This window comes from Mercurialis annua, linkage group LG3 (assembly GCF_937616625.2).
Source record: "Mercurialis annua linkage group LG3, ddMerAnnu1.2, whole genome shotgun sequence".
NCBI classification, from domain to species: domain Eukaryota; kingdom Viridiplantae; phylum Streptophyta; class Magnoliopsida; order Malpighiales; family Euphorbiaceae; genus Mercurialis; species Mercurialis annua.
Genome location: NC_065572.1, coordinates 61,232,901 through 61,303,683, shown reverse-complemented (window position 1 = coordinate 61,303,683; position 70,783 = coordinate 61,232,901). Strand labels below are relative to the sequence as shown.

At 33.9% G+C, this 70,783-nt stretch overlaps 7 protein-coding genes and 1 long non-coding RNA gene across 13 annotated transcripts in view; 5 read left to right on the top strand and 3 right to left on the bottom strand.

The window, feature by feature from the left end:
• LOC126673690 (uncharacterized) overlaps positions 1–2,239 on the top strand; it is a 2,796-nt gene extending 557 nt beyond the window's left edge. Inside the window, exons 2-6 of one of the 2 annotated variants that reach the window (XM_050367923.2) lie at positions 97–192; positions 272–495; positions 1,333–1,432; positions 1,529–1,855; positions 2,027–2,239. In XM_050367923.2, the coding sequence (XP_050223880.1) occupies positions 457–495; positions 1,333–1,432; positions 1,529–1,845 (456 nt within the window). In that variant the 5' untranslated portion in view covers positions 97–192; positions 272–456 and the 3' untranslated portion in view covers positions 1,846–1,855; positions 2,027–2,239. Of the gene's footprint in view, positions 1–96; positions 193–271; positions 496–1,332; positions 1,433–1,528; positions 1,856–2,021 lie in introns of both variants that reach the window. The other variant, XM_050367922.2, reaches the window with a different exon arrangement.
• Positions 2,240–4,214: 1,975 nt separating this feature from the next.
• On the top strand, positions 4,215–6,659 carry LOC126673689 (endonuclease 2). The gene is made up of 9 exons (XM_050367921.2): positions 4,215–4,414; positions 4,553–4,727; positions 5,065–5,172; positions 5,267–5,322; positions 5,414–5,497; positions 5,732–5,824; positions 5,911–5,978; positions 6,060–6,133; positions 6,400–6,659. Exons 1-9 carry the CDS (start codon positions 4,304–4,306, stop codon positions 6,492–6,494), a joined length of 864 nt encoding a protein of 287 aa, XP_050223878.1. The 5' UTR covers positions 4,215–4,303; the 3' UTR covers positions 6,495–6,659.
• Positions 6,660–18,042: 11,383 nt separating this feature from the next.
• LOC126674621 (uncharacterized) lies at positions 18,043–23,501 on the top strand. Of its 3 annotated transcripts, XM_050369100.2 has the most exons (5): positions 18,043–19,321; positions 20,510–20,738; positions 22,261–22,285; positions 22,478–23,041; positions 23,234–23,501. In XM_050369100.2, exons 1-2 carry the CDS (start codon positions 18,094–18,096, stop codon positions 20,623–20,625), a joined length of 1,344 nt encoding a protein of 447 aa, XP_050225057.1. In that variant the 5' UTR covers positions 18,043–18,093; the 3' UTR covers positions 20,626–20,738; positions 22,261–22,285; positions 22,478–23,041; positions 23,234–23,501. The 3 variants fall into 3 exon arrangements, with proteins under 3 accessions (XP_050225057.1, XP_050225058.1, XP_050225056.1); XM_050369101.2 differs by having other exon boundaries at positions 20,534–20,738; positions 22,261–23,041; XM_050369099.2 differs by having other exon boundaries at positions 22,261–23,041.
• Positions 23,502–24,578: 1,077 nt separating this feature from the next.
• Positions 24,579–29,834, top strand: LOC126674308 (disease resistance protein At4g27190-like). 2 transcript variants are annotated; one of them, XM_050368743.1, is made up of 3 exons: positions 24,579–24,891; positions 25,532–28,489; positions 28,624–29,834. In XM_050368743.1, exons 2-3 carry the CDS (start codon positions 25,556–25,558, stop codon positions 28,768–28,770), a joined length of 3,081 nt encoding a protein of 1,026 aa, XP_050224700.1. In that variant the 5' UTR covers positions 24,579–24,891; positions 25,532–25,555; the 3' UTR covers positions 28,771–29,834. The 2 variants fall into 2 exon arrangements, with proteins under 2 accessions (XP_050224700.1, XP_050224699.1); XM_050368742.1 differs by having other exon boundaries at positions 25,529–28,489.
• A 773-nt stretch (positions 29,835–30,607) lies between these two features.
• Positions 30,608–32,949, bottom strand: LOC126672792 (uncharacterized). Of its 2 annotated transcripts, none has more exons than XR_008790257.1 (3): positions 32,277–32,949; positions 31,190–31,305; positions 30,608–31,106 (listed from the first exon to the last, which is right to left on the bottom strand). It is a non-coding gene; the product is annotated as an uncharacterized LOC126672792 (long non-coding RNA). The 2 variants fall into 2 exon arrangements; XR_008790258.1 differs by having other exon boundaries at positions 30,608–30,769.
• A 2,826-nt stretch (positions 32,950–35,775) lies between these two features.
• Positions 35,776–39,528, top strand: LOC126674755 (disease resistance protein At4g27190-like). The gene is made up of 2 exons (XM_050369252.2): positions 35,776–38,836; positions 38,973–39,528. The coding sequence occupies exon 1, from the start codon at positions 35,897–35,899 to the stop codon at positions 38,732–38,734; it is 2,838 nt and encodes a 945-aa protein (XP_050225209.1). The 5' UTR covers positions 35,776–35,896; the 3' UTR covers positions 38,735–38,836; positions 38,973–39,528.
• Positions 39,529–39,581: 53 nt separating this feature from the next.
• Positions 39,582–42,283, bottom strand: LOC126674756 (acyl-acyl carrier protein thioesterase TE3, chloroplastic-like). The gene is made up of 5 exons (XM_050369256.2): positions 41,955–42,283; positions 41,751–41,851; positions 40,948–41,057; positions 40,025–40,120; positions 39,582–39,940 (listed from the first exon to the last, which is right to left on the bottom strand). The coding sequence occupies exons 1-5, from the start codon at positions 42,170–42,172 to the stop codon at positions 39,824–39,826; spliced, it is 642 nt and encodes a 213-aa protein (XP_050225213.1). The 5' UTR covers positions 42,173–42,283; the 3' UTR covers positions 39,582–39,823.
• Positions 42,284–62,137: 19,854 nt separating this feature from the next.
• Positions 62,138–63,993, bottom strand: LOC126675224 (transcription factor bHLH75-like). The gene is made up of 6 exons (XM_050369831.2): positions 63,801–63,993; positions 63,602–63,715; positions 63,441–63,506; positions 63,197–63,265; positions 63,014–63,091; positions 62,138–62,368 (listed from the first exon to the last, which is right to left on the bottom strand). Exons 1-5 carry the CDS (start codon positions 63,957–63,959, stop codon positions 63,023–63,025), a joined length of 477 nt encoding a protein of 158 aa, XP_050225788.1. The 5' UTR covers positions 63,960–63,993; the 3' UTR covers positions 62,138–62,368; positions 63,014–63,022.
• Positions 63,994–70,783: the final 6,790 nt, after the last annotated feature.

Sequence of the window (70,783 nt, the reverse complement as noted above, 5' to 3'; positions counted from 1 at the left end):
ATAGGAATTTTGAAGGGTATTTACTAAGAAATGAAACGCTGCTGTATGTTCTTCGATTTTGTTCAAATTTATGAGTCAATATAGTATTGTTTGTAGGTTACATAGATGGAGCAAGAGGGTGGGATTTTTGCAGGTTGGTTAAAGAACCTCTTGGCCAGAACACCATCAAAGCCAGCAACTCCGACCCATCTGGTACGTCTACATTATCAAATACATTTGCTTTTTTTTTGTCGGACCTTAATTAATTTTTTGCTCCAAATCCAATGCACAGGTCACACCATTCGTGTGGGATGGAAAAGCAACTGATTCTCTGATACAGATTTGTAAACGGTTAGTTCAAGAGGGATGTGTTGAAAATCATACATTTAAGTTTCGAAACTATTACACTATTCAGGAGGAGTTACGAGCTATTAACATCAACACCAACATAAAAGATATTGAAAAAAAATAGCCTCCATGAGGAAGGAGTGGCTATCGTATGTGAACGGACCAAAGGTAATACATTATTACTGGCTATTTTTCAGTAGTATTGAAGTGGGCATTTCAGTGTTCTGTCCTGTTATATGCTCATAGTTGTTAAAAGCGCACTGAGGCGCGCCTAGGCGCTAGAAAGGCGCAAGTGGTGCTCCTCAGGCTCGCTTAAGCGATGAAGCGAGCTGTGCCAGGCGCGAAATGCAGGCTGCAAAAACCCTAATTCTGTTTGTATTTCTTAATGTTATAGTTATAGGCTTGGGTTTCGGGATTTAAAAAAAAAACATAAACATAATAGTTAGTTAAAAAAAACCCTAAAGATATTAAATTAATAATTCAAAAATTACGACAGTTCAAAGTCCTCTTCTTTGATCATCTTTTGTCTGTTTTCAACGTATCAACAAAAAATCAACTACCAAGGTCATCTAATGCTATTCTTTCCGGGAGTGAGGGTCTCTCTATAACCGACATTAAGTAAAAAGCATAATAAAAAAACTAATCGATGATTTTAGGTTGCAACTAGTGGTAGGCTAGTGGTTTTTTTGGATTTATTATTTTGTTAGAAGAATATATTTTGTTTTGAGGATAATTATTGTGCGTTAAAAGCATTTTAATTTTTTTTTACATACTTGCGCCAAGTTTCACCCGGCGTGCGCTTTTTTAGCGCCTAGCGCTTAATGCTATATGAGATCCTTTAAGCTTTACGTGCGCCTTGCGCTTTAACAACTATGTATATGCTGTATATGTTTGAAATTGAATGGTTTAGGTATAAACAGAAGTAATTTTTACATAATCTTCATTTGGGGCTGTTTGTTCGTTTAAACAGAAGTAACTTTTTTCTTTGTGTTATTTTCTTGGCAGTCCTTGTTTAGAGTAAGGGTAGACAGTTACAAGTGTATATTTGGAAGAATTGCAGATTTAAAGGAAGGAAGGGGTGATTCTGAAGAAGTAAATGCGAGAAGTAAGAGCAATGCTCTCTAACACCTTAGCAATTCACTCTCGTTATATTGTTATTCCTCTTTCTTCAATAAAAAAAATTGTGCTGTTTGTTTTCCAGGGACACAGAGTGGCACTACAGTTTCTGGGCTGAAGAGGAAAGCTTCCGAGACCATTTCAACTCCGTCCTCGAGATTGAAGACAGCGCAAAGTGTTGGATGTCCCCCAACATATGAAATTCAGGATGTGGAGTCTGTACTGTCGGATTATCTAAAGATAAGAGAACAGCAGAAAGATAAGAAATATGCATGTGCGGCAGCCACTTTTGGGTGTAAGCCACATTGCGTAGCTGGCTACCCAATGCAAGCGGAGGTGGAGAGTAGGATAACCTATGTGGATATGTGTATTGAATTATCCGGACTTGTCGCCTACACTTGATTTATCCCAGGTATTTGTTATTAAATTGAGATAATTTTTGTTATTCTAAAGTTCTTATTAGTGTTAGATAAGTCTAAAATCTGATTGTGAATCAATGTTTGATTGCTGATTTATACTTAAAACTATTGTTTCATTATATCTAATTATTATTTGCATCTTTTTATTTTTTTTTGTAGGACAGATGATATCAATATTTGGAAGAATGGCTCAGTCTTGTTCAATGTTCTTTTCAGTATTCTACTTGTAGAATTTGCAGGGCTTTGTTTTGATGTTTATGATTAGTACAAACTAATTCACTAGGTCAAAATATTTGTTATTATGTGTTGTCTTAGGATTTTGATTAACTTGTAGTAAGATAAGTACAATTAAATTATGAAGCAGCATTGTGATTAAATCTGTTCAATCTGTTCGACATTGAGTATGGATCAGCATTGTGATTCCTAATTTTTAGCATTTGGTTCTTGGTTTTGTTGTAACCGAGCATCTATGAACAACAGACAGAATGGTCGGATCTAGTTCTGAAATGGGAAGCCTGTAGCCGAAACAAGCCAGTCTGCCCTAACATGTGACTTTCGCAACATTAGTTTAGTTAGAATACGCTGTTTAAGATGGTCATTGATTATAAATTTATGTAATTTTCTACAGTATGCATCTGAAGTTATCAAAGCAGCATGTGATTGGGCATAAGGAGAAGCAAATGAAGGATCAGTATTAGAAGGTAAGTCATAGTTACAACTGAAATTAAAAATGCTAAAACGGAAAATGGCTGAACGGATATTTTTAAAAGATTATATAATAAAAATTGAATATTTCTATGTAATGTAACAGTAAATTACTGTTCATTTGTGTTTTGGTCCATTAGAATGAACTAAAATAAAAGGTTGTTGCAGATGATTATTTCTTGTTGAGAAAATCAATAGTAACTCTTCGGCTAGCTAAGGCAGAGTCAGATTAGCAGTGATCCTCAACCGCATTTTCAGTGACTCTGAATCAACTTTTGATTTTACGTTTGATGCCTCGAGTTACAGAAAAGGCATGATTTAGTTTCGTTGTTGGTGTATTTTTTTAATGTATGATATAGCTCTGAAGATAACTAAACATTTCCTTTTTGCAAAATCAAATGTATAACTAAGGCACATCCACCTACATTGGAAATTTATAGTGACAACTAGAAAAGAATTAAAAAGAGGGCCATAGAGGTGAAAAATGGCGGATGCTTTATATTATTTAGCTAAATTATGAACATTGATATTATAAAATTCAAATGAGCCGAACTCGAGCTCAGTCTTCAAAAGTCAAACCAATTTCAAGCTCAATCTTTAAAATTTTAACTAATCCTGAACAAAATATAAATATGTGTTCATATAATAAGAATAATACAGACACTTCATGAGAATTTTTTAAGTAGATTCAGTCTACCACGTCATTCATGGATTAAACTCATTATATTATGACATACCATTAAAATAATAACACTGTCGTAATATTACTATTTAAAAATGTAAAAAAATAATAAACAAAATTATGATAGTGTTCATGTTGTATTGTTTTTACTTTTTATAGCTTAAATATTCATGTTCGGAAATATGATTTCATAATTTTGTTAAAACTCTATTAAACGAACACATGCTGACTTTATTTTATTTATTTTGTGTATAGGATATTTCCAATTAAATCCAAGATTCTCAATCATTAGTCTTCCATAAATAAACATATAAAGAATCTCATTTCTCAAAAAAAAAAAAAAATCTCATTTTTCAATTCCTATCCTTTTCAGAAGTTACATTCCTTTCCAAGCACGTTCTAACATAATCATGAAAATCACAATTCACAGCCATATTTCTATCATTTTCAAAAGTTCCCTTCCTTTCCAAGCACGTATTAACGTTAATCATGAATATTATAATCTTATTTACCAAAATTACCAAAATAAACATATAATTTACCGTTGTGGTATAGACTATAGAGTATCATTCAAATAACTAAATTTCAATTTCAAATCTGTCTTTCATATTAGAATGATAATTAGACATGTTAAGAAATCTTTTTGTAGATGTAATTTCTGATGACTTATTCTTATACGAGTCAACAATATCTATTTGCCAGTGAGAGCCTAGCCTGAATGGCTAAGGCGTCTCCAAATACGTTATGAAGTCATGGGTTTAAACCCGTCTCTTTTACTAACACCTAATAATTAAAACTCTACTAGTCGGAATCTAATTTATATTTAAAGAAAAAAAACTCAACCTATTTTTGTTTAGAAAGATGCCGTCGACAATAAATTCCCATACGTCTTAATCAATTTAAATTTTTTTATGACAAAACCAGACGCTATAAAAGGTAGGCCGTTTCATACAGTTCACACCAATCTTAAACCCATACGTTCACATTCTTGCTCCTTTTGCTTTCTGCATTAAAAACTGCAAAACTGAAAGCATTTTTTTAGTCATAATCAAAAATGGGTTTCAAATTTGAGATCATTTTAGCTATATTTTCACTTCTAATACTCTTTCCAATGATACATGGCTGGGGAATTGATGGGCACTTCATTACTTGCAAAATAGCTCAGGTTGAACACCTTTCACCTCGACCCTAATCCGTTATTTTTTTTTATATTAAGCGAATCGTGTTAGCGTGTCATGACTATTTTGACACCGCAATTTACATATACGTGCTTATGGCGGATGTACATTTTGTGTTGTGACAGTCTAGGCTAAGCGAAGCTGCGAGTGATGGTGTGAAAGAATTGCTGCCGGAATATGCGAATAATGATTTGGGAAGCATGTGTTCTTGGGCTGATCATGTGAAATTCCGTTATCACTGGTCGTCTGCACTTCATTATATTGATACTCCTGATTCTCTCTGTACTTACCAGTATAATAGTAAGTTCTTCTTTTTCTTGTTATTTTACTTAATGATCGGTAGAGGTGGCAAATGGGTGTTCTTGGGCGGGTTTGGGTGGGCTTATTTGGTCGGAGTTTTGAAAATTTTCACTTCCAGAATAGGGGTTTCTGAAACATTCTTGAAATAGCCAGAATCAGGGGGCGGAATTCCCCTTATTATATGTTTTTTTTGACAAGAAAATCTAAAAATTTGACAAGAAAATCTAAAAACTTTAACCTGCAATACAATTTGACAAGAAAATCCAAAAAAAACATGTTTTTTTTACAGTGTGAATATAATTTTCATGTAAATACATCATTTATATTTGATGTTTAGGAGATTGCAAGGATGAAAATGGAGAAGAAGGAAGATGTGTGGCAGGGGCAGTTAACAATTATACTTCCCAACTTCTTACCTACAACAGTGGTTCCTTTCAAGCTCAATGTAAACTCCTATCAAAAATTACAAAAACAAATGTTTTATTAATGTCTTAATTTCTATATGTTTGCTGACATAGATCTTACAAATTATACTTTAGATAATCTGACAGAAGCCCTTCTGTTCCTGTCTCATTTTATGGGAGACATCCATCAGGTAAGTACCATGACAAACAACACAAGTATTAGAGGTCATTTGCTTGACATTTTTTAAGGTTTATTAATGATCTTAATCTTGTAAAATGCAGCCTCTGCATGTCGGGTTTACTTCGGACAGGGGAGGTAATACCATTGATGTCCATTGGTACACGAGGAAGCAAGTTCTTCACCATGTAACTCTTCTTCCTAACATGCACATATATTTCTCGAATTCTATTTTTCGGCATTTCATTTTCGTCGGTGGAAACATTTCTAGAACTGCAAAACTCTATTATCGTCTTGTCGTTTCTCATTCCAGCGTTTTCATTTTCTGTGATATATAGTAACAACTTTATTAGCCTAAGCCTTAAATGGCAAGGCTTTTCATACATGTAAAGTTTGTTACCAATACCAATGGATACATACAGGTTTGGGATGACAACATAATTCAGACAGACCAGGAAAGGTTCTACAACTCGAATGTTGAAGACATGATTGATGCAATTCAACAGAACATTACGGTATTTACTTATTAAATTAAGCCATTTATTTGTATGATATCATTCACTTTATAATCAATTTTGTTTCATTTGTTATGAAAAAACAGACAGAATGGTCGGATCTAGTTCCGAAATGGGAAGCCTGCAGCCGAAACAAGCCAGCCTGCCCCGATATGTAGGATTCAGAACCTCAATTTAGTTAGAATTTGGTGTTTAAACTTGTTTCATGATTATAAATTTTTGGTACTCTCTGCAGATATGCAACTGAAGGTATCAAAGCAGCATGTGATTGGGCATACAGAGGTGTTAATGAAGGATCGGTATTAGAAGGTAAGCCAGAAATATTTCTGATATTAACAATGAATTTATGTAGCGCGGTAACAGAAAATATAGAAATTGGAAACGCCGAAACAAAAAAGGCAGAAATAATATCTTTTACAAGCATAGGTTATAAATATAGAGTTTCAGAATTTTAAAAACATTTCGTGTGAAATGCCGAAATGTACAATTTAAGAAGTTTCTCCGCGACGTAGCTGTTTTATTCGTGTGTGTTTTTTGTCATTGAGAATGAACTAATTACTATAAGGTTGTTGCAGATGATTATTTCCTATCCAGAAAATCAATAGTAACTCTACGGCTAGCTCAAGGTGGAGTCAGATTAGCAGCGATCCTCAACCGCATTTTCCAGTGACTGAATCAATTTCTTATATTATGTTTGTGCTTAGAAATCATGATTCAAGTTATTGAAAAGGCATGGTTTAGTTTAGTTTTTTGGTGTATTTGTACTATGTGCATGTTAAGGCACTCAGCTCTACCTATATATATACTAATGGAAAAACCACATTTAGAATTTTTATTTTTTCTCATATTAGTATTTTAACTTTTTTAAAATATGTCGAACAAGTTTTTTTAACGGTTTTTCAGCCACCGGTCTGCTAAAAAACAAAAATAACTTCTGTTTCTACTTAAAATTATGTGTCATATTGGTACAAAAACAATAATTGTCTGTACAATGATATGCTTATATATGGAATTAATTGAAAGGGTACTAAACTTCATTTTGTTATAAAAAGGTCACTGAGTTATACTTTTTATTACAACGGGAGGTCACTACGGCGGATTCGATTTTGTTACAAAAAGGTCACTAAACTTAACGTGAATTACAAAAAGGTCACTGAGTTATATTCCTATTTGTAATTCCGGCTTGCCACATAAGCAAAAATGGTGCGTTTTAGTGTCAAAACGGTGCGTTTTATATGAGTGACATCTCGTTGTAACAAAATGTATAGTTTAGTAACTTTTTTGTAACAAAATGAAGTTTAATACCCTTTCTGTAATAACAAGTAAGTTCGGTGACTTACAGTGTATAATATCCTCGAAAAGTAGATAAACACACTCATTTGGTCGTTTCTAAATAGGTCAAATGTTGATACGAACGAAATGAAAAAGTCGAACACTAAAATAAAAAAATTGGAAAAATACAAACATTACTAAATAATTTGTCCTATTCTAATAATCCACTCTGTTTTCTTGTAATTTCCTCATTAGAATTTAACATTCACTAGTTATAAGATTGGCAAGGCTTTTGAATTCATGTTTGAATTCGTGTTTTGAAAGTAAAATTCTTAATTTCATGGTGCATATTAAATTAGAAGTCGGTTTCTTTGGTGTCTGAATCTCGCTTATGTCTATGGTATAGTGTTTTCACATATTTATATTCAAGAATCTGATAATTATAAAGTCTTAATTTGCATTAAAAAAATTCTCTAATGTAGTCAATTATGTCTACATAATATGTATTCTTCTCATATATTAAAGCTAAGTTCTGTGGTCTTATAATAATTGTGGTTGTAAATATGAATGAATTAATGAATTTTGTCCATGGACCATTGGAGACTTAAATCTTATTTTGAAAATGAAAATAAACTGTATGTTAACTTACAACCATATAATGTCAACAAGATATAGCTTATCCTCTGCCATCAGGTAAGCTTAAACTAGATTTTTATTTTTACTTTTTAACTATATTGTTCATGTACGTTATGTTGGTGAGTCTTGTTCTGAATAAACCACACATTTCAATTCTGCGTTTCTACAAAATTAAGGTGATATTTATATTACGTTAGTAATTACCAACGGTTAGTGGTTTATTTTTTAAAAGTAATTTCGTTATTTTATTGCTATGGTTTATTTAGCAAATTATGCACGTTTTAGTTTTTCAATTTGTTAGACAAACGTATATTTTTTTTTTTGAGAAGAAAGATTGACCTTTATTAATCACGCAACAGAATTAATAAGTTCATTGATCGGGAAAGGGACTTCACCGTCAACAATACAATCTTTACCGAAAAAAACACCCCATTTAGCTAAAGCATGGGCTACTTGGTTACAACTCCTTCGAACATGACGGAACTGAACCCTACGCGAAAACGATTCCAGTAAACAATCATCAACAATGATCTGAACTGGATCAATGGCACTCTGTGCGTCATTCAGCCTATGAATGACATTCATAGCGTCAGATTCCACAACCACCTGGTCGCCAGGGATATGGACAGAAATCTTTAACCCCAACAGCACAGCCCTGGCTTCTGCAACTTCAACATCCGTAATGCCATTCAGAACCTCAACTCCCCATCTGAGCACTGCACCCGTTTCATTTCTGCAGATAGCACTAACCACCGATCTGTTAGTTCTAGCCGAGACAGCTGCGTCTGTATTTACTTTTATCGTTAACTCAGGCGGAGGAGTCCAAGCTAGAGCTTCAGCAGGTTTCAGACTTTTGGACACCCTATCAGAAGAAGACCGAGTGCATTGAGATGATAACATCTGCTGGAACAACAACTCCGGTGGAAGTCTCTTATTGCCAAAAACTATATTGTTCCTATCATTCCATAGTGTCCATAAGCTCATGATAAAAATCTGAATATCATCCTCTTTGAGCATATTGAACATCTGAGAGAGCCACTCCGGTAGTGACCTGCAGTGAAAGATATCAACTCTCAAGTTGAGAGGGGACAGCAGCCAAAGTCCACGAACGGCGTCACAATCCTTCAGCGCATGGATTTGTGTCTCCTCCTCATAACCACATCTCGGACATAGCTTAGGGGCATTAGGGATACGAATAGATAAATTCACATTGCATGGGAGAGCATTGTGATTTATTCTCCATAGAAAATGACGCACTTTCGGTTGCACAGGACATTTCCAAATTCTTCCCCACAAATCAGAATTTGAAGAGTTGGTAGAGGTGGATGCATGGTTTCTACTCAGCAACTTACATGCTTGGTGGTAACCGGTTTTGACAGAGTAAAACCCATATCTGTTAGGAAACCAGAATAGTTTATCCGGAGGGAGTCGTCTGCTCAGAGGGATCTTAATAATATTAGCTAAATCATTAGGAGAAAAACAACTAGCCAGTTTATCAACATCCCACTCACCATTTGAAATAAATTCATTTACCGTGCAACCGTCAGGTATATTCCTGTATCCAAGCGGCTTCATATACGCAGTAGATGTAATCCAGTTATCCTCCATCACTCTAACATTCTCACCATTGCCAATCCTCCAAGCTAAACCCGAGTCTAGAACACGTTTCCCCTCCAAAATGCTTTGCCAAATGTAACTCGATTGTCGACGGGGGCCAGCTTGGGCAAAGTCAGTAGTTGGATAGTATTTTGCTTTCAGCACCCTTGAACAAAGGGAATTAGGCGATTGAAGCAGTTTCCATGCTTGCTTGGCGAGCATTGCGAGATTGAAAGCCCGGAGATTGCGAAAACCAAGACCACCCTTCTTCTTTGTCTTGCATATGGAGTTCCAACTAACCCAAGGGATTTTCTTCTTATCTTCTGTCCCACTCCACCAGAATCTAGAAATAATTCCCCGCATCTCATCACAGAAAGAAATTGGAAGAGCGAAGCAGCTCATAATATAAGTGGGAATTGACTGCGCGATGGATTTAATAAGAACTTCACGGCCTGCCTTAGAAAGATATTTTTCCTTCCATCCTAGAACTCTCTTATGAAGCCGGTCACGGAGGAAAGAAAAAATAGGTTTCTTGGAACGACCTACCATAGTCGGCATCCCTAGATACTTTTTAAAACAATCCACCATCTTAAAGCCCAACACCTCCTGCACCGCTACTCTGTTTACTTCGGACACCCCAGCGCTAAAGAAGATCTCCGACTTGTCAACATTGATAACCTGACCCGATGCCTTCTCGTAGGCTGCAATAACACCTTTCAGCGCCTGACTCTCCTTGACGGTAGCCTTAATAAACAGCACACTATCGTCAGCAAAAAATAAATGATTAATCCGGGGACCACCTCTACACACTCTGCCGCCGGATATGACTTTGTTACGAACACCTTTCCTCAGCATAGCTGAAAAACCCTCTGAACAAAGGAGAAAAAGATACGGAGAGAGTGGGTCACCTTGACGAAGACCACGCTGTGGGAATAGGTTACCAACCGGAGACCCATTCACAAGGAAAGAGAACGACACAGTTGAAATGCAAGCCATAATAAGTTTAATGAAGTGATTGGGGAACTCCATTTTAACCATAACCTGCTCAATAAAACTCCATTCCACTCTGTCATAAGCTTTACTCATGTCAAGCTTAAGGGCAACTGTCCCAGCTTTCCCTTGAGACCGCTTTGCCATAGAGTGAAACATCTCGAATGCTATCATAGCATTATCTGTAATCATTCTACCAGGAACGAAGGCGCTTTGAGCTTCATCAATAATGTCAGGGAGGAGACATTTTAGTCTGTTCGCCAATACTTTAGCAATCAACTTATAAATCACATTGCAAAGGCTGATAGGGCGAAAATCTTTCATAGACTCGGGGCCAGCCATCTTAGGAATGAGCGTAATGAACGTATGATTAATCTTACTAGGCATCACACCTGTATTCAAAAAATCAAGAGCACAATCCATAACATCACGACCAATAATATGCCAATAAGAATTATAGAACAGGACAGGCAAACCGTCAGGGCCCGGCGCCTTTAAAGGACCCATTTGTTTCAACGCCGCTCTAATATCATCATCTCGAAAGGGTCTTTGCAGCTCAAGGATTTGTTCTACGGACAGGACAGAGTCAATACAATCGGTAACCATGTCTTGGTCTGAAGGATCCGAAGTAGTAAAAATATGGCGAAAGTAGTCTTCAACCACGGCATAAATATCATTACCACTCTTCCAGTCACCATTACTATCTCGGATTCGTTGGATTGTATTATTTTTCTTTCGATTAGAAGCTTTATGGTGGAAAAACTTCGTATTTCGGTCGCCTTCTCTGAGCCAATCCGCACGGGATCGTTGTTTCCACATCAACTCTTCTTTCGCCAAAAGCTCATCAAGCTCAGTCGAAATGGAAGCAGCCCGTCTATTATTAGCATCACACCCACTACTGTTCTGCACCACGCTCAGTTCAGCTAACTTCTCTTTCAGCTGTTTAGTAAGATTTCCGAAGTTATTGTGAGCCCAATCCTTCAATCTTGCGCAGCACATGTCAACCCTTGCCATATATTCTGAATTGCTGCGGCCATTATCCCACGCTTGAACCACAACATCATCAAATTGGTCGTGTCTCATCCACATTTGCTCGAAACGAAAAACTCTAGCTGGCTTGCTTCCCATTTGCTTCGGAAGAGTAGTACAAAGGACAATCGGATTGTGATCAGATTTATACCGAGCTAAATGCGTGACTTGCCATCCCGGGTACATCTCTTGCCATTTTTGATTAGCCAAAAACCTGTCAAGCCTAATTTGGACCAGATCTTCATCCTTGCGGCGATTGGTCCAGGTGAAACGGCCCCCAGAGAACCCCAGGTCCTCCACGCAACACTCATCAATCGTATCCTTGAACATATCCATCTCCCGCTGGTCACTACACCGACCCCCCTCCTTTTCTTCAGAAAACAGGTGGAGGTTAAAGTCCCCAAACATCAGAACTTGTTGGTTAGCAGCTCCCCTTAACCGTTTCATTAAATCACAAGTACGAACTTTAAGTTGATTTTCTGGCCATCCATAAACTGCTACACACTTCCACAAAGCATTGGTGATAACATCCAGAACAGTAAATTCAATGTGATTAAGAGAAGAACTAATGACCTTAACATCAAGGCCATTCTTCCAACCCAATACAAGCCCACCTCTCCTATCATCCGAATCAACAACGACAAAATTAAAGAAATTAAAACTACTTCTAATAGAATTAAACTCGCTATTGTTTAATTTAGTTTCCATTAAAAAAACAATATCTGGGGAATTATTTTTCACAAATAATTTAAGCGCCCGTGCCGTCCAAGGATTCCCCAACCCCTGGAGGTTCCAACTAAAGATTTTCATTGCATCCGGCGAGACTGGCTTACAGTCTCCGCCGATATCTCAAAATTTTCAAACTGATTCGTCAACCCATCTCTGACTTTCTTCGAGAAAAGGTTGTCCGAATTCACACCATCCTCTACACCTGCCATACTCCGGGCCCTCTTCGTGATTTTCTTACTATTTCCTTCATCACCTCTAATCACAACAGCCCTAGCTGTTTTATTACGTATCCAAGAGCCCTCCTTACTTTGTTTTTTCCCCTTTTTCATTGAGCCTGAATGCCCAACAGCAGTATCAGTTGTAGTGTCGTTTTTAGATTGTGGCTGCACTTGTTGGATTCTCACCTCAACAAGTCCATCCAATTGTGCCTCCGTTCCATCAACCAACTCAGCAATCTCATCTACCTGCCTACCATCCTGCACCTCAGGTTCATAATGCTGTACCAGATCCTGACCCCTATCTGCATCCATCAGGTTCTCATCAAGATTCAAACCCCTTCTCACATTATGTGCTGTATCATTGCTAGTTGACATGGAGCCAGACATCGAAGGCCCTTCTCTTCCCTTATTACGGTATGCCCCATAACTCTTACTACCCATTAAGGTACGTTTGCGAGGAGTCGCACGCAAACCTGGCCCGTAAGGCCAATCTGAGTCCTCTATCTCCTCCGGCTTAGTCTCACAGTCAGCAACCAGATGGTCTAATAATCCACACCAATAGCAGAAATTTTGAATTCGTTCGTATTTGAACGGAACCCAACAGTTCTCTCCCAGAGGGTTTATGACTTTCGTTCCTCGTATCATGGGTTTCGAAACATCCACCTGGACTCGGACTCTACTGTACCGATAGCATTCACTGTTCTCCCCATCATCTATACCAATCACTCGACCAATTTTTGATCCCACCTTGCTAACTGCAGCCCTACCCCTGCAGTTCAATGGTAAATTATAAACACGAGCCCATACGGAACAGTGGTTGATGATCATGTTATTGGGTTGCATGTTTCCAGACATCGGTTCAAAGAGAATAAGTTGTTTGTCAAAATTCCACGGAGACTCACGCAAAATTCTGTTCCTGTCACTTTTCAACGCAAATTCACATACAAACAGTTCATCCCCTATGTCTTTCAATGAAAACCCTCTTGCCAATCTCCACGCACTTGTTAATGCATTCCTGAGATGGTTTAGGTTATAGGGTTTACGCGTTAACAATCTCCCTACTAGGCTCAGGTCCGCCTTCTCATTCGCATCATCGTCCACAACATCTTCGAGTGTGATGGAACCCTGCTCCTCTTCTGTTAACCTCAGTTTTGAACAGGCTTCAACCAACCCTTCCTCCATATTCTCCTTAAACCTACTACCAAAATAGATAGCAGACAGCACGTACAAAAACGTAGTAAGATCGACAGGCGATAGTCACGCTCCAGAAACGGAGAGGCAAAACCCTAACCCTAGAAAACTAGGATAGAGAGAGCAGCTCCACGAAAGTCGGGAGATAATTTTTCAAAAATTTAAAAAACAAACGTATATTTGGATGGCTCAATTAGTACGCGTAAACTCCACTTTTGTTTCTTTCTCTGTTTAAGATTGGTTTATCATCTTCATGCGATGACCTTTTTTTTATTGATTTATACATCGTTATCTTTGGCAAAAAAAAATTTAATATATATGGTTTGCCATGTGTTTTGTCTATACATTTTTTACATGTCCTTCTCATTTTTTTTATGTCTGCATTGTTTCCTCTCAGATTGCTCATAGCGAGTTGAAACTCGTTGATGGAGTAGATAATCCTGATAATGACTAGAGATTTTCTAAAAAAAGCTATTGGAGAGATTGTTGATAAAATCAAGAAGAATAGGGGACTTATCGTGAAGAAATTTCCTAATGTTTTGGATTTTATTAAATAACGATCATATTAATTTCTTACTAAGTAGTCCTAATGGTATATTTTGTTTGCAATTTAATCCTTGACTTGTTCTTTTTTGGTTAATTTTCTCATTTTAGTATCTCAATTAATGTTCCTTGATTTCAATGTTTTAAAATCCGAACCGGTAACAGAACTGGTGAGGCTGCGGTTTAAGGTTCAACCAGTTAGATATAAGCACTGTATTTTTTTTTTGAATACAAAGATAGGCCAAGGCCAAAGGACTAATAAAATCTACACAGTCAAGGGAGAGAAACACCAACTATATCTTCCATAATAAGACCAACGAGATCGGTATGAATTCTTTCATGAATAACCAACCCTAAAGAATGGGTATAACCAATGTAAGCCAACCAATCGGCACAACGATTGCCTTCTCTTAAAGTGTGTCTGATGCAAACATTCCAATTCCTACCCAAGATGTTCCTGATAGCGCTATAAAGGTTGGTGTTCGCATTAAATCTGTCATCGTTCTTCAAAAGAGTATCCACTGCTATCTTGCTATCCATCTCTAAGATAACATTTCTGTAACCCCGCTGCCAAGCGATATCTAGACCATCAAGGGCTCCCCAAAGCTCGGCTTGAAGCACAAAACATCTTCCAATAAATCTGCTGTAACTAAACAACCAAACACCTTCATTATTCCTTGCGACACCACCAGAGGCAGCAGTGTTAGTCGACGAACGAACCGCACCATCTGAGTTTAGCTTTATCCAATTCACTGGAGGAGCGTCCCAACCAATGAGCTTAGTAGATTTAGGGACAATGCCGGGCTTGGAAAGAAGAAAAAACTTTTGAGCTTGATCCGTATATGTCGCCATAGTTCTTATAGAATGCACAACTTCCGCTTTTCCGCTGAGCTTTTCCTTTCTCCTTTGAAAACGAAACCATTGCAATGATTCCAGAGGCACCAACACGCAATACCAAAGGTCACTCTCCAATTCTCGGTATTGGTACCAGCTTTTCCCTGCAAATTATAAAAGAACCAGTCAGTTAAGGGCAAGTTAAGGAAAGAATAATATAAATTATTACGAAGTAATTTACTCCACACTTCCCTAGCAAAAATGCAGGTTCGAAAAATATGATCTCCATCTTCAATACTATCTCCACAGATAGAACACGATGCATCTTCTGTCATGTGACGCCTTTTCCGTTCATGATTGGTCAAGAGCCTATTCTTAGCGTCCAACCATTAAAGAATTCTGACTCTGTGAGCTCTAGGCCAGCTCCACACTGCTTTCCAGTCTCTATGAATTTCATCCACGAGAACAGGATCTTGAATGTCATACGCTGAGCTGACATTTCTCAATTCTAAATTCCCCTCAATAGCGCTCTTTGACCATGGGACTTCTAGAAAACACCAAACACGGTCCAAAAATCGCCATATTTGCATTTTTCTCCTGAAACACTCAAAATGACATATTTGCATTTTTCTACCCCTATCAGCAACAGACATCATGGTCCGATCTAGTTCTGAAATGGGAAGCCTCCAGCCAAAACAAGCCAGTCTGCCCTAACATGTAGCTTTCGCAACACCAGTTTAGTTATAATACGATGTTTAAGATGGTCATTGATTATAAATTATGGTAATTTTCTACAGATATGCATATGAAGGTATCAAAGCAGCATGTGATAAATGCATCTGAAATTAAAAATGCTTAAATGGAAAATAGCCGAACACATATTTTTAAAAGATTACAATATAAAAAAAGAATATTTCTATGTAATAAGCAATAAATTCATGTCCATTTGTGTGTTTTGGTCCATTAGAATGAACTAAAATATAAGGTTGTTGCAGATGATTATTTCCTATCCAGAAAATCGATAGTAACTATGCGGATAGCTCAAGGCAGAGTCGGATAAGCAGCGATCCTCAACCGTATTTTCAGTGACTCTGAATCAACTTCGCATTTTATGTTTGATGCCTCAAGTTATAGAAAAGGCGTGATTTTTTGTCGAAAGATATAGATTTCATTAATGAAAACGACTACAAGAGTCTCGATTCTAGCCACACCATTTGTGCTAGAGAATTGCAACAGAAAAAATTATCTCTAAAGAATTTTTTGGCTAAATAGTTGGCCACCCAGTTACCTGAACGTTTAACGAAATTAAAAGAAACAATATTAAAAGCTTGGCAAAGCAGTTTGCAATCTTGCAGAATAGCATCACACGCCGGGTCAACACTAGCCTCTATTATCATGGCGTCGATGATTCCTTTTGCGTCTCCCTTAAAAACAACATTCAAGATCTGCATTCTGGTTGCCAGCTGAACTGCATCTCTGAGAGCTAGAGCTTCCATAACTGTTGGGGATGTGACATGCTTATAATGTCGGGCAAAAGATTGTATTGGCTTACCCCTATGGTTCCTCACAACGCAAGCTCCTGCGCCGATAGAAGAATGTTGTTGGAAGGCCCCATCAAAGTTGATTTTCAAGATATTTTGGGGTGGGGGCAGCCAAGACACAGTGTACTGCTCTATCCGAGGGGTTGACGAGCCAGGCTGTAGTGCTTCCAAACAATCGGAATGGAGTTTATCTGCTGCCAAAAGAACTCGTTGTGGGTCCTAGTCTTCTCCACGAAAGATCATCGCATTTATGGCCAACCAAAGAGACCAGCAAACCCAAGCAGCATAAACAAAAAGACTTTCAGTCATCTTCTTTTCTTGATACATGGTAATGAGAAACGCCCACATTTCTTTACACGAATGAAAGCTCTTCCCATTCAACACTGGGTTGCATCGAGATCCAATCCACACAGATTCTGCAAAGGGACATTTAAAGAAGACATGGCTGCACGACTCATCCTCACAGCATCTTGGACATGTACTCGACGCTGTTTGCAATCTTTTGTGAATATTGAGATTTATAGCAAGCCCATTGCTAATACATTTTCAAAGAAAACATTTTAGAATAAAAACTGTACTATTTTTGGGAGAAAAGAAAAGAAAAAAATCAAATGTGGTCGTTTGTAAGTGTGAACGTAAATTAATCTTGTTTAATGTGAACGTATTTTCTTTTATGATTTTTAACCTTTTTAAAAAATATTATTTGTTAAATTTTAATTAATAAAAATATACGGACCATCGAACATCAAATAATTAATAAAATTTAATTAAATTAAAAATAATTATTATTTGTTAAATTTTAAGGTTTTAATTTTTTTTTCCGAAAAAAGGATTACAGTTTTTAATTTTAAAAAATATTAATAATTGATATAAAGTAAAAAAAGTAAAATCATTAATTCTTGATTTTTTTAAGAAGAAGGCATTTTTATAATATCAATAACATTAACATCTAATCAGTATATAGACTGAAAATGAAGGATTAATTTAAACTTTTTTTTAAATGAAAAGAGGTCATTTTAATCTATTGGGGAGGTGAAAACTGAAAACGCCAAATAGGGTGCAAATGAAAATTCCACTAGGTGGTGGTGGAATTGCAAAAAAAGTTCAAAGGTGGGGGGTTTTTCAGTACTTTTGCCTTTTATAAATAAAAATATTTTTATGGATTTAAAATATGGCTTAATGCCTTAAAAAAACTCCGACCTTTTATCCCCTTTTCAATTCTACCCTGACGTTGAAAAATTGTCAATTTTATCCCAGTATGAATTTTTTTCATTTCAATTGTAGTCTAAAGTATAAAATTGACCTTTATTTATTTGACAAAAGTTAAATAATGTTTTTTTAAAAATGGTCAATTTAATATAAAAAGTTAATCTAATGCAAAAACGGTCTATTTAGAGATTTTTTGTCAAATAAAAAAAGATTAATTTTATACTTTAGGGTACAACTGAAATAAAAAAATGCAAAATAGGATAAAATTGAGAGATTTGCAACGTCAGGGTAGGATTGAAAAGGTGATGAAAGGTCAGGATTTTTTTAAGACATTAAGCCTTAAAATATAAAATAAAAACTGTTCTATTTTTGGGGAGAAAAGCTATCATGAAACGGTCGGTGGTTTGTAAGCGTCCTAGAATCCTCCGGCGAACAATAGAAGTTTTGTGAGTGCGGAAAACGAAAAACTTGAGAGAGAAGCATGAGTTCCTCAACAGATGAGGAGCGTAGACATCCAGATTACGATGAAGTGGAAAAGCTCATCCAACATTTAAGGCTACCCCGGGGTACTCCACACGTTGTGTGCTTTGCAGAAGATTCTGATGTAGATTTTGATCGGTTTCCGGTTCCGAGGTGTGTTGATTCTTTACAGAATCTTAGTTTGTTTAATAATTTTGAAGAAAGAATTTGCGATACGAAGCCGTTATGTAAAGCTCCTCATAAACATGAGGTAGATTACGGGCCAAGAGTCATGGATTTTTATTCCATCATCATCAAGCGTAAGAAAGGCATGGGCTGTAGTTTGAAAGGTAGAATCAATGGTTTTATTGAGATCAATTGGGAGCCCGACGTGTGTGTCTTCAAGGTGAAGAGAGAGGACGCTGACGCCGAATGGGTCGAGCTGTCTCCAGATCAAGAACGACACACCACCATCACTCTGTATGGTCCCGTTGACAATGGCACTCGACTCTATATGTGTGACAGTGGCTCAGGGGTTGGCGCTGCACTCGCTCTCGATGATCAGCCGCTGGTGCAATGTGACGACCCTCATCTTCACTGTTACGAGGATGATCAAGTATTTGGTCGTGGTAACAAAGTTGGCAAAGTATTTGGTCGTGGTAACAAAGTTGGCAGAGCTTGTTTCACGGTTCATTATCAATGGACACAAACTCCTTATATTTCTAACCGTCTTCTCGAGAGCCGACTTGACCCGGGTAACGAGAATTACGTACCTCTCAAGAGTGTTTCTCCGTGGCAAATCTTTCTACAGTATGCTATTATGAGGCCCGGACTAGTGGCCAAGATTACTATTAAAATCATAGACCACGGGGACGTGGCCCACGTCTCTGGTTCTATTTATGCTCGCCCTTGCTGTTTCAGCCATCAAATCCCACTTATCAACAAGACCACGGAGACGATGGTGAATGCGGATGGGGAGATCCAGCTGAAGAGGTCAATTGTGGCTGTTCCAGCACATGCCTCTCTGGTCATTGCAGCTGATAACCTGTTGGACAACCACGGCAACTCTGTTGCTGACCATGCCATCACTTTCTTCATTCCGGCCGAGAAGGGGTCCTATCATAAGATTATGTCCAGGCGAACAGAGTCCTGGCATCACACTGGAGATGCGCGCCTCCAAGTTGAGGTCGAATGGATTCCGCATCAATATGGACTTTTTAAAAAAAGATCGCCGTCCCTTGCTCAAGCGGGTAAGTGTGGTTGTGTTTCTTATTTGACTTTACTGTTTGTTGTTGCTGCACTTTTTCATGTTCATGATGGCTTTGCCGGTTTCGTGAAGTTCATTTGGTTGGCTTGCATACATAGATTTATTCTGATTCTATATCTTTGATTGGCGTATCTAAGTTCTGCTTGTCACGAGGTTAATTATGTGCAAATTGGGCTACATGTCATTATGTGCTAATAGATTTGCTTTCCTTGTTTTTTATATTAGTCCCGTCTTTCTCATTTCTTATGTATTCATCTATGCAACCTTGCTCTTACTGCTACCAATTAAAACTTAAGCTTTCAACTACTCTACTTCTTGCATTGATTTATGCATTCTGGTTTATGATCATGTCGGTGCATCTGCACTTTGAAGTTATTTAGCAGATTACAACAGTAGGAGATCAGATTTGGAACACTTTAAAAATCATATCATTGTAGCAATCAATACATTACCCATCCCTAAACTTCAAGTTGAGGTCCAACGCAGAGTGTTACTGTTAATGTGTTTTATTTTGTATGTTTCTCATTATTTTGCCAATCGCATTTATATTATAGGTTAGATTCTAGAAGAGACCACACATAGGATTTTGCATCTCTAAGCTTTGCTTTTCATGAGGTTAATTTTGTGCAGATTATCCGATTCCTATGTGATTGTGAATTCTGTAGTCAATAGACTTTTATGTTAGCCTTTTATGTTAGTAAAGTTGCTTATGCAATGGAAGTGAGGGTCTGATTCTATAAAAGAAACCGAAGTAAGTCGTGCGTCACTAAAGCTTTATTTAATTAGTTGTATAAGCCTCTGATATTTCTGTTTAGCAGGGCATCTTTTATTGTTTGGAGCGTTTTGAAACTAGACTGAACTTTTTGCCTGGAGACTTTGCTGAAGTAGGATTGGTATCAATTTGAGGTTGTTAGAGTTGGTTAAGATGTTTGAGTTTAAATAATTGTTCACCCGTTCATATTGACTGCCTTTGTTTTTGAACAAGACAATTTATATCTCGTCGCTCTCTCTAATTTTAAGGGTAGCAACTTTCTCTGCCTTAAGGGTAGCCTTTTCTGTATTAATGGTAGGAAGTTTGTGTAATCTTGTGGATTCCTATGAAATGTGCTGCGCCTAAGTTAATGGCCTGCAGTTTCTGTTTGTATGATTGACATACTTATTGTGGTCTCAGCTACTTCAGAAATTGTGGTCTCAGCTACTTCAGAAATTGTGGTCTCAGCTACTTCAGAAGGGAATACTTCAGGGGAAGAGAAACAAGACGAGACGGATGGTTTCGTCTACTGGTGACGTTTATCCAAAGAAGGCACCGAAAAATGCCAATTATTCCAGGGTCCTCATCAGTCTACAGTCCCTGAAGATAGCACAACAAAGAAACATTTAAAATAACTTATTTAGACTATGTAAGTCTACTACCTTTATGTTTATGTAATTTGTGTTTCTGTATTATCTATGGTTATCATTTCTTGTGTTTCTATTTGTTTATGTTGTCTTGTTATTGTTGATTACAATGTTATGCTTTTTTAATATAAAGCTGGTACTACATTTAGATTTATTGTTAATCTGATTCATCTTGTTTAGGTCTGTTTGTTCTATACTTGGTTTTCTTAGATCATTTTATACTTAATCTTATGTAGTTTGGCCTGTACTCAAACTTTATACTATGAACTATCCGGGCCGCATAATAGCAAATAATTGTTCACCCGTTCATATTGACTGCATAAGATGTTGGTTGTTTTAGTGCTAAATTACATAAGATGACTATATTTTACCATTTTGTTTTTCTGTTGTTTAGTTTCTTCACAAGTCTAAGTCAGTGGGACTAAATTAATCATATACATTGAATATATAATTGTCCATTACATCTATTTATTTATCTATTTTTATGAATATTCTTTGACAATATTATCATCATGTGAAGAGAGTTAATCTTCTTAATTAGGTCTAGAGACATAATTTTAAAGTCTTATAAGATTGGCAAGGCTTTTGAATTCGTGTTTTAGGCGAAGAACAATCATGAACAATGAATGATATCACGAATTTTGAATGTCCTTGTCTCGCTTATGTCTATTGTATAGTGTTTTCACGCATTCATATTCAAGAATCTGATAATTATAAAGTCTTAATTTGCCATAACAAAAATTCTCTAATGTAGTCTATTATGTCTGCATAATATGTATTCTTCTCATATATTAAAGCTAAGTTCTGTGGTCTTATAATTGTTTGAATAACTCTATTGATTCCTGGTACTTAATTTCTTTTTCTTATGCTTCTCTTCTATTTAATTATTAGTTTTCTTTGAGATTTGATGATTTTGGCTTATCAGAAAATTTTAAAACTTAATGGCTTCTTTTTCTTGTTTAAACTGTTGACTTCATGCAAAAAAACATAGTCAAGTTAATTAATTAAAACAAGAACACAGCAATTAATTAATTAAAACAAGCAAAAATTAGATGTATAATGATATTGCTAAAGCATGAAGAATGAACAAGAATCTGCTATTGGTCTGCCTTCTCTCTGCACACAAAACCATCATAGTCGAAATAATAGACAGGACTGTTAGTTTCAGCTTGCTGTTCAGTGTGCTCTGATTAATATTGCATTCTTTGGTGTTAGAATATGTGATCTAATAGCCAAAAACTATAGTTTTAGTGAGTTGTGCTTGTTGACTTATCTTACTATGGGAAGAGTTTGGATTTCCGTAGCATTTTCGTCGCTTGTTAAAAGAAACAAATCGATTAGGGTTGTAGTTAGTTTCTGGTGGGTGTCCTTTTCGTTATTGGCTTCAGCTTTAAATATCGAAATTCTTGCATAGCATCCATGTTCTTATTATACAACCATGGTCTGTGAACTTTTTGCTTCTGGTTTGTGCTTTTAGAAACTTAATGCGACTGATTTGTATATTCTTTCTTGGTTTTGTTTCAGGTCGGGGCTTGTTGCAACAATCAAGGTATGCTACTCATGTATTATTTATCTTATTATTAATTAAGTTTATTTATCAGTTATCAAACATTCGTGTCGTGTCTGCGCTTTTTGAATTCAAAATCAGTATCGAACTTTTACATAAAGTATTTAAAGAATTTATCTTTCAACCACCTTCTTCACTATTACGAGAATGATCAAGTATTTGGTGGTATCAAAGTTGGCAGAGCTTCTTTCTTGGTTGATTTTCAATGGACACAAATTCCTTATATTTCTAACCGTCTTCTCGAGAGCCGACTTGACCCGGGTGACCGGAATTACGAACCTCTCGAGAGTGTTTCTCCGTGGCAAATCTTTCTACGGTATGCTATTATGCGGCCCGGACTAGTAGCCAAGATTTCTATTAAAATCGTAGACCACGGGGACGTTGCCCACGTCTCTGGTTCTATTTATGCTCGCCCTTGCTGTTTCCGCCATCAAATCCCACTTATCAACAAGGCCACGCAGACGAAGGTGAATGCGGATGGGAAGATCGAGCTGAAGAGGTCAGTTGTGGCTGTTCCACCACATGCCTCTCTAGTCATTGGAGCTGATAACCTGTCTGACAACCATGGCAAGTCTGTTGCTGACCGTGCCATCACTTTCTTCATTCCGGCCCGGAAGGGGATCCATGATAAGACTATGTCCCAGCGAACTGGATATGCGCCCCTCCATGTTGAGGTCGAATGGATTTGGCATCAAGATTGACTTTTTAAACAAAGACAGTCGTGCCTTGCTCAAGCGGGTAAGTGTGGTTGTGTTTCTTATTTGACTTTACTGTTTGTTGTTGCTGCACTTTTTCATGTTCATGATGGCTTTGCCGGTTTCGTGAAGTTCATTTTATTGGCTTGCATACATAGATTTATTCTGATTTTATATCTTTGATGGGCGTCTCTAAGTTCTGTTTGTATGATTGATATACTTATTGTGGTCTCAGCTACTTGAGAAGGGAATACTTGAGGGAAAACAAGAGGGATAATTTCCCTTCTTTTGGCGACGTTTATCCAAACAAGGCACCAATATGATTCCAGGGTCCTCATCAGTCTACAGTACCTGAAGATAGCACGGCAAACAATATTATAATTGTCCATTACATTTATTTATTAATTTTTATGAATATTCTTTGACAATATTATCATCATGTGAATCTTCTTAGGTCTAGAGACATCATTTTAATGTATTATAGTTGTTTTTTTCTTTCGAAATGAGTAATCTGGAACTGTTAGTAACAATAATAGGAAGCAGGAACAGTAAGGCACAAACTTGAGAGTGTGGTTCTGAAGAAGAACAAACATTTTTTTTTATCAAAACCAATTGTAACATATAAATAAAGGCATATCTACCTAACACTGGGTAACATATGGTGACGGAACTAAAAAAAATATTTAACCAAAAAAAAAATGATGGACCACTATAGGAAGAGACCTCCATGAGATAATTAAATGAAAGCATATTAAAAAGGTAAGATGACAATAAAAAATAATCGGTGACCGACTAAAGGAAGCCACCTATTTTGTTCCTAAATTATTAAATAATCGATATACATTTAAAGTTTTTTATATTTAACCAATTAAAAACTACTATGTGTCATAATTTTTTTTATCCAACTTAATTGTTTTATTTTTAAAATTATATTAAATAAAAATTTCAAAATTTATGCATTGAAGTCAATCAATTAACATTTTGTCATTTTAATCTTTGTTTTTATATTAATAATTTTTATTTTTAAGTTAATTAATTTGTAAATTAGGTCATAATGGCTCTTAAATTTATGGTCAAATATACGGATTGAACCCTCTCGTTTGATTCGGTTTTGAATTTAGACCCTAATCAACTTTTTTTTTTCAATGGAGGTACTTAATATTATAAAAAAAAATTCACATTAGACCATTTGAACCAAAAATGCCACATGTCCTTCAGTGATTGACCAACTCAACGATGATGTATTAGATTCAATGGTTCACATTGGCCAGTTACTGATGAACATGTGACATTTTAGATTCGGAGGGTCCGATATGAAATTTTTTTATGATGGTAATACCTTCATCGGTAAATTTTTTTATTAGACGTCCAAATTGAAAATCGAATCAAACTGAGGATCCAATATGTACATTTAGCCTAAATTTACTTTTAAATGTTTATTTCATTAATTTATATTAGGAGTTAATAATGGAATCAATTAAATTGGATAAATCATAAATGTGAGTTAATTGACTATATCATACTAAAATCCGGAACCAAAATCTCAGAAATGGACTTGGATTGCCTAGCCACTTCACTTGCCAGATAGTATTAGTTACTCAATTTTAATTTGAATTTTACTGTGTGCCACGTTGTGTAACCGACGGATGGAGTGAAAGAGGCAATTTTGCAGTAGCAATTTCTGCAAAGTTTCTAGTTAGACCAAAAGTCAACCAGTTTGACAAGTCATCGTTAATAACTTATTCGGTAATTACTAATATTGCACATATTGACTTTGTAATTTGATCTAAGCTTTTTCATCAGCATTGCCATGGCAACAATAACCTTGTTCTAGCAGAGCCAGCAACTCTCTACATCATCGGCGTCGTCAAAGATTCAGAACTTTTTGGCTCGGTACGTATACACTAATTTTCCATGATTCCTTATTTGTATGCACTTTAATTCTATTTGGATGAGCTTTGGGTATTTGGTTATTGTGAGCTAGTGAACAATTTGTCAGTTTTGGATATTGGGTTGATGAGGTTATAAGCTATATGTGTAATTTAAATAAATGTCGCGTTTGGGAAACGTTTCGGACAGAACTTTATATTTTACATAGGAAATCTTAAAATAACATCGCTGCTCCGTATCCATGTGTCCATGTCCAAGTGTCCTGTTTTCCGGTGTTCGTGTCCGTGCTACCTAGTTCAAAAGTAAACCTAATAATATAAATTTGATCTTTAATAGGTTGCAGGTAGACAACTAAGTACAGTCAGTCTCTCATGCTGTGTTTGATAGTTTTTCCTAAGTGGCTGTTTTTGGTCTTATTGCTTAGCTCTGTCTTAAATGGCTTTTTTTGTATGATGCTACAGTACTTTACCCTCATTTTAGCATTTCTTGTTATCTTTTGGATTGGACACTATGTGTATGTGATAATCAAATGGATTGCAGTTTAGATGAAGTTAGAAAATAAATTTATGTGTGGATCGTTTATGATTCCGCCCTTCTGCTCTATAATTAGTAAACGTCATTCAAATGAATTCTTTTGCAGCAGGTTTCATAAAACAGTATATGTTCCATGGCAACAGCAATTTTGTCTATCTTGGTCACTCCCGTCGTTGAAATTGCAAAATGTGCATTTGTTCCCCTTGGAAACAGGTTGCGTCATATTCGTGACTGCAACAAGAATGTTAAGAAACTTAAGGATCAAGTCGCATCTCTTAAATCAACTAAAGATTCGGTGCAACAAGCTGTGGAGGAAGCTCAACAAAGAGGGGAGAGCATAAACTATAGAATTCAAGTGTGGCTAAAGAAGGTTGATGAGATTGAGGAAGATATGCAAAGATTGGATGAGAACATGAGCAGTTTCCAAGGACTCTGCGTCAATTTAAACTCAAAATCGATGCTAAGCAAAGAGGCAGTAGAGAAAATGAGTGTTGTTCATCAGCTCAATTCTGATGGGAAGTTCGATTCTATCTCCGTCCAGGCACCTCATTTAGCGCCTCCTCCAGGTATTGAGACGACGCCAACTGGTGATTTCCAAGCTTTTGAATCCACAAAGTTAGCTATGGAGCAGATAATAGTGGCACTGGAAGATGACCAAACACATGTAATTGGGGTGTACGGCATGGGTGGTATTGGCAAAACAACGCTAGTGAAACAAGTCGGGAAGAAAGTGAAAACTATTAGAAGTTTTGATGAAGTAGTCATGGTTACTGTCTCTCAGAATTTGGACTTGAAAAGGATCCAAACAGAAATAGCTGAGGAGTTTGGTTTTCAGCTTCAGGAGGAAAGCATATCTGTGAGAGCACGCCGGCTAGCACATTGGTTGAACCATAAGAAAAGAGTTCTTATAATCTTGGATGATGTATGGGAAAGAGTGGAGTTGTTACAACTCGGAATTCCTTATGGCGCTGACCACAATGGTTGCAAAATAGTTGTTACAACAAGAAGCTTAGATGTATGCAACGAGATGGAAAGTCAAAGAAACATTGAGGTCAAAGTCCTTTCTCAGGGAGATTCATGGAAATTGTTGAAAAGAGTTGCTGGTAATCACATTGATTATGCTGAGTTGCGTACTGATGCAAAAGAGGTTGCTACGCAGTGTTGTGGTCTGCCCATTGCACTTGTTACACTTGGAAGAGCCTTAAGAAATAAGCCGCCAAGTTCGTGGCGTCACGCGGTTCTTGAACTCCGAATGTCAAGACCAATGGACATAAAAGGAATGAGTGAGAAGGTATTTTGGTGCATAAAATTGAGCTTTGATTATCTGCAAAGTGAAGAAGCCAAGTCTTGTTTCCTGTACTGTTCTGTATTTCCTGAAGATCAAGATGTTGATTTTGAAAATTTGGTGAGATATGGAGTGGGTGAAAGGATTTTTAATGATGTTGAGACTCTAGACGAAGCTAGGGACAGAATGCATGCAATCATTGATAATCTTAAAGGCTGCAGTTTGTTGATGGACAGTGACAGAGAAGGCTGTGTAAAATTGCATGACGTTGTTCGAGATGTTGCTATAGCCATCGCCTTGGGTAATGAACACGGGTTTATGGTCAAAACTTCCACGGGATTGAAAGGCTGGCCAAAAGGGGGAAACCTAGAAAATGTAAGAAGGATGTCACTGATGAATAATGAGATCAACCAACTTCCAGAGGTAGTAGATTGTCCGAAATTATCAGTCTTACTGCTGCAGAATAATAGATTATTGAGGAACATCCCCATCGGCTTCTTTTCAGGGATAAAGTCACTTCAAGTTCTAGATTTAAGCAACATTCCTCATTTTCCATCATTGTTGATCATCTCATGCCTTTCGAATCTCAAAACTCTTTGCATTGAATGCAGTAGGATAGATGATGTCGCCGGGCTTGGTGAACTGAATAAACTCGAAATCCTCAGCCTACGTAGATCTTTAGTATTGGAAATTCCTGAAGAAGTAAGTAGATTAACAAGGCTGAGGTTGTTGGATCTAACAAATTCCAGAGTGGAAAGGATTTCTGTGAACATTCTTTCAAGACTATCTCAATTGGAAGAGCTGCGGATGATAGGAAGCTTCAGTAAGTGGGAGGTTGGAGAGTTGGAAAATGAGGATCAGGCTGCCAATGTGGCCGAGTTGGCATCTCTTGACAACTTGAGAAGCCTGTATATTAACATAGATAACGGTGAATGCTTGTTTGAAGAAATTGCCAATTGCTGCCAAAACGTGCAAAACTTTTACATACAAGTGGGAGAAGATGCTTACTACTTTGAAACTACAGCCAGAACAACAATGCGCTTGAGCGGAAAAGACCAAATCAAAGACCTAAAACACACAGCACAGTGGGTGAAGGAATTACTGAGTAGAACAGAGGAACTATCATTGATACACTGGAATTTTCTTGAAAGTCTTAGCCAGTTGGTTTTAGAGGGGTTAACAAAATGCGTGGAATTTCTTCACATCAAAAGCTGTAACATTGAAAACATCTGCTCTTCTAGATTCTTAGAAGGTCTTGACAATCTGGAACTCCTCTATGTAAGCTCGTGTCACAACTTAAAACAAGTCATTGTCTCTCTAGACTCAGATTTTAAAAGTATCGTTCTTCCTCGACTCCGCAACTTGGTTCTGAGAGATTTACCTACTATGAAAAGCATATTGAAGGGGCTTGTTCCCTCATCTTGCTTCCACAACCTGCGTTCTTTGACAGTGCAAGGCTGTCCAGGTTTGAAATTTCTCTTCCTGCCGGACCTTGCTGAGAATCTCGAGCAGTTAGTCTATCTAGAAATCTCGGACTGTATGAGACTGGAAAGAATAATCTCATACGGTGTCAACAAACATAAACTGGCTCTTACAAAGAAGATCAGCTTTCCAAATTTATGCTTCATCACGCTGTCGAATTTGCCAAGACTTTTGAGTTACTGTGATCCCACAATCTCTCTTGATCTACCATGTTTACAAGATCTATGTGTAAATTCATGTCGGAGATTTCAATCCAAGTCAGCATCTATGCCATTGAGTTTCACTTACGTTGCCACGAAGGTACCTATATATGAGAATTCCTTCCTTTAGCATCCTGCTGTTTAATATTCATAAAACATTGAGGTTTATAAATCCAAAATATGTTTCTTAACTAATTTACATTTTACGTTTGTTATCCTTGGTTTGCATTTCAGACAACTCCAGTTGTTTTTTCAACTTATAGCGTAAAGCAAGCAGAATCTTCCAGCCAACAGAATCCAATTCCAGATCCAATAGATAGTTCAGGATATACTCATATTTTCAATAAGATCAGGAGCGAACGGATCAATAAGACCAAATAGTGAGAGCATAATCTATATTCTAAGTGGAGGTAAATCATATTAAATATTTATATTAGATCAATGTACATGTTTGCTTTATTACATATTCTAAAAATATGTACGCACCGTCTGAGACAAGTTTCTCGAGTTGTAATAGATGCAATATCCAAATATATGGATGTTGCGAGAACTGTTGGAGTTTGAGTTTGACGTCTGAGGGCATGTTGGTGTGTAGATGTCTGAATGTGTACTAGTTGGTGGTGTATCCTATTGATGATGAGAGTTTTTAGAGTTGTCTCAGATGTCTGAAAATATACTAGCTGTGTCAGTATCTTGAATCAACGAGGTAAAATAGAAAGAAGATGAAATCTTCATGTAATTAGCAATAAAACATTCCATAGTTCTAAACTTTAGGTTTTTGAGGCAAACATTCACAAATGACAAAATAATCAAGATTAATTGTATGGATACTGAAAAATGGGACCGTCCAGCGAGAGGTACAGTCAAGATCAATACGGTGTTACAGTCAAGATCAATACGAGGCAGGAGAGGTGATGGTTGCAGGGAATAAATTGATGGGGTCTGCTATGGAAATTATTATTGCTGAAGAACAAGCCATGCTTCTCGATCTGCAGATTTCAGCTGACGGGGCTTTCAGCAACAATTTGATGCTGATAAATGTGCTGATCAAAGGAGATGAGTTCTTAGATGAAACCGGGGACATTGTACATGAGTTGTTGCAGGAAGCAAAGAGGTTTCAGGAATTATCGAGAGAGGCCAACAAATTAGCAATGTATTTGAACAGATGTGGATGGAGGAGTGCCCAGGTCAGCTGTCGATCATCTGGAAGAAGTATCAAATTTCTGTTGAAGTCGTTAGTTAGCATTGATTCGTTTTCGTTCTTTGTTTGTTTTGATTTAGTTATTCATCAAAAAGAAAGATTGGAAGGAAATGCTATAAGGCAGATCTACTTGAGTTAGTCTTTAAGAACTTGGAGAGCCATGACATACAATCGTTAATTATCTTTATATGCTGTAATCTATTTTCAAATGTCAATTGTCTCAAAGGAAATTTGTTTTGCTGAATTCTATTCATTTCATTTTTAGTTATACATTTGAAACAACTATCTATATGGGCACCAAAAATAAACTAAATTTTGTACAAGAATATATTAATTATGAATTTTTAAAGTTTTAGAAACATTTTCAGAAAGTGAAAGAAATGTTCCAAGTATATATATAGAACTGTACAGGTTGGCCTTGTAAGAATATCACTTGCCAATTTTAACATTGTAATTATTTTTCAAATCAAATCAAACCAATTTTATGAGAATTTAAAAAATTTCAAACGGAATTGAACCGACAAGTTTGGTTTATTTTTTTTAATTCGGTTCAGTTTATTGACTTGATTTGCAAGGAAAGTAAACCGACATTTTTTACTCTGAAAATCAAACCAACTAGCCGACAAACGGCACACTCCTTATTGCCTCAATCTGAAATTTACTATTCTCTTATTAAAAAGGTCATAGAATATGCCTCCAATCGTTATGACCATCTCAAGAAATTGGTAACAGAGATTCCAGTTCCAGTTCCCCTAATTAATACAATTTATAGTACAAGATACTCTAATTAAACGCCACAAAGTTTTCATATATTAATGGTAAAACTAATTCGATTTATGTCTGAGAAATTGGACAAATTTCAATCTGATATCAGATGGAATACGAACAGGATGAGAGTTTTTATTGAGCCACACTGCTGCTGCTTTTGCTTCCAAGATAGGCTGCAATAATTGTAATCATAGCTGATCACTGAGCATGGAAGCAAACTCTAACATGGAAGCAAACTCTAACGTAGCTCATTTGGCAGCTTGAAGATGAAGTGATTGAAGTATAACCGGGCAGCAGAGGAGCCAGAGATCCTCACCTTCACAGCAAATTTGTCTCCGCTCTAGCGCCAAAATTCACCAATGACAATAGATGTTATTAATCTCCGTAAGAAGCATTAGTATTATCATCTACCTATAGGAAACAATTAAACTTTTAAATAATAATATACCATCTCTTGCTTCACCAATTGCAATTGTATAGAGGAACGCAAAAACCAAACTGAAGAGACAAATTCAGTTCGGTTTGAAATTATAAAAAAATTCATTTTCTCGCTTCAGTTCAGTTTCGTAAGGAAAAAAAAATCAGTTCTCATTTGGTACAATTCAAACCAAAAACTGAATCAAACAAATTGGTTCTGTTTGAAACATTTTGAAATTCCTATTAATTTGGTTTGGTTCAGTTTGATCGGTTGCCCATGCCATACTCTTTTGGTCTACATTGAAGAATAACAAGAAGTAAGATTGAATTGCTGCAAATAATAAACACCCTTTTCAGTAAACTAAAATGTAAATATATGGTCACGAATTAAAACGATAAAGAGAAATGGCATACTCTTAGAAGTGCAAGGAATGTGAGTGACAACTCCGACAACGCCAATGCATCACCTGTGCGAGCAACAGCAACAGCATCAGCACTGACACCAATCCTCTCCAACAGTTCATGACGACCTGATCACGATATGCAAGGATAAGCAATTCCACATCAAGATAACAGGAAAAAAATGAACAAAAAATACTTATAATTCCAGTCAATTCATTTTATTTCATTTAATACCATCTAAGTTCGCTTCATCCATACTACTATTATCCTCAACATTACGGAAAAATAACAAAACATAGATCTCATAACTTCCTCATACACCTATCTATTATAGCTCCGGGCTCAACTTCCATTAATAAATTTACTTTTTACATGGATTCAGCAATAACTGAAAAAACAGCCGACACACAATTTGCCTAGAAGCATCAAGAACACCTCAAGATACAGAAATAAACAATCCCTTCCTGCCTTCTGGGCCACCATAACAATCTAGATTACCCTTAAATTACCACTATGTATCACCAGATAGTAACTTCTCAGTGATTATTTTTCAACCGTATACGGTAACTTGAAAGTTAGCTTAACTATGATCTATCAGCTAACATTAGGAAATAGTAACAATAAGGATCATCTATTCAAGCCATAAACTATGTTGCACTAAAGCTTTTGGAAGTCTACATCTCGGCGTTTCTTTTCGGTTTCTGGAAAAGCTTATGAACTGACCTCTATTAAAATCACTAAAATTTACAGGATAATACAGTACATCAAATTCAGAAACATGATCAGCTTAATATCAAAAAGGCTTATCCTCTGAAACCCCCCACCTTTTAGCCCAATTCATTTGCACCCTCACGTTGTAAAACCACCAAATATACCCAAATTATCACCTTTCGATTTCAATTGCACCCTCAAATATTAAAAAATCCACACCTTTTAGTTTCAATTAAACCCTTAAACATCAAATTGATCTTTTTCCCAATACTTCACATTTTAACAAATATTCTAAATAGTCCTTAATGTTAAAATTAAAATAAAAAAGCCATCTTCCTAAAATTTTAATAATTAACAGTCATTTTTATTTAATAAAAATAAATATTACCACTGTCTAATTTAATCTGGACAAAAAAACGTAACTCAATCCAGCCTCAAATCACCAAAATTTCCTTAACTGGGTTTCTTAATTTCGCCATTTTTTCAACCTGGGTCACTCTTTTTATTGTACTGAAAACTTCAATCTTGATTAATGAATGTCATTTGTTGTTTATTGGTGGCATTTTACAGAACATCATAATTACAATGCTTCAGGATCACTTTCTTTTCGTCCAAACTAAAACTGAAAGTTCTCTTCTTTTTTATGGAAAAAACCAACACAGATCAATCAAGCTCCATCTTCGTCGGCAGCTCGTTCGTTAGTTCATTTTCAGCAACAGATTTATTTCCCTCTTCTTCTGGGTTGGTGGCTTCAGCTTCTCCGACAACAACACCAACAATTGGGTCTTCGTCCTCTATTTGTCAGCCTGTTCGTGCAGCTGGGTCTGTTTGTATAGCTGGATCCGGCAACGATTTCATCTTCTCCGGCAATAAATGAGGATGGTGGTGGCTGGAGATAAGAAGGCAGTGTGATTTGAACATTCATTTTTAGTCGGTAGTGAAATCTGATGATGGTGGTGGATGAAGATGAGGAGACGGTGATAGCAGGTGGTTCCGAGATGGATGGCGGCTGGAGTTGCAAGGAAGAAGATGGATTTAGGGTTTTGTAAAATTAAGTTTTAACTTTGTGATTTATTAATTTTTTAATTTTTTGAGTTTTTAATTTTTTTAATTTTTTTTGTCTTAATGTCCGTTTGTCACTTATGTGTTATTTTGTAATTTTTTTAAATTACCACATCATTAATTTACAACATGATAAATTTTATTTATATTAAATAAAAAATTATTATTAATTTTTAATTTTTTTTAAAAGAAGAGCTTTTTTATTAAATATAACATTAAGCAATTCTTAGAATAGATGTTAAAACTAAAGTATTGATTTGAACTCTTTTCAAGTGAAAAGATGTCAATTTGATGCTTGAGGGTGCAATTGAAACCGTAAAGGTAAAGATTTTGTAAAATTTGTGATTTTCTGAGGTCAGGGTGCAAATGAATTGGGGCTAAAATGTGGGAGGTTTTTCAGAGGATTAGCCTATCAAAAATTAACAGGATAGTACATTACATCAAATTTAGAAACATGATCAGCTTAATATCAAAAATTAACAAGAATTGAATAAATAATAAATATGAAGATGAAACTAACTGGCATAAACAGCATTATCAACAACTCCATACTGATCAAGCTCATAATCTCGCATTTTTAGCTCACTTTCAACAAATCCACTCATTTTACATATCAAACACTTTGACTCAGTAATTAACTACACAACTTAAACTAAAATGTGAAATAGTTTAAATCTTTCTTGTACCCTTCGACGCCTTTGACATCAAGAAAACCGTTGCAGCTCTTCGCGATGGGGTGTGACCGGATAATTGGCCACATGGGTGGCCGAGAAATTCAGCAGAGTACGTAGTGATGACGGCAATGGAAGGTGGAGGTTGATGCATGTTTTGCTGGCACGTGAGACAGGAATTGTCAGGGGATGTTGATGGATAAATGCCTGCTGCAAATACAATGCCATGGTAGATTGGAGACGCAGTTCCTATTATAGTTGAGTCTCTTGTTCGTCGGGCGTTACATTTGATGAATCTCCAAGCTTCTTCTGTGTCACTGTCTATGGGATAAGGAAGATGTCAACTGTTATTCTACAAAATATCAGCAACTGCAGACTTCCTGGGAATGTTTACATCTTTCAGCTTAACGCTAGGTAACTTCTCAAGTAATGAGCACCCGTGGATTCAGGGGTCATTCCAGAAGTCCGTATTGACACCATTGCCTGTTTTATAAACTATCATTTTTCTGACATTAATTCATTTTTCATTATTGATTTAATCGACTAATACAAAAATTGAATGGGATAACTAAAATATATAAGGAAACACGTGGAAGAAATAATTTTTGATTTTCAAACAAGAAGGACGAAAATATAAATTATAATATACGTGGAGACTATGTTTACGGCGACCTCAGTTGTGTTGTGTGGGCAATGGATGGAGTCAAAGAAGCTAGTTTGCAGTAGCAATTTCTGCAAACTTTCTGGTTATAGCAGAAGTCAACCAGTTGAAACTGCATTAAAATATTTTTCCACTAAACACGTGGCTCGTAACGTAACTTGTCAATGAATATATTAGTAAATTTATTATAATTATATTTTTTTTCTTTATAATTAATATTAAATTAGTTAAGATTTTTTGTAAAAGTAAATATAATATATTCGGTTATTAAATTTTTTTTCATACTGAATTTATTCTTTTGGTTTTATAATAATTATAATTAAATAATTAACTTAATTTTATTAATAATATCTTTAAAAATAATAAGATAGATTTTTAAATAATAATATATTGACCAAATAGAGTATTTTAATTTTGTAGTTCAATCAAATTAAAAGATAGATATTCCCATCCGTACTTTTATATATAGTATAGATATAATTAGGGATGGAGAGCTTTTGTGAGAGGAATAGAACCTATGACCTTGAATGATGCCCAATGTTTAAACCATTTGAGATATAATCCGTCAGTGCTTATACTATTGTCGGTTTTTATACCATTTGATATATAGCTCGGTATCATATGACCTAGCTAACAATTAGTTATTTGGGTATTTAGTTGTGACCCAGTGAACAATTAGTCACTTGGGTATTTAGTTATAACCTGGCGAACTACTGGTCATTTAGGAATTTGGGACTGATGTGATTATAAGATATATATGAAATTCAAATTAGCTATCTTTTTAGCTATCTCTTAATTTATTCTTTGATTGTAAACCAGATAATAAAATTTGATTTTTAATTCAAGGTTGCAGCTACACACAGTCAGTCTCTCATGCTGTGTTTTTTGTAAGGGTTAACTTCAAATTAAATCACGAATTGATTTGCAATCATACTACAAACTTTTAAACTTGGTGAATTTAGATATTAATTTTCACTTTTTGGCAAATCTAAGCACCATTTGCTTTCCGATGTAAAATTGTCAAGTTAGAAGCCGGAATTGCTACATATGCTAACACACTGGATTTCAATAATTGTCATATAGACTGACATGTTACAAATTAAATCGCGAACTTCAGCGTAATTTGTAATTATAACATGAACTTTAAATTTGACAAAATCAGGCATCGTTTTTTTTTTTAGTTTATTTTCCAATGTGTTAGCCTATGTGGAATTCCGCCTTTCAGTATTTCGATTTGCCAAAATGTGAAAGTTGGTAGCCGAATATGCCAAATTTTAAAGTTTACGTTATAATTGCAAATTACGCTAAAGTTCGTGATTTAATTTGCAATTAATCCTTTTCTAATACCTTTTTGTTTGGTCTTATTGGTAGCTCTGTGTGATGTAGCTTATTTTGTATGAAGCTACAATCAGTTACCCTCATTTTAGCATTTCTTGTTCTCTTTTGGAGTGGACGCTATGAGTATGTAATAATCAAATGGATAGCAGTTTAGATAAAGCTAGAAAATAATTCCAAGTAATTATTAATATTTATAAGCCCTTCTGCTTTATACTTGTTAACGTCTTCAGATGAATTCTTATGGTTGAATTCTTGTAGCAGGTCTCGTAAAATTATATGTGGTCCATGGAAGCAATTTTAGCTATCGTGGTTACTCCCCTTGTTGAAATTGCAAAATATGCATACGTTCCCCTTGGAAACAGGTTGCGGCACATTCTTTACTACAAGAAGAATTTTAAAAAACTTAAGGATCAAGTGGCATCTCTTAAAGCAACAAAAGATTTAGTGCGACAAGCTTTGGAGAAAGCTCAACAAAGAGGGGAGAGCATAAACTATAGAATTCAAGCGTGGCTAGAGAAGGTTGATGAGATTAAAATAGATTTGCAAAGATTGGAAGAGAACATGAGCAGTTCCCAAGGGCTCTGCGTTAGTTTAAACTCAAGATCCATGCTAAGCAGAGAAGCAGCAGAGAAAATGAATGTTGTTCGTCAGCTCCATTCTGATGGGAAGTTTGAATCTATCTCCGTCAACATACCTCATTTAGCGCCTCCTCCCGGTATAGAGACAACGCCAACTGGTGATTTCCAAGCTTTTGAATCAACAAAATCAGCTATGGAGCAGATAATAGTGGCATTGGAAGATGACCAAACACATGTTATTGGGGTGTACGGCATGGGTGGTATTGGCAAAACAACACTAGTGAAACAAGTTGGGAAGAAAGTGAAAACTATTGGAAATTTTGATGAAGTTGCCATGGTTACTGTCTCTCAAAATTTGGACTTCAAAAGGATCCAAGAAGAAATAACTGAGGAGTTTGGTTTTCAACTTCAGGAGGCAAGCATATCCGTGAGAGCACGTCGACTAGCATATTGGTTGAAGCAGAAGAAAAGAGTTCTTATAATCCTGGATGATGTATGGGAAAGAGTGGAGCTGCTACATGTTGGAATTCCATATGGCGCTGACCATAATGGTTGCAAAATAGTTGTTACAACAAGAAGCCTAGATGTATGCAATGAGATGGAAAGTCAGAGAAACATTGAGGTCAAAGTCCTTTCTCAGGAAGATTCATGGAAATTGTTGAAAAGAGTTGTCGGCAATCACATTGACTATGCTCAGCTGCGTACTGATGCAAAAGAAGTTGCTACGCAGTGCTGTGGTTTGCCCATTGCACTTGTTACACTTGGAAGAACCTTAAGAAACAAGCCGCCAAGTTCGTGGCGTCGCGCGGTTCTTGAACTCCGCATGTCAAAGCCAATGGACATAAGAGGAATGAGCGAGAAGGTATTTTGGTGTATAAAATTGAGCTTTGATTATCTGCAAAGTGAAGAAGCCAAGTCTTGTTTCCTGTACTGTTCTGTATTTCCTGAAGATCAAGATATTGATTTTGAAAATTTGGTGAGATACGGAGTAGGGGAAGGGAGTTTTAATGACGTTGAGACTCTAGACGAAGCTAGAGACAAAATGCATGCGATCATCGATAATCTTAAAGGCTGCAGTTTGTTAATGGACAGTGACAGAGAAGGTTGTGTAAAAATGCATGACGTTGTTCGAGATGTTGCTATAGCCATCGCATCGGGTAAAGAACATGGTTTTATGGTCAAAGCTTATACAGGATTGAAAAGCTGGCCAAAAGGGGGCAACCTAGAAAATGTAAGAAGGATGTCACTGATGAATAATGAGATCAAACAACTTCCAGACAGAATAGACTGTCCAAAGTTAATAGTCTTACTACTGCAGAACAATAGATTGTTGAAGAACATCCGCATTGGCTTCTTTTCAGGAATGAAGTTACTTCAAGTTCTAGATTTAAGCAGAATTCCTCATTTGCAATCACTATCGATTATCTCGTGCCTCTCAAATCTCAAAACTCTTTGCATAGAGTGCAGTAAGATAGATGATGTATCTGGACTTGGTGAACTGAATAAACTTGAAATCCTCAGCCTACGGAGATCCTTACTACGGAAAATTCCTGAAGAAGTAAGTAGATTAACCAAGCTGCGATTGTTGGATCTGACAAATGCCAGAGTGAAAAAGATTTCTGTAAACGTTATTTCAAGACTGACTCAATTGGAAGAGCTGCGCATGATAGGAAGCTTCAGTAAGTGGGAGGCTGGAGAGTTGGAAACTGGAAATCAGGCAGCTAATGTGGCCGAGTTGGCATCTCTTGACAACTTGAGAAGCCTGTATATGAACGTAGATAACGGCAGATGCTTGGTTAAAGAAATCGCCAATTGCTGCCAAAACGTGCAAAACTTTTACATACAAGTGGGGGAAGATGCTTACTACTTTGAAACTACAGCAAGAACAACAATGCGATTGAGCGGAAAAGACCAAATTCAAGACCTAAAACACACAGCACAGTGGGTGAAGGAATTACTGAGAAGAACAGAGGAATTATCGTTGATACACTGGTACTTTCTTGAAAGTATTAGCCAGTTGGTTTTAGATGGGTTAACCAGATGCTTGAAATCTCTTCACATCAAAAGTTGTAACATGGAAAACATCTGCTCTTATAGATACTTAGAAGGTCTTGACAATCTGGAACTCCTCTACGTTAGTTCGTGTCACTACTTAAAACAAGTCATTGTCTCTCTAGACTCAGATTTTAAAAGTATTGTTCTCCCTCGACTCCGCAACTTGGTTCTGAGAGATTTGCCTACTATGAAAAGCATATTTAAGCGGCATGTTGCCTCGAAATGTTTCCACAGCCTGCATTCTCTAACGGTGCAAGGATGTCCAGGTTTGAAATTTCTCTTCCTGCTTGACCTTGCTGAGAATCTTGAGCACTTAGTCTATCTAGAAATCTCAGACTGCATGAGAATTGAAAGAATAATCTCATACAGTGACGATAAATATAAACTAGCTCCTGCAAAGAAGATTAGCTTTCCGAATTTACGCTTCATCAAGCTGTCAAATTTGCCGAGAATTTTGAGTTATTGCGATCCCTCAATTTAACTTGTTCTGCCATGTTTACAAGATCTCTGTGTGAATTCATGTCGGAGATTTCAAACCAGCTCAGCATATATGCCATTGAGTTTCAATTATGTTACCAAGCAGGTATCCTAACATGAGAAACTCTTTCTTTAGCAGCCTGTTTAATATTCATTAGAAAATTGAAATTGTTTATAAATCCAAGATGTTTTTCTTAAACTAATTTACATTTCACTTTTGTTATCCTTGATTTGCATTTCAGACAACTCCAGTTGTCTTTTCAACTTATAGCATACAGCAAGCAGAATCTTCCAGCGGACCGATTCCAGCTGCATGGGAGCATTCAGAATTTTATCATAATATTTAATAAGGTCAAGACCAAAAAGTAAGCAAAATCTATATCCTAAGTGGAGGTAAATTATGTTATATATTTATTAGATCAGTGTTCAAGTTTGCTTTATTACACATTCTGAAAACGTGAGAGTCTAAAGACCAGTTGCTTGGGCTGTAATAGATGCAGTATCCGAATGTATGGATGCTCTGAAAACTGTTGGAGTTCGAGTTTCACGCCTGAGGGTATGTTGGTGTATCGATGTTTGAACGTGTACTACTTGGAAGTGTATCCTATTGATGATGAGAATTTCTTAGTGTCGTGTCAGATGTCTGGTAGTATAGTAGTTGTGTTGGTATCTTGTTGATGATGTAATATGAAAAAGGAGATGAAATCTTAATGTAAATGTTGGATATTCTACTGTTAGAAGTATATATGTTGTATATAAACCGAAACGATCAAATAGAAAATGTCAAGAATATATTGTTACAAGTATGTATGTTGTTTGTGACAAATATAATGTTTTAGAGTTTTAAAATATATGTAAAAGACTCTAAGTTTCCTTGTGGTAAATATTACTCAGTGGCCTCCTCATCAGAACCAGCCAGCATATTAGCATTATGCTTCACATGATAATTCTATATTTTTTACAATTCAATTTTCAATTGGAAATTTCCTAATTGCAAAGGTAAAGTAAATCTTTTTTAACATTTAACCTCTTTTTTTGCAAATAAGAGATGACCATGGTTAAGCCACAAAATTTTCTGATATTCACGGCAAAGCTAATTAGATTCATGTCTGAGAAATTGGACCAATCTAGATCTGATATCAGATGGAATACGAACAGGATGATAGTTCTTGTTTAGCCAAACTGCTGTTGCTTTTGCTTCCAAGACAGGCTGCAAATATTGTAATCATAGCTGACTGAGCATAGGAGCAACCTCAAACATGAGCATATAAATGATAGTATGACAATAACTAACCTCTTCATTTGGCAGCTTGAAGATAAAGTGATCAAAGTATAACCGGGCAGCAGAGGAGCCAGAGATCCTCACCTTCACAACAAATTTGTCTCCGCTCTAGCGCCAAAATTCATTAATAACAATAAGAACCTATACTAATATGTGTCTGTGTACTGTGTACATATATATCATATACACACCGTTTTTAATAGAACTTTGTTACTGCTATTGGAAACAATGTAGCATCGAAATAAGAAAACATCTCTTGCTTCTCTAATTGCAAGGCTAAATTTGGTTCGGCTTGGTCTAAGGTTATAAAAAAAGTCAGGTTTTTTTGGTTTGGTTCAGTTTTGCAAGTAAAAATATTTTGGTTCAATTTTGGTACAGATTAAACCAGAAAATCGAACCAAACCAACAATTTCAATTTGAGATATTTAAATTCTTGTAAATTCGTTTTACTTTGATTAGGAAAACAATTCAAAATTTTGGTTTGATTCAGTTTAAACCGAATGCACAACCCTGGAAGCCATTGTTGTTCCTTTCTTAATCACGCAAATATCATTTGATCATCTTAAGGACAGTGTTCAAATTATAATTGCTAGCACATAAATAAAAGTGGGCAAGCACTGCAGAAGCAGCCTGGCTTCTTGTGGTAAACATTTTGTAGCTTCACTTTTAAGTTTTAGACCCTTACGATGTAAAAGAATCATTTCTTCTACCAATAGCACCCTAACCAAATTAGTTTCAACAGATCTCCATGTTCTAGAGGACCCTAGCCAGGCTATTATAGAAAACACATGCTACTCTTTTGTTCTACATTGGAGAATAGCAAGAAGGAAGCTCGAGTTATCGCAAATAAGAAGCACCCTTTTCAGTAAATTAACATGTAAATACATGGTCATGAATTAATAAAAGGATAACGAGCAATGACAATTATGACATACTCTTAGAGGAGCAAGGAATTTGAGTGACAACTCCGACAACGCCAATGCATCACCTGTGCGAGCAACAGCATCAGCACTGATGCCAATCCTCTCCAAAAGTTCATGACGACCTGATCAAGATATGCAAGAAGAGAATAAACCAGACAGTTGATACTCCCCTTCCACGCAATAAAAAATACAAAGAGCTATTATTCCTATCGACTCCATTTCATCTCAGTTTACTCTCATCTAAGCTTCATCCACAATACTATTCAATTCAACATCATAGAAAAATTAGAAAAGATATTACTCATAATCCCCTCACACCACCTATTATAGCTCCAGGCTCAACTTCCATGATTGAATTTACTATAAACATGGATTCAGCATTAACGAAACAACAATCGACACAACTTGCATATAAGCATCAAGATACAGAAATGAACACTCCCTGCCTGCCTTCAAGCCACCATAACAATCTACATTACTCAATTACCACTATGTATCGCCAGATAGTGACTTCAGTGATTAAAAATCTTCAATCATATACGGTAACTTGAATTAGCTTAACTATGATCTATCAGCTAACTTAGGAAACATGAACAATAAGGATCATCTAATCAAGCCATAAACTTACATATAAACATTTGGATTTCTACATCTCGTTGATTCATTTCGGTTTCCGGAAAAGCTTACGAACTCTACACCTCCATTAAATCACTAAAATGTACAGGACAATACAATACTTCAAATTCAGAAACATGATCAGCATACTATCCAAAATTAACAAGAACATGAAACTAAAGCCAAAAACAAGAAATTACCATGCTGACAATAACTGGCATAAACAGCATTGTTAACAACTCCATACTGATCAAGCTCATAATCCCGCACTTTTACCTCTATCTCAACAAACCCACTCATTCTACAAATCAAAATTAAATGGGTATACAGATAAAATACTTTGATTCAGCAATTAACTACACAATTTAAACAAAATTGTGAAAAAGTTTAAATCTTTCTTGTACCCTTCTCCGCCTTTGACATCAAGAAATGATGATAGACCAGTGCAGCTCCTCGCGGTGGGGCGTGGCCGTGTAATTGGCCACATGGGTGGCCGGGGAATTGGGGAGAGTGGTGATGGCGGTGATGGAAGGTGGAGGTTGATGCATGTTTTGCTGGCACGTGAGATAGGTATGGTCGTGTGATGTGGGTGGATAAATGGGTGCTGTAGATGCAATGCCATGGTAGATTGGAGAAGTGATTCCGGTTTTAGTTTATTTCTGGTTCGTTGGGGGCTTGGGCGTTACATTTGATGCTGAATTGGTGTTTCTTTCACAATTAGTTAATTAATTTCATGAATTCTTGATTTTAATTGATCTTGAAGTAAGGATTTAAATCAACAAAGGATCACTTTACCCCCTCAACTTGGCACAAAATATCAAACGTGTCAAAATAAAAAACAAAAGATTCCTTTTATTCTAAATCTGGCAAAATCGGATCAAAAGTTCCTCTCTCGACTCTCAACCAAAAAAGTGAAACACACTCTCCGATTTTGATAGTGGTTTTTTTCCTAAGTGATGGAAAAAAATTTAAAATGATCTTAAATTAAAAAAAAAAACTTTTTAAAAAAAATTCAAAAGACCCCTAGTTAATTAAAGTGCAATTGTGCTTAATTAATAATTAATAATTAATTATAATCAATTATAATCAATTAGAAACACTCTCTCCATTTAAAATGCCACATCAATATATGTAGGTTTTTGAGCCGGTTTTGACAAGTGCAGGGTATAAGTGATCCGGTTTTTCAGTTTTGGATTTTTTTGATATTTCGTGTCAAGTTGAGGGGGCAAAATGATCCTTTGTTCGGATTTAAATTAAACAAAGTACAACAAGCCTCCTGAATTTGTGATATAGAATTATTTAATCCAGTTTTTATTTTTTTAATCAACTAATTCCTGAACTCATCAATTTTGATCAGATTACTCTATAATTTAGGTTTTCATTGCAAAAATTAGATTTGGAATAATTTTATCACAACAATTACAGAAATCTCTAATTTTTTTCTCACATCTTTCACTTTTATTTTATACGTTTAATTATGAGTAATCTTATCTAAAATTGAAGAATTTAAAGGATAGTTACTCAAAAAGTAAAAACTAGATTAAGTGAAACCGTGTCACAAATTCAGGGAGCGCTTAACTCTTTTTCAGTTTAAATTGTGCCTTGTAGTGAAAAAAATCTAATTTTTTTAAGACTTGTTGCAATTTAATGCAATTTTTTTAATTTTTATAATAATAGTCAAATTGCATTTTTTTTATTATAATAATAAACAAATTTCATTTTTTGTAAAAAAATTTAAATAGTTTTGAATTTTTTTGCTACTTTATGGATTTTAACCTATTATTCATCAAAAGCCAAATAATATAATTAAAAATAACAAGTTTAACTATTAATTTAGCTATTATTGTAAAAAAAAAAAAATTTAACTATTATTATAAATATTAAAAAGTTTAAATTAAATTACAATAAATTATAAAGATTTGAATTTTTAACCATTAACTTTTAAATTATGCCCTTTCAAATTTCTTTTTGTTCAACAGTTTTTAAATTTATATAAAATAGTCTTTATTCTAATTGTTTTTAAACATAAAATATTAGTAATGATAGTTAATCGACCATTTTGGACACAATTTGGCCAGAATGATGTTTCTGAGATTAAAAGCAAAAGAGGAACTATTTACTTATTTAATTGTTTTTCCCAATTTTTAATGTTACTAATTATTGCTCTCTTTGTGTCAAATTGATAAACAGTTTAAAATAAATACGAATATTAAAAAATTTAATTTTTTTCAAATAAAATTAGATAATATATAAAAAAAATATTATATTGCTCTTATTCAATATAGTGGTAATTTTAATCTTTATATAATTTATATTGTTTTTCAAGATGTTTTCTATAATAACAAGGATATATTTGATAATTATATAATAAAATAAATATCTAGTGCCTATAATTTAAAGTAAAAAAAATTAAAAATATTAGAAAAAACATTTTATTTTTCAAAAATAATAGTAATTTTTATCTTAACAGTAAAAAGATAAAAAAAATATCTCACTTTTTAACACTTTTATTTGTTTATTTTAAGATTTTTTTTATTATAATAATACTAATTTTTTATTTTAAGTATTTTTTTTATTCTAACACGTGTTCCTCTCTCTCTCTCTCCCCCCTTTTTTTTCTCCGTTCTTTCTTTCTCTTCATTTTTTCTTCTTCTTTATCGCCCCGTCGCTGTTTCTTTACCGGTCTGCCGTCGTTCTGCCATCACACCGTCGTCGATCCTCCATTCTTCATATTTAATTTCAGCGATTTTTTTAGATTGTGGTGACCATTACGATTTATTTTAATTCTGAGATCTATAAAATTTGCTCTTTAATTTTCAATTTCAGATTTAAAAAATTGCATAAAAATGATTTTTTTTGCAGAAAACAGCGTTTGATTATCATATCGGTATTACTATGACATTATCACATCGGTTATAACACTGCAAAAAAAACAATTTTTGTCAAAAAAATATTTGATTATCATATAGCTATCATTAACGTTAGCATATCTGATCATAACGTTATCATATCAGTATTATAAACATTATACAGTTATGATAGTAGTATGATAAGGTTTATGATAAGATTATGATGATAGTATTATAAAGTTATTATGATAAAAGGTCATAATATAGTTATGATAAAGTGCATCATGAGAATATTGTGATAATTTTTTATGATACTGTTATGATAAAATATATTATGATAATATTATAATAAAAGCAGGTTATGATAATAGTATGACAAATTTAATAATAATAGTATAATAACGTATGAAAAATAATTTTATAGAAAAATTATGATACTAAATTGATAATGTCACTAATACTTTTATATGATAACGGAGTAAAATTATAATTATTTTAATTTCGAGAGTAAAAATATAAATATGAAAAAAAAGTGAGGTATTTTTTTATAACTTTTTTGTGTTGAGGTAAGAAATATAAATATTTTTATTTCTTAAATAAATATGTAAATTTCTCAAAAAAAATTGAAATAGTGTCTATAAGTTTGAGATATAGGGAGTATTAAATAAAAGCATCTCCACTACAAGTTCTATTTTTTATATTATTTAACACAAAATAAGTTAAAATGCTATATAAAGCACATATTATTGAATTTCATTCAATTACAAAATGCTAAATTTATAGTTTTATTAGTGATTATCATTATTGATGACAAATCTGTAAATAATTTAAATGTAATAGAATTTGACATATGCTTAAATTTTGTGCAAAATTTGGCAGAATATTTAGTATATACCATATGTATTTTTTGTGATAAATACTAAATTACAGCATTATGAAATATTTTTGGCATTAGAGTGGAGATGCTCTAACACGTACTATAACAATGGTCAAATTATATTTATAGAAAAATTAAACGGCCAACTTCATTTATATTTTTTACATAATTTATTGTTATTAAAATATTTAAAGGCTAGTAGGGGTATATGAAGTGTTGAGTATTTTAGGACATTCACGTATAAATTCAATTTAAAATAATTAATGTAAAAGAAAATAGTACATATTAGATTTTTGATTATAATATTTTGATTTTCTTAACACATGATCACAATTGTATATGAAATATAACATAAGTAAAATCAATAAATAATAAAAAAAATTATTCTATAAAACTTGGAGAAAATTACTCTTAACTTAAATGATTAAATTATACTCACTTTAAAAATATTTATAAAAATAATATTCCCTCAGTTCCTGATGGATACCGAATCCTACTGTAAGTATAATGGAGCCGAGTTGCAGGAGATTCACTCTCAGGCGACACCGGACTCCCCCTGAAGACGGAAAGAAATGAAGGAGATACCGAATCTCTAAGATTCGGTAATATACTAATAAAGACCGAATCCCACATGATCCGCCAAGAGCGCGTCAGGTCCGGGATTCGGATAAACGACTGAATATGGAAATCTTGTCCTATTTGGACACAAACACTACATATGGAAGGATAAGCTCTACTTTAGGAAGATAAGACTATTTAGGAAGACGTTCCTAAATAGGACTCTTATCAGATTAAGGTAGATCTCGACAAATCAGGAGAATCCTTAAGATACGGCCGAATCCCTACAAAGTAGGATTCACCTGCCTAATACAACTCTACTAGGTATATTCGACTACTATAAAAGGAGCACGAGGTATGCCTAGAATCACAATTACATTCATATACTCAAAACGCTGCTCAAAGCTCTAAACTGACTTTAGCATCGGAGAGTTAATCGGACAACCACCGTCCGGTTAGCTTCTACCCTGTTTTGCAGGTTCACTCACCGGTTCAGAAGGCAGCCTCCATCAATTGGCGCCGTCTGTGGGAAAAGCTTAACTAAACTTCAAAAGAAGGAGCTTTTCTGAACTCAAAAACAAATCTCATTGAAGAAGATGACTTCTGAAAGAGTAAACCTGAAAGACAAACAACCAATGGACCCAAAAAGCACTCCGGAGATAATCAACGTGACGGAAGACGGGCTTCTCAACTCCGGGGAAAAAAGCAACACCGGAGGGCTCTCTTTCTCAACACCCCAGTACCAAACTAATCCAATAAGAGGAAGCATCCCAATTGCTTTCAACCTAAGCACTGAAGAACAAGCACCAAATGCAGCGGCACAAGATCCACACAGCGAAATGCTGAAAAAGATACTAGAATCTGTACAGGCAAATCTTGACAGATTGGCTAACGAGGCCAAAAGAACAAACGACAGGCACGAAGAAACTATGAGAATGCTAAGGGAAAACTTCAGCCCTACAGCTCCCAGAAGAAGAGAAAGGACAGGAAATGCAAACCCAGGCCGACGGGAGACAAGGGCAGAAAACAACAAAAGCAAGGAACCTCGGACCAGAGGAAACGAAGAGAGGAACGAAGCAAGGAACCAACGAGAAAAGGAAACCAGCGAAGAGGAAAGTCCTGACAGAGAAAAATCTAACGAGGAATCACCGGAGGCACCCAGAAATGAGCATAACCAGGAGGACGCCCGAAGCGGTCTGAATACGAAAAGAGACGAACGAAGGGAGAAGGAAAAAGAAGACGCCCCACCAAGGAGTAAGCGACAAGAAAGAGATGCAGGGAAAGAACAAAATAAGAAAAAACACCAAGAAGGAGAGGGCGAATCGTCAGAGACACCCCAAAAAAGCAAAGCCACATATGTGGTAGAAGAAGATTTAGAAGAGAAGATCGCCAAAGCGCTCAAAAAACTAAAATCTGAAGAATTGGACATAGAGGGCCTCAGGTTGAAAGGATCACCCCTCTCGCCCGAGATCATGGAGGAAACCATCCCGTACAGCATGAAGCTGCCGACCTTGCCAATTTTCAATGGGGAAGGAGACCCCCGAGACCATACCTCTAGGTTTACAGCGACCATGGGGCTACTCAGCGTATCGGACGCCATCCTTTGCAGGGTTTTCCCTACCACACTCACGGGCACGGCCCAGAGATGGTATAACAAATTAAAACCAGGCTCGATCAAAAGCTTCGCTTCGCTTTCAACAGAATTCCTCAACAGATATCTCACCAACATCCCAGCTAAAACCACTACCAGTATCCTAAGAGCCTGTATCCAAGAAGAAGGAGAAACCCTGCGAAGCTACATCGAACGATTCAACAAGCAAGCTATGAAGATAGACAACCTGAACGTCGACATGGCGACAGAAGCATTGCGAGACGGGACGCGATTCGGAAAGCTGGTGGACAAGCTGCTAGTCAATAAACCCACAACTTTCTCGAACTTAATGGGCATAGCTCAGAAATACTTCGAGCTAGACGAAGGGCGAAGGGCGATTCGCGGAAAGGAAGCAAAAGGAAAAGAATCAAAAGAGAGATCTAGAGAAAAAACCAAGTCCAAACCTGATGACAGGAGAGGAAGACACGAAGAAAGCAGACGATTCGCCCCCCAGACAAGATATGAATCGAGATACGATCCCAGAGATGATGAGAATAACTTCACTCCATTAAACACCAGCCGAACTAATGTCCTCATGTGGATCAAAGAAAACATCAAAAACGTGGTATGGCCACCCAAAATGAAAGCAGAAGCAAGAGACACCAGAAAGTACTGCAAATTTCACGACGATTACGGACACGAAACGGATAGCTGCAGAGACTTAAAGGTCGAGATCGAAAGAATGATCGACACAGGCGAACTGAGGAAATTTGTGGCCCGAAAAGAGAAGAGCAATGACAAAGGAGAAAAAAGAAACAGAGAAGACAAGCCAAAAGAAAAGGAAGACGAGCGCCCATCCAAAATTCTGGGAACCATACACATGATTAATGGTGGAGGGCATAGTAGCTCCACGATCAGGAGGAAGCAGAGGAAGGAAGTAATGAACATACGAGAAACTCACATGCCGCCAGTGATCTTCGATGTAGAAGACTATGAACACGTCAAAGCACCTCACAACGATGCTTTGGTAGTGACTACTATCATTGAAAATTGGAACATGGAGCGGATCCTTATCGACGAAGGAAGTGCAGTAAACCTCATGACAAATGCAGCATACAAAATGTTGGGAGGAACAGCGTCAAGGTTACGCCGAGTCCCAATTCTGCTATCAGGACTCGGTGGACCCTCCATCACCCCGCTGGGAGCAGTCACCTTGGAAGTAATAATCGGCCCAGAAAGAGGAATGAACAAGAAAATCATGTCACTATTTAACATAGTGGACATGGAATTGACATATAATGCCATTCTAGGAAGACCTTTCCTCCATGACTCGGCAGCGGTAACCAGCATCAGAGCACTGGCAATGAAGGTACCGACTGAAAAGGGAGTAGTGACGCTGAGAGGAGACCAAGGAATAGCCAAGAAGTGCTATGATGAGTCAGTGGTGGATCTCCAAGAAAACAAGACCGAAAAGAAGGAAGAATAGGAATGAAAAACGACCCATCATCGGTAACGACTCTCCGTCTTACCAGATGGCGTCAAATCTATCTTTAATGCTTTGTATGCCATCTTTTTATCAATAAAAATTCAATTTCGCTACCATCTGATTAGCCAGACGAACCAATAAAGAAATAAAAATCAAGAACAGCCACGAATGATTAAATCAAAGACGAAAGAAGAAAAAATAAATTAAAGATCAAACTCAAGAAAAGCTAAAAGCCAAGAAAAAGAGTTTAAATTAACTCAAAGCAAAATCGCCGAACCAGGCAAATCGCCACGAAAGGCTGAGAGCCAAGAAAATGAGTTTAAATTAACTCAAAGCAAAATAGCCGAACCAGGCAGATCGCCACGAAAGGCTAAAAATGAGTTTAGATTAACTCAGAAAAGGCGAATCGCCAAAAAAGAGTTTAGATTAACTCGAAACAAAAACAAAAATAAAAAGAGTTTAGATTAACTCTACAAAAAGCAACGCCAAAAACAGGGTCTAGAATAACCCTCGAGGCAAGACAATTACATAAAGATAAGGCAAAAGCGCATTTCGTAGAAAAACGAAGAAAATATATTCATAAATTGCGAATTACAAAAAGCAAAATTAATACATCAACAAATACAACCAAAAGAAAACTACTAAACACGGTCTTTAGAAATCTTGACGAGGAGATCACGGGCGATGGCCTGGGGATCCAACCCGTTAACCCCAGAAAGATCAATATTGGGATTCTGCTCCAGAAGCTTCTTCCCAATCGCAAGGCGATACTCGCTTATCAGAGCAGAGTAAAAAGCCTTCGTATCTAGCAGACGGATGTGAAGACCTTCAACCTCCGATCTCAGACTATCCCTCTCCCCACCAACAAGGGAATTGATCCGAATGAGCTCCTCAATCTCTTGAGTCAAATCATCGGTCTTTTTCTCAATCACTTTCACTTGGCGATCATTAATCGCATCCTGCGCCTTGAGCTGCGCCAGAAGGGAATCATGCTCTTCCAAAGAGGCCTTCAATTTCGCCCTTTCAGACTCAGAAGTCGCCAAAAGAGCAGACAGACGCTCGACCTCCTCCTCGGCACACTGTCGGCGGTCGTTCAATACCAGAACAGATTGAAGAGCCTACACACACCAGAAATAAACAAATAAGAAAACAACTGAATACAAAAAACATATTATACTCAAGAAAGAAGGCACTTACGGAGAAACCATGAAAACAAGCCAGATCGGAAAGCTCCTGACCAGGCCTACCACAGAACCACGTGACATCATCAGGAATCGCCAAAGTCCGGATATATTCCGCTAGCACTCTCGGATTCAGCAAACTGGCAGGATCCTGACCTTCGACCCATTGAACCAAGTCTGGAGCAGAAGAAGAGCTTCCAGGAAAACTCTCCCTCGTTGGAGAATCATCGCCGACTCGACGTCTTTTTCTAGACGGAGAATCCGGGTCTCGACCTAGAGAAATCTCTCCCGAATCAGCAACAACAGGCCCCTCTGAGGCCACACCCCCAACTCCCCCCGAAACGATAGATGATGCTAGAGGGGGAAGCAGTGACGGAATCGCCTCGTCACCGACTGGAACAGCCGAGTCATCACCATCATCATCATTTATAACAATAACCTCAGGCAACGCTACCTCGGCGGGAGCTAGGAGGATATCAACAGGAGCCCCATCTACGAAAATGTCGCCAGGAATAACGTTGGCGATAGGAACGCCAGGACCACCCATCGGAACGTCCAAATCTACTTGAAATCCGGAAAGGAAATCGTCAGAAGAAGAAGACATCCTACAAAAGAAACATTAAAAAGAACTTAAGCAAATTAATATACCTTGAACAAAAGAGTAGCAAAGATCCGCCAAGCCTCGAGGAGGATCCTCCAAAGGAAACCATCGACTCCGAAGATGACTATTAACCAAGACATCTAAAATGGGACGTGACACAATACTACAGGAAGATATGTCAAAAGCAAGTTTTGACTCGGATAAACTTAAAGGAGAAGAATAGCTCCGAACTGGATAAGAAGAAAAACCGTCCGAAAAATGAAGAAAAGCAAATTTATGATAGACAATAAAGAAACGCCTTCGCCAGCGACTGGTTAGGCAAGGAAGATAAATACGAGATCGCCCTTCTCTACCAAGGGCGAAAACGAAGCAACCATCACACTTCCTAAAGTCTACAAAATGATACAACACTTTAAGAGAAGGGGCACAGCCCCGGAGCCTACATGCCTCCAAAAAGGCAAGCACTACTCTAATCGTACCAGGGTAAAGTTGCCCTAGAGCAACCTTTAAATCCCTACACACTTCTACTAAAAATGGATCCAAAGGAAACCTAAGACCAGCAGCAAATTGCTCTTCAAAAAGAACCGCCCTACAAGAAGATCCGGGAGAATCAGACGCAGCCATATCGGCACCGGTTAATATTACCCTATAATCAAAAGGAAAACTATACTTAAAATAGATATCTAAGATTTCATCCCTACGAAGCTTCGATCGGGTGAAAGCCATAGCAGCGCAAGCATCTTCCACTCGACTAAGAGGCATCCTAGAACAGGGAATCACAAACATAAACACAAAATAAGGATCAAACAAAAAATATATTGAAGAACACGTTGAAGAACACATCAAAGAACAACAAATACAGAAGAAATTTCCAGAATATAAAGCATGGAAAATATACAAAGAAGAAAGCCATATTAACATCCAAACGACGAAAGGAGACATACCTGAAAAATCTGGAGAAAACAAGTCACGAAGAATCAAATGATCAAACGAAGAACGAAAAGGAAATAACTACAAGAAATGAGAGTAAATTCGAAAAGCAAAGTAAGAGGGAAAAGAAGAAATGCGAAGAGATTAAATAACAAAATGCTTTTGAATCATTAACCGTTTAAATCATTAAATGCCAACACGTGGCAACACAGAATCTTACTAAAGAAGAAACGTCACCCACAAACATATGAAACGACTCGCCCGGAATACAAAGCGACTCGCCCGCATAAAAGAACTCAGCTCCAAAAGAGCTAAAATCCACTAAGGCATAAATGCCAAACTACTTCAGCTCACTTGCGGGGGGCTAATGATGGATACCGAATCCTACTGTAAGTATAATGGAGCCGAGTTGCAGGAGATTCACTCTCAGGCGACACCGGACTCCCCCTGAAGACGGAAAGAAATGAAGGAGATACCGAATCTCTAAGATTCGGTAATATACTAATAAAGACCGAATCCCACATGATCCGCCAAGAGCGCGTCAGGTCCGGGATTCGGATAAACGACTGAATATGGAAATCTTGTCCTATTTGGACACAAACACTACATATGGAAGGATAAGCTCTACTTTAGGAAGATAAGACTATTTAGGAAGACGTTCCTAAATAGGACTCTTATCAGATTAAGGTAGATCTCGACAAATCAGGAGAATCCTTAAGATACGGCCGAATCCCTACAAAGTAGGATTCACCTGCCTAATACAACTCTACTAGGTATATTCGACTACTATAAAAGGAGCACGAGGTATGCCTAGAATCACAATTACATTCATATACTCAAAACGCTGCTCAAAGCTCTAAACTGACTTTAGCATCGGAGAGTTAATCGGACAACCACCGTCCGGTTAGCTTCTACCCTGTTTTGCAGGTTCACTCACCGGTTCAGAAGGCAGCCTCCATCAGTTCCATTTAAAAAGTCTCATATTTTATTTTACATATATTCCATTTAAAAGTCTCATTTTCATTTGTAGAACATTTTGCATTGAATTTTTTTTTTACTCTTTCTTTAGCCATTTTAAAAGAATTCTATGGAAAATTCCATTATTAATAGTAGGGGTAAAATATAAAAATAATAAATATGTTTTTAATTTATGTGTAAAAATAAATAGGACTTCTAAAATAGAACGGAGGAAGTAATTATGAGAAAAATTTGTATTAAATAACCCCATAGAATTCAGCAAAATACTCTGAATCATACTAAGATCTAATACAAATATTATTCGATAACTTAGAATCTCAATTCGACTACAATATTGATAATCCCTGAAATTTTATAAAACTCTTCTAGAAAAATAAAAAATATATTTTTGTTCGGGATCATATTCCTATTCAGGAACACAATGCTATTTTGGAGTTATATTCCTATTCGAATGCATTATTCTTAATAGGAATTTTTTTTTTATTTGGATTCTACTAGGTATTCTCTCATTATCAGTATACTTATATTTCTATTTGTTAAAAAAATAAAATAGAATTTTAGATTCATAATTCATTCATAATTAAATAAATAATTTAATGAATTTTTAATCTAGAAATAAGTAGTTCAATCATTCTTTTTCAATTTTTGTTTGTTTAGATAATTGCAAATTATATAAAATATTAAGTCCAGAGAATACAAGAATTGAAGATGAAAATACATGAATTTCTAGTACTCCACAATTTGCCACAGTAAATGCAAATGCTCTTTGTTGGAGACCAACAGGCAAGTCCCATACTACAATCAAAGTACTAGGGTTTTGCCAATGTGACATTTCACTTGTTTCAATTTTTGATTTTATTTATGACAAAAGTTTATTCCAGTCTCTTTTTATTTTACGTATTATTTATTTCGTCCTTATCTAATTTTTATTATTTATTCCGTCTCTCTATAAATAAAAATTGCACTGAAATGGTCCTAAATGAATGGAATATGGAACTTGACTTCCAAAAGATTGATATTTTATTTACCTTGTCTCTAACTAACACCTTCTTTACATGCACACACCCAAAATTATAATTGAAATGAATTTGTATTTTATTTGAATTTAAATTTAAAGTATAAGAAAGGCATTGAAAAGGAAAAAACATTGAATTAAAAACTCAAAAAAAATAAAGTTTGATTACTTATTAAAATACGTCAATACAAAAGCAATTAAAAGATGATTCAATCAAGCAAAAAGTAAATTGTAACAATTTTATTTTTTTAAAACTCAAATGATCTTAATCACTTATTAAACATTTGGAATAATTAAAAAATTGAATTCATGACATGATAGGAAGGCCATAATTGTGTTGCATTCTTTTTAATTTACCAAGATTAACAAAAACAACTATGAAAAAAATGTGACTGTTTTATAATATTCAGCTAATGATAACAAATAGCCTTTTTTAATTATTTGTAATAAATCATGTCAACGATTGTAATTCAATTGAAATATTGCAAAATCACATAAATTTTTGGACAAATAACCTTTTCGTTCTTCCAATTCAAAAATTGGATAGGGATTAATAAAATAAATAAAACAGGCAAAGTAAAAGGATATTAAAATGAGTTTTGCCAACATATGTATCCCTTTATCATCCTTTAATTAAGTTAACTTTTTACTTCATAAAATTTGGACGGATACAAGTTATTCAAGAGAAAATTACACTTAGGTCCTTTAAGTTGCCATAATTTGATTTTTGTCTTTCTAATATAAAAATCAAACGATATGGTCTTCTATATTTGTTTTTGTTAACGTTTGTCTTTCAGTTTATTTTTGGTATTACTCAACTAAGTTAAAAAAACTTAACACCAAAAAAATAAATTTAAATTTAGTTCGTAAACTTATTTTTAATATAAATATAAATAATTAAAATTATATTTTTATAAAAAAATAAAAAATTGTCCCAGGAAGATAATGATCTACTTTATTTGCAGAACCTTCTACTTACAAACTGAATTTGCATTTTATCATATTCGGTTGGTTCATTGATGTTTAACTAGGTCAAGGTTAAATTTAAGAGGAAATTAGGCTCAGCACCTCAAAATGCCTAAATATTCTCACATCTACCACGCGGTCCATCTTCTTTCTTTTTTACGATCATCATCTTTTTTTTTCCAAATTTCTTGTTTTTGTTTTCCTTTTTTACGAATCATTCTTTTTTATCTCCGATTTTTTTACCCATCACTAACCCATTATTTGTTTAGAAATCCCAATAAAGAAGATCCCTCATCCTCGCCGATTCCAGTGTTGTCCGCCGTCGCCGCTGGTTTTGGAAGTGCTACTTTTTCATTCAATGGTGGACATGAAGAGGCCTAACCGGAAAGCGTCAATTATAGTCAATTACAATTCACCGGACAACTACCACCACCATCACCTTTGTCTCTGATGCCAGTCCTCCACCTCCATCGTCGTCTATGTCAGTCCGCGACCGCCATAACCAGAACATCCTGTCTAATTTACAGTACATATTGCGCAAAGATTGGAAAAGTACAGCACCATATAGACGAAGACAAGTGTAAAAAGTTCTATAAGGAAGCTAGCAAAACCGAGGAAGAGCTCAAACGAGAGATCGCATATCTCAAAGGTAAAGTTTTCTTCTTGCTATTTTGGTCTCTGCTTGATAACGACCATTCTAATTGGCCTTCCTTCACAGGTTTTGTTAATTTAATGTAAAATGTGGGAATATAATACATGCTCATCAAGTGTTTGATGAAATGTCTGAGAGAGACCTTGTTTCTTGGTCAGTATGAATTCTGTTTATTATCATGCTCAACAACCTTTTTTGGCGATCAAGTTATTTTCCCAAATGAAACTTGTTCTTTCACAAGTATTATAGCATTGGCACAAGGAAAAAAAATTATGCTCGAGCATTAAAATTGTTCAGCATCTGTTTCTTTTATCTCTAATGCACTTATTTTGATGTACATGAAATATGGTCAGTGGAGTAATTCTTTGATGGTTTACAATATAATGTTTGAACCAAATGATGTTTCTTTTAATGCTTTGATTTCTGGATTTATTGAAAATCAGCAATCTGAGAAAAGTATACATACACATTAGTAAACTACAATTAAGCTCATGATGAGTAGGTTGAAATAAAGTAAATTGTGTTGTCGCTGCATGTGAAACTGCTCTACCTAGAGCTATGATTGGATGATTTGGTGATGTGATGACGCTTGCACTTGAGTAATTCTTGCTCATGTATTTCTTAATGGATGATGATTGCCAATAATTTTTTATTTTGACGACTTTGTTTATTGCTGCAGCTGTCGTTTGTGAGCCACAGATTGGATGTTATTGTTTGACGGTTGATCCAAGTATTTTGGTGATGAAGAAAGTTTTTGATTTGTAATTTTTCTGATATGGTTTGCCGTTGGTTAACCAATGGTTAACTAATGGTTAACCAATAATTTTAGATTTAAAAAAAGACGATTTAGGTTTTGTTTGACAGTTGCTGTTGCGGTGGTGAAGGCGGAGGGGTTTATAATAAAATTTTGTAATTATTTTTTTTGTTGGTTAACCAATGGTTTATTAATGGTACACCAATAATTTTATTTGTAATACACTGTTAGTAAACGCTAGGTTAACTGTTGGAAACTTGTAATAATTTCTATTATGATTGTATGGTTAATAAATTATTGGCAAACTTGAATTGTGTATTTTAAACATACTGTATGTTAAAAAAAATTATTTTTAGTACACCGTTAGTTGACTATGAGTAAACCGTCGATAAATCTATGGTTAATTTCCATCTTTTAACAAATTAATATAAATTTTGTGATAGTACACCGTTAGTTAACCGTGATTAAAATGTCGATAAATTTATAGTTAATTTTTAAAATATTATTTCCGTCTTTTATATAAGAAAAATAACCAGCAAAGTCGCAATCGTAAAAGACAAACAAATATAGTAAATTGATAGTAGACCAACAGTTAACTACCTATTAGTTAACTAATAGTGGACCGTTAGTAAATTTATAGTATCAATAGTTAACTACCTATTAGTTAACTGATAGTAGACCGTAAGTTAACTACTCATTTAGTAAACCAAAAGACAAACTAATTTTGTATATATTTATAATACTGATAGTAAATCAATAGTAAATTTTTCTTTAATAATTTGATAGTAAAAATTGTGTCTTTTTACCAAAATATTATTTCCATCTTTAAAAAAAAATAGTCAATAAAGTCGCAATCGTAAAAGACAAACAAATATAGTAAATTGATAGAAGACCAATAGTTAACTACCTATTAGTTAACTGATAGTTGACTGTTAGTAAATTGATAGTAGACCAATAGTTAACTACCTATTAGTAAACTGATAGTAAACTATTAGTGAGTGCTATCAAAGACTTGCAAGTATATAATGAGCAATTAAATTGATAGCAAATCGATGACAATACTTTTTTAAGTTAAAAAGATTAAATTAGGTTTTTAAGTTAAATCGATATTTTTTCCTCATATGTCTGTCATTTTAATTGTATGTTGTGCTCGTTATTCTTCAAAATCTTATTTACAGGTGCAATTTGATTTTTTGAATCATTTCAATTGCAGTCATGGAAAAGTATCTCTTTATTTTAATTATACTTATTACTTTTTATTAGATAGTTTCTAACAGTTCACTAAAGGGTTACTAATTCTATATATTTTTGCTGATCAATAGCGGGAGCGTATTGCATTTCTTTTGTTTCAATATGGGAACATGAAGATGGCTGAAAATATTGAGAGTTGCAAAGAGGTTGAAGTTAAGAAGACGAATGTGGAAGCGAGAAAGACAAAAATGAAGAAAAATATTTAAAACTCGTGATTGTCTAGTATATGGATTTTTAGTTTTAGTTGTTTGTTTGGTTATTTTGTTGTATAGGATTGTTTGCTAAACTTATGAATATTGGCTGTTATTTTTGTTTAGTTTTATAAATTTAGTATCTATTTAGTACATTGTTAGTTAACTAACAGTTAACTTATCTTTTTGAAAACCGAAATAACACCGATAGGAAACTCGCAATAGTTTATTTTGTCAAAATACACATATAGTAAACCAGTGGTAAATGTTTCTCTAAGTACATGGATTTAACACTTTTTATATTGAGCAAAAGGGAAATTTAGTCTTTCACATAGATGAAAATAAAGTTACATTACTTTCAAGTCCAAATGTAAACTAAAGTACCCATAATCTTCCACACAAAAACATAGTAGATGCCTCTAGTTACTAACTTTTGAGAAAAATGAAACTATAAGCTTCACGTAACAAAGTTCTCACTTGTTCTTCTAAGAATGATGAAACTATATGCTTCATGATGTACCTTGCATATCCTGAAATTTAAGTCAATATGTTATTCAATATAGTATCAAAATTGGTCCAACGATTTAAAATAAACTAAAATATTGATGCCAATTTGTTGTCTTGACGCTATGGCAGATAAAAAAACAGCAAGAGATTTAACTTACAGATAACCAACACTATGAAAATGACAACTTAAGTAAATTGAAAGTAGTAAGAATTAAGAAGTGTACAAGAAGAATGAGACTTTTGGTGTCAAACTGTGTTAGAAGTTTACAATAAACAATAAATGAAGTTTCTTGAACAATTGAAATTGAAAAAAAAAAAAGAAGTTACCTTGACATAACCACTACCACCAGATCATACAAAAGGCCATCAAACCCTTGTTCGTTACTAAACACCCTTCACATTAAACTCAGAAAACTAAATTCAGAAAACTAAAATTCAACCCATTAATAAAGAGAAATTAAATGAAATACCCACCCATTAGCATTCTGCGTCACAGACCCAATTTTACCATTATACAGCCAAATAATCAAACAAATATCGTCAATTAAATAGATCCAAAAGTAAAAATAAGCATTGCGCAAAAGTAAAGTAATTCATTAGAAATAGGAACAAAGTCTGAGATCCACAGCGAAGAGGCCATTTTTCTCGAGCTTTAGCTGCAAGAATGATCAAATAGTCGTCGTTTACCGGTAAGTTTCATAACCATCTGCAGTCGGCGCCTGTGAATGTGCCGATGATGGCGATGGCGATGGCGATGAGGAGCAGGAAACATAAGGAGTTTGATGAGATAGATGAAGACGGGGAGGTAGGTGACCGCGAGATGCTTCTGCCGCACGAGATGGTGGCTGGGCAATAATCTCTATTCAGTTAACTTAGCCAGGAGGAATCGTATTTTTCAAAACATAAATTTTATTTTTGCAATAAATTTTAGTCAAACGGTATATTTCAATAGTTTTTAGTCAAAGGGTACTGATGAGATTATTTTGCCATTTTGAGGATATTTGTCTAAAAATCTCTAAATTTAATAGAAGTGATGATGGCCCATGAAGGTCAATATTCATATAGAAAGTACAGCTTTGGGTGTACTCATTTTTCTGTCATTAGAATGGAAGCAAAGAGATTGTAAGATGTTATCTTTCAACTACTTTTAGTTAGGAATAATTATTTCATTTGATTATTCGTCTCTTCGAGAACTCGGCAATTTATAGCTGACGTAGCAACCGAAGGATGATGCGGCACGAAAAATCAGATATCACAAGTAATTGATAGAGTCATAAAATAATATACTGATTGTCTAATAAAATAAAGATGGTGAATTATATTGGCACATCTTTTACGAATTGTGATAAAATTATAATTGAATATAAAGGAAGTAATTTAATATATAATAAATTTAAATTTTAAATTTTTTAAATTATCTTTATTAATTTACTATATAAATAACCTAGCATATACTTAGAGCATCTCCAATGGTGCTCTTTATTTTAAAGAGCATCTTTACAAAAATAAAGAGCATCTATAATAATAAAGAGTAAAAAATTATTTTGTGTGCAATAGACTCTCTAGAATTTTAAAGCAAATCAACTAATTCGTAAATAAGAAACAGGTGCAGATGGTATTCATAAATAAAACCAGATTTTTCTTTTTCTTTTTTGATTCAAAAAATTTATAAATAGAAATATGAAGTAGGATTAAAAAAAAGGTTTCAGAAGCTTTAATTACAAGATTCTGACTTGATCATCGTCTCTATCAACAATTTTAGTTCCAAAATACAGTCAATCTCCATCTCCTCCTTCTCCTAGTCTCCGATCACACATCTCAACTAATATTTTCTCTCCGTCAAATAGAAAATCAACAGAATGTCTAGATAAACACTCTATCTTCATAAAGCTATAATCTTTATTTAAATTGAAAAAAATCTGATTGGTTTTCTATTTTTCTTGTACTCATAGTTTTGTAATCTTTTATGGGTTAAAATGGGTAATATCTGTACACGCAAAATTTCACAATGTATGAAGAAGCTCTTGCCGCTGTTCCTGTTGTCGCCGTCGAGAAACTCAGTGAGACAATGGATTTGAGGACAGCATCGTTGTTTGTGTTGAGAAAGACAGAAATTAATTAATGGAAACAAGAACACAAAAAACACAGTAAAATATGAAAATTGGATCGTGAAGGGATGAAAAAAAATAGAGGAATATAGAAGATATTTTTCCTGCGAAAATTAAGGAAATAGTATAGAGAAAATTGACACGTTCCATTTTTTTAATATAGAGAGTCAGTTTGGCTCTCTAGATATGGAGAGCCAAATAGACTCTTTATTTTTATTTTTAAAAATAAAGAGTCTATTGGAGTTGTAATTTACTACTATACTCTTTAAAATAAAGAGTTTTAGTTAAATAGAGAGTCCATTGTGGATGCTCTTAAACTTGAGGGGCTGAACCTGTCCATTTTAGATACACTAAGTACCCCACTCTTTTAATTCACAACCTTCAAACCAAACTATTAGATCCAACGACATATGTCTATCTCTTTGCTAAAATGCAGGATCCAGTGACAAATTAAAAAAAGAGAGATTAAAAAAATGGATGATAAATAGAGAGGAGAAATAATCCTTATTTGTCCAGCTTCAAATTTTTATTTAAAAGGCTGAGAAATTAATTTCCTGAAGTTATCACAACCTTCTGTATGGTGAATTTTTTTTATTTAAAATTTTAACTATTTTATTAAATATATTTTTTATAAAATAATTTGAACATTTTTCCAACCAATTTTATAAAATAAGACAAATATATTCAACTCTTAATTTCTCATTTTAAACTTAATTAAATAACTCTTTCTAAACCAAAAAAATAATTATTTATGGAATTAAAATATTATAAAAATTAAATTATAAATATGTTTAAAATGGAAATTAGTAAAATTGACAAATCAAAATATTTAAATTAGTTTTTAGGTATATCTTTGACAGAATGGATAAAATTATAAATATATAAAGAAATGTTTTGCCTTTTTATATATAATATGTCCTCATTAACGATGTGCAATGTATCTATTATATATAGACCTACATCCATCATCATCATATACTGTCATACACCATCACTTGAATTTTAAGTATATTTTGTGTTCATGGTGTGACTATTAATCATTGTGGATGAAGAGATTACAGCTAGTGTATATTTTGTATTTCATATTCTTTTTCTAATTGTTTATTACGTGGTTATTTATCATCATATCATTTATAATTTATATCAAAATGATGTCCGTAGGATAATTGACGTACGAAGAGATAGTTTACCTGGCAATTATCATTCACATATATTAGGGTTTGAAATTGGTAATTAAGATACAATCCCAGTCACCAAACAAAAATGTCATCTTCCAAATGTCTTTCCTACCTAGGGGGTGAGCAAGATATCGGTGAAAGCGGGGTAGCGCTTTTTAATTCTTCCGAAAAAAAGAAGTTTATAATCGAACGGAATTAACCGACCGAATCAACAATTTTCGGTCTATTCGATTTTAAATTAAAATTTTTTGTTTTTAGTTATCGGTTCGATTTGAAATTTTAAGTATTTAAATTAAATGAACCGACCGAATAAATAAATATTTAATTTATTTAATATTTTTCTAATTATGCCTTATGTAATTTTTCGTTTTAATTGAACCAAAATTTTCGAGTTATTTAGTTTGATTTAAGAAAGATATTTTATTTTTTTAGTTTATTCAGTTTTGGTTAAAGTGTAATGTTCGGTCGGTTCAATTTTAGATATTTAGTCGATCAATTAGTTTGATTTTGGAGATTCCAATCAGTTTCAATTGAACCGAGCAAATGCTCACCCTCACTCTTTCCCCCTAATATTTTATAGATTATATTTGGTTTATGAAATAGAATAGTATAAAATACAATAGTTATTCCATAAAAAATAGAATAATAATTTTTTAGTTTTTCAGAAGAGTATTTATTTCAGCAAATCATGAAATAACAACTCTATAAAACAAAATAAAGAATGGCCATTTTATACGAATTATCTATTCCACTCCACACTTATTCATAACCGGATATGTATGTTTACAAAGAGACATATTCAGAAGAATCCCTAACATATATGATAACGATATAATTAATTACTCAAGTTAATAGGAAAGTACCAAAAAGTATAATAAAACAAGTACAAAATTACATTAATAAACATAGTTTATGCTTATTCAATTCCTTCAAGTAGTGCAGTAGATAAGGTATATAATTGTTCTTTTCATATGCATGCATGCTCATAATTAAGTAATTTAAAATCAGGATGTGAATAAAATTATATTTAAGGATTTTAGTAATCAAGATTCAAAAGGCAAAGTTGTGTGGAAGTAACTAAAAGGTCCTTCATACCCTTCTCTATTCATCCTCTCCATCTCTTGGACTTCATATGCATTTGTCCCCTAAAGCATTTATGATTAATTTTTAATACAATTTTAAAAGAAAGATTTATAAGTATATAAAACGAATTAATAATTCACAACTATAATAAAATTAACAAATATATCCTAAGCAATAAATTGCATAAGTTTGGTCCAGTAGTTCTATTGTTTGAATCGATTATATCTAAGCCAACAAATAAAAAGATAAAGGGTCTAATTGATAAAAAAAATATTATAATTTAAATCTTCATTTATTTTTATGATAAAATAAAAAAATTTGTGGAGAAAAATTCATAATTTTATTGATAATAATATAAATGTTTTGATAAAATTAGATAGATTATTTGTTAAATTCTTATTAATTCGCTCTTGTTATACTAATAAGCTATGAAAATAAATTAAAAGACTAAGATATACTTTATTTTTATTGGCTAGATCCCTTATCATTTCTATTCGTTGCTCGAATGCAATTGTCACAAATCACAAAATTGATGGATCAAATTGACACAATTTTTAATTTGGGGTATATTTGTCAATTTCATCATACTTTTCGCCATATAAATTCATTTCGCCATTCAATCAACATTTTTAAAGAATAGTTTGCTGTAATTAATTTTACTATATCAAAATTAGGAAATAAAAACATTGAATTAAGCACTCAAATACCTGCATTGTTTAAATATTGTCCCTCCCTATGTTGAAGTCATGGTTCATACTAGCTGCTGAAAGCTTCATAGACAGAAACTAGAAAAATGCAGAAAGAAGAGATGAAAAATAAAATAAAACAAGTCAAGTATTTTAACAAATAAATACTAATATTTATGAAATGAAATATTAATATATTCTCACTTCAATTTGATTCTGAAGAGACTGAACATAATTGATTATCACATCCAACATTACAGTCATTCCCATTGTCTGCAAAAAAATCAAAGATACACTATCATTTATTGTCCTAAGCTACAAAAGAGCGTAAAAAGGCATAATTAAGCATATATAATATACGAGAAATTTTTATATAAACCGAGTTCACCATATAAAATTATAAATCATCTATTAATTACGTGACACGTCAATTAATACATATGCGTACCTTATAGCATCCTGGAACAAGGTCCTGTAAGAACCTAAGCTTCTCATTGATTTTCTCTCTTCTTACCTACAATAATTAACACAGAACCATATATATATATTTATATACATACAGTAATTAATTTATTATATAGTTTGAAATATATAAGATATTATTATTACTCTTTCAGCCAAACTGTGACTATCTGTAGCTTGGCCTCTCTTTGCTCTAACATGAATAACTTCACTAGGTTTTTCCATATCATTTTTTCTTTTTCTTTTTCTTCCTCCATAGTTCTGCAACAATAATCATAACTAATAATTCCATCTCATGCACAAAAAAACAAATTAAACAAATTATATATATATATATATATCTAACCTTAATATTTTCACTGCTAGTACCAGAAATTATTGCAGAAGGAGCTACGTTGAAGAAGCTTTGTAGATTATTAACATCAGCAAAGTTCATAGGAATCTGCTGCTTTTGCTGTTGATGATGATGATGATTGATGACGTCATCATTTGATGATGAGTTCATCTCTGAGAATGAAGACTTCAAGCTCTGTAATTAAATCGCCATACTTAATGACCCATATTTGAAATGCATATATAATATTTTGTTAGATATAATATATGTACGAAAATAGTTTGAATAACATGCATAGTTGATTAATTAGTCTTTGTCAGTTTACTATTCGGTAGGGAATTTCTTGCCTAAATCCATTCATATTTTATTCATGAATCTAACTAATATGGAAATATAAAAATTTATGTATTATTTGATAATATATATTATAGAACTTTATTTTAAACTAATTATTAAATTTTAAACTTACAACATTATAAGAAAAAAATATTGTTTTACTAATCAATACACTAATGTGTTATTTTGACAATTTTAATAAGGGTTAATTCCTAAAAAAATCACGAACTTTACACGAAATTTCATTTTAATCATGAACTTTAAAAGTTGTCATTTAAAGGCACGAACTTTCATTTTGTTTCAAATCTATCGCCAAAGTAAAATCCGGTGTATTTTATCGAACCAAAAATTCCTAATCCTATATACTCTAACTAAAAGATAATAAGATTTAATGTCGATTTATAATTTGGGTCTTTCATTAATGGTTTATTGAAGAATTTAGTCAACAAAAATACACTGAAATGATAGATTTGAAACAAAATCAAAGTTCATGCCTTTAAATGACAACTTTTAAAGGTCATGATTAAAATGAAATTTCGTGTAAAGTTCGTGATTTTTTTTAGGAATTAACCCTTAATTATACAACTATGTCTATATATCTATCTATTACATGAATCTTGTTTTGAATTTTTATTAAAAAAAAAAATTCAAATTCCGTTGTGTTATGAACCTAAAAATCTAACAACCTACATCTCACATTCAAGGCATAATCTAGAGCCTCTACTTATTTAACTAAGATATTTATAAGGTCGGGCGCTAGTTACCTCGTACTCCATGAAAGGATCACTAAACAAAAGTTTGACACACGGGAGGTGTCCTCTACGCTACCCGCGCCTGACGCACATCCCCCAAAAAATAATAGAATGGACAGCTCAAAATATCAGTATGGCGATTAGAAAAAGATAGAGAAAAAACATTCATCGCTCGGTTGAGCTTCTATATAAATCGTTTTACGGTTAAACTTTTAGATATTATTTTTCGTACTCACCAGTAGTGATTGATCTATTTCTCTTCTCTCTTTATCAAACTGACTTGAATATCGGAGTGAATGGTTAGAATTGTTTTTTTTTTTTGCTATGATCAGTGTTCTTAAATTTAAGATTATCGTCTGATTGCAAAAGCATCTCGTAGCCTTGATGATTTATCACTTAAATTTAAAATCTATCATCATTATAATAATAAAAAAAAGTAGTTAAGAGATTAACTAAATTAGGTTTAGTTGAACTCCAAAGCATAGATGAGTTGGTAAGGCGCTTTTGTAGCTTAAATAAGGTCGCGGGTTCGAACCGTACTCATGTATGCAGCCGTTTAAAACTTGAGGCCAGAGTTTGCCTCCCGCAAGGAACCTACACGGCTCGAGTGGAGATTAGTCTGAATGTATAAGGCTTAAAGGTACCGTTTTATAGTTAAGACCCGTTCAGAAAACCTCATGGATCCTGTACCAAAAAAAAAAGGTTTAGTTGAGATATGGGTAATGCGAACTGATAGTGCTCCATTTCCCTTCTCGACTCTCCCTATTTTAATGACTAGCAGAACTATAGCTTAACCTTAAATGATATTTATACACTTTTGACTAAAAACCTTCTTCATTTAGAACATTGTTCCTAATTTGCATATTCCAATTTTCTCATTCAAAACCCCAATATAGGTTAGTTGACATCTTTACCTCTATAAACACCCAAATATCAACAAGAAGACAAACTAATTCTTTTAATAAAATGGCTTAATTTCTTAAAAAACCCCCACCTTGCACTTTTTTTTCGTTTATATCCTGACCTTGTAAAAACACCATTTGTACCCAATTTTAGATTTTTATGTTTCATCCCTACCCAAAAGCATTAAATTGTACTTTTTTCATTTAGAAAAGAGTTAAAACATACTTTTTTTTATTTTTAAAAATACAAATAAATCCTTAAACTTAAAAAATGATCAAATATATCGAAATAATTAATTAATTTTTTTAATTATATAAAATAATAAAAAAATTAAAAAAATTATTATTATTTTTAATTTTTTTGTTAGAAATATTTTTTAAAAAAATTAAAAAAAATTAAAAAAATAAACAAAAAATTCGGAATTATTTTAAAAAAAATATTATTATTTTAAATTTTTTGAAGAAGATGTTATTTTTGTACTATTAATAACTTTAATATCTAATTAGTATATAAGTTAAAAATGAAGGATTGTTTTAAACTCTTTTTCAAATGAAAAGAGTACAATTTAATGCTTTTGGGTAGAGATGAAACATAAAAACTCAAAATTGGGTACAAATGGTGTTTTTACAAGGTCAGGGTATAAACGAAAAAAAAATACAAGGTGGGGGTTTTTTAAGGAATTAAGCCTAATAAAATTGATGTGAGATTGTTTAATACTTAAAATTGAGGATGTGAAATTAGTTATTCGATTCGGTTTGATAGCGCAAATGTCCAAATCGATATGTTTCTAATAAAATAAGACGATAAAGTTCGGTTGGTTTAGTTCACTTAAAAAAAACATACTTTTTTATTTTTCACATTCAAATCGATTCATTTTAACCAAATTAGATTTGCCTCATATTTTTGCTCATCCCCACTCAGAATAATAGATGAAGCAAATAAATTTATGAAGAGAATCTTGATAGTAATGGGGCTATGATTTTCATGCTTGTAACTCTTGGCATGTTTTCTAATTGTTGCAAGTACTTCAACTTTTAGAAATTAGATTCCTCATTTTTATCAAAAGTTTACTAAAATTGTGCCAACAAAAAATTTGTTATTGATTAGTAAATTGATGGCATCATCTTAATCTATACTATATATAAAAGTACGGATGGGGGGAGGGGGGAGAACAGACAAATTTACCGAATAATCCTTTATAATTTACTATTAAATAAAAGTTTATGATCATTAATTAATTACTAAAGATATACAATTAGAATCCTAATTATATTAGTATTGTATTATACAAAATTTACCTTTTTAATTGGCTTTGCACTCATATTATTTCGTCTACTTGCATAATTAAAAAAGAAAATTTTTTGGTTTATCATTTGAATGGTGAAACATTTGTAAGTTATAGCTAAGACATCAATCTGATTCAGAGACGGGCTTATATGTTATATCTTTTCACATTAACATATCAAAAGTTACTACCATTGTCAAGTTTCAAACTTTTTATTATAATTGCAAATTAGGATAACGTTCGTTTATGAATTTGCGATTAACCCTAAAATTTATAAGTAGTAGAGTTCATATTAAAAAGCAATAAATTGAAAATTAAACTAAAAAATTGTCATAAAGTTCACTTTAGAATTAAATTCCATATAAAAATATTAAATTCATGAACGTTGGCTTATAATTAAATGCTGAACGAAAATAATAGTATAAATAATTAAAAAATTATTATATTATAAATGAAAAATAAATTATGTAAGTATAATACGAGTAATTTGTATATAAATGATAGATATTTTAATAGACATGAAATTATTTTATCAAATACGAGTTATAATAAAAATAAAACTGCAAGAAAAAATAAATGTAAGAAAACAATATAAATATCAAATACCAATAGAGGAGCCACATGAGATGAAAGGGGTACTATCACCCCTGTTAATTTAAAATGAACAAATTATATAAAAAAAATACATAAAAAGATATCACATGTTTTTTTTTATTTTAATAAATTTTTATTTTATGCGTTATATATTTAAATTATATATTTTCACTTTTTAATTTATTTTTCTTGCTAAACCAATGCCAAATACGAAATTATCTTCACAATTAAAATTCTAAAATAAATAAATATTTTTATGTAAGTTTTGTTCTAATTAAAGCATTCTTTGACGAGTCTTTTTTTCAATTATAGAATTTTAATATAAAAAAATATGTAAAATATAATTACGTTTAAAATAAACAATGGGATATATCTCAAATGGAATAAGTGTTGGGCAGAAAACTGTTAAGTCGTTGGTTCAAAAAAAATTCATAAACGCTTTTTATTTTTTATTTTTTTAAATAAATTATATCTAAACTAACATAATTTAATATTACCATACAAAGAATTCTTAAAAAATGTACCTATTAATTTAGATAAAATTAATAATAAATTTAATTATTTACTATCGGGTTTTTTTTTTTGCAATAGCATTTATTTTATGGTACACACAAATTTAAACAATTAACTTAATTATTTTTTCTAAAATAATATAATATAAAATATTACAAAAGATTTCACATACACACTGTATAAATGTGAGTTTTTTTAATAATTATGTATACATATTAGTTAATTTAATATTAGCAATTATACTATTTTATACTTACAAAAAATAAATAATATTTCTATATAAATATTCAATCAATAAATAACTTTGTGAATGTAATTTAATTTTTCATCATATATTTAATATCATATTTATCTTTTATTAAAATTTAAATTAATATAATTATTTTTACATAATAATATTTTTATATTCATTTTCCACAATGTGATATATTTGTATTCTATGTTTTTCTAAATATGTATGAGGTTGGAAAATCTCTAATTCTCCTCAAACCGTCATTTGCCTGATTTAGCTTTAAAAAAATGCATACTAACTTCCGCTAACAACTAACTTAGAGTAAGTCTACTTTTTTTAAAAAAAAATAAGATATATAATTAAATTTTAATAAAATAGTAATTATTTTAAAATCAAAATTACATAGTAATTTAAGAAATTTTTGAACACTCAATAAAACAAATGTTTTAGTTAAGAACTATTTCAATTTTATTATTTTATGATTAATGAAGCCAGAGCAACGCTTGGCCAGTTTGCTAATATACATAATTGGGTGGTGAATGGAATAATTTCAACTCAATTTTTTTTGTTATTTTTCAGTGTGAGAATAGTAACATTCCACTTCCAAAATAGCCAATAATTTCAATTTTTCTGAAGTTTTATGCACACTAAGCTAATCCAATAATTCCTAGAGAAATCTACACTCTCTACGTCTATTTGTTCTTTTTTGCTAAAAGTACTCTCTCAAAAGTTATATTGGCAAACATACTTTCTTTTTAATTTTTTCTTTTCAAATATACTCCTTTCTCCATGCTGTGTGATCATGCCGTGGTCAACACAATTAATTTGTTACTGATTGTTACTTGTCAGAGGTAATATTTCTTATTACTCATGCACCCACTAAATATATTTTTTATCCTACTCATTTTAATTTGTCTTTTTTTTTTCACAGGCTAAATTTTATTTTGATTTTATCAAATTAACATTTTTATTTTCTTTCTTATAATTTTATTTATTATAAATTTTTATTATTCTTAATTATCATTTTTATCAAATCAATATTTTTATTTTTTATTTTCATTTTTTTGTTTATATATTTCTATGCTTTTGTTTATTAGTAGTACTTTTATTTTTTCTATTTTCTAATTTATTTATTTTGATCACTGATTTTTATTTCTTTTTATTTTACAATTTTAATTTTAATTTTTTTATTTGCATTTATTTATTTTTTATTTTTTATTAATATGTTAATATTTATAAAAAATCATGCTTGATAAATTTAAATTAACAAATCATTATATGATTAATGATAGTAATTAAATCTTAGCATTGTACATATATCTTTAACAATTAAATATATTTTTTATTTGGACACTCGTTATCTAACGTTAGACACATGTCTTTAATAGTTAAACATTTGTGCTTTCAATTGTTTTTAATTTAGACATTTCTTCAAACTTTATCATTTTTATTTTTTTATTTTCTTAATTTAGATACTTACTTTTAAAATTTGTATATTTGACATTTTGTTAATTCGGTGACACCCAAAAGGAATAAAATCCCGCCGGTGCAAATTCCAACGGCCATAATTTCAGGGATACCGAATTCTGCACTGTTTGATTTAGCCACAACTGCAATTAATTTCATGGGTTAAACTAGCATTGAGATGTTGTAGATAGCGCAGGTGATAATATTGTATATGCCGATGAAGATCAAGCCATACACAAGTTGAGATGATTGGCTAGTGCTAATGCTAATTATATGGCTAAGTGCCTAAATTCCCCATTGCACCATCCAGCTTTGCCCATTTTGACATGAAGGTTAAATTTTGTTTTAATTTATGAAATTGGTTGAAAAATTTAGAAGTAGAGTTTTAGAGGTGTTCTTTGTAGGTGAAGCTGAAAAGCGTTTTAATATTAGCAAGTGTATAACTCATTTTTATTTTCACTAATTTATTCTTTTTTTATTATTAATGTAGATTGTTGTTTTTTCTCATTGGTTGCTCTTGAATTGCTCGGTGCTCGTTGGTTGCTTTATGATTGCTTGTTGGTTAAGTATTAGTTGCTATTACTAACTAACTAACATTATAAGTCCATTTGAATGACAAATGATTTTTTTTTATTTGATAAAAGTATCTAAATAAATAAAATAGGTAATATTTAAAAATAAAAAATACTATATTATAACAAGCGTAGAATTAATGACTTAATAAAATATGATAAATATTAAATAGTGAAAAATTAAAAAATTAAAATTACAGGTGTTTGAGTGTAAAAGACAAATATTTGAATGTAAGAGATAAATTTTTAATATAAAAGACAAGTGTTCACATGTAAAATAAATTAAATATTTAAAATAAACAAAAGAGTAATTTTGTACGGTTAACAATACAAAAGGCGTA

What these genes read in the sequence shown, in the direction of transcription:
- LOC126673689 (XM_050367921.2), top strand. Translation starts at nt 4,304, where the DNA reads ATGGGTTTCAAATTTGAGATCATTTTAGCTATATTTTCACTTCTAATA. An exon ending in TTATGGGAGACATCCATCAG is followed by an intron (nt 5,323 to 5,413) that starts GTAAGTACCATG and finishes TGTAAAATGCAG; the next exon opens with CCTCTGCATGTCGGGTTTAC. An exon ending in GGAAGCAAGTTCTTCACCAT is followed by an intron (nt 5,498 to 5,731) that starts GTAACTCTTCTT and finishes GGATACATACAG; the next exon opens with GTTTGGGATGACAACATAAT.
- LOC126674308 (XM_050368743.1), top strand. Translation starts at nt 25,556, where the DNA reads ATGGCAACAGCAATTTTGTCTATCTTGGTCACTCCCGTCGTTGAAATT. An exon ending in TCACTTACGTTGCCACGAAG is followed by an intron (nt 28,490 to 28,623) that starts GTACCTATATAT and finishes TTTGCATTTCAG; the next exon opens with ACAACTCCAGTTGTTTTTTC.
- LOC126674755 (XM_050369252.2), top strand. Translation starts at nt 35,897, where the DNA reads ATGTGGTCCATGGAAGCAATTTTAGCTATCGTGGTTACTCCCCTTGTT.
- LOC126674621 (XM_050369100.2), top strand. Translation starts at nt 18,094, where the DNA reads ATGAGTTCCTCAACAGATGAGGAGCGTAGACATCCAGATTACGATGAA. An exon ending in GCCGTCCCTTGCTCAAGCGG is followed by an intron (nt 19,322 to 20,509) that starts GTAAGTGTGGTT and finishes TTGTGGTCTCAG; the next exon opens with CTACTTCAGAAATTGTGGTC.
- LOC126674756 (XM_050369256.2), bottom strand. Translation starts at nt 42,172, where the DNA reads ATGGCATTGCATCTACAGCACCCATTTATCCACCCACATCACACGACC. An exon ending in GATGTCAAAGGCGGAGAAGG is followed by an intron (nt 41,852 to 41,954) that starts GTACAAGAAAGA and finishes TTTGATTTGTAG; the next exon opens with AATGAGTGGGTTTGTTGAGA. An exon ending in TCAAGCTGCCAAATGAAGAG is followed by an intron (nt 39,941 to 40,024) that starts GTTAGTTATTGT and finishes CAATATTTGCAG; the next exon opens with CCTGTCTTGGAAGCAAAAGC.
- LOC126675224 (XM_050369831.2), bottom strand. Translation starts at nt 63,959, where the DNA reads ATGAACTCATCATCAAATGATGACGTCATCAATCATCATCATCATCAA. An exon ending in CTAGCAGTGAAAATATTAAG is followed by an intron (nt 63,716 to 63,800) that starts GTTAGATATATA and finishes TTATTGTTGCAG; the next exon opens with AACTATGGAGGAAGAAAAAG. An exon ending in CTCTTCAGAATCAAATTGAA is followed by an intron (nt 63,092 to 63,196) that starts GTGAGAATATAT and finishes GCATTTTTCTAG; the next exon opens with TTTCTGTCTATGAAGCTTTC.